Source organism: Primulina tabacum, chromosome 17 (genome assembly GCF_025594145.1).
Source record: "Primulina tabacum isolate GXHZ01 chromosome 17, ASM2559414v2, whole genome shotgun sequence".
Taxonomy (NCBI): domain Eukaryota; kingdom Viridiplantae; phylum Streptophyta; class Magnoliopsida; order Lamiales; family Gesneriaceae; genus Primulina; species Primulina tabacum.
In genome coordinates, this window is record NC_134566.1 from 14,226,580 (window position 1) to 14,298,668 (window position 72,089).

General features: G+C 34.5%; 5 protein-coding genes and 1 pseudogene across 10 annotated transcripts; 3 read left to right on the forward strand and 3 right to left on the reverse strand.

Annotated features, from left to right (window-relative positions):
- Positions 1 to 999: 999 nt before the first annotated feature.
- Positions 1,000 to 3,231, forward strand: LOC142530345 (exocyst complex component EXO70C2-like). Its single transcript, XM_075636145.1, has one exon. The coding sequence runs from the start codon at positions 1,109 to 1,111 to the stop codon at positions 2,915 to 2,917; it is 1,809 nt and encodes a 602-aa protein (XP_075492260.1). The 5' UTR covers positions 1,000 to 1,108; the 3' UTR covers positions 2,918 to 3,231.
- Positions 3,232 to 4,734: 1,503 nt separating this feature from the next.
- Positions 4,735 to 13,750, reverse strand: LOC142530346 (uncharacterized; annotated as a pseudogene).
- A 21,197-nt stretch (positions 13,751 to 34,947) lies between these two features.
- On the forward strand, positions 34,948 to 36,345 carry LOC142530519 (uncharacterized). The gene has a single exon (XM_075636352.1). It carries the CDS (start codon positions 34,948 to 34,950, stop codon positions 36,343 to 36,345), a length of 1,398 nt encoding a protein of 465 aa, XP_075492467.1.
- Positions 36,346 to 36,354: 9 nt separating this feature from the next.
- Positions 36,355 to 37,811, forward strand: LOC142530520 (uncharacterized). The gene is made up of 2 exons (XM_075636353.1): positions 36,355 to 36,500; positions 36,581 to 37,811. The coding sequence occupies exons 1-2, from the start codon at positions 36,355 to 36,357 to the stop codon at positions 37,188 to 37,190; spliced, it is 756 nt and encodes a 251-aa protein (XP_075492468.1). The 3' UTR covers positions 37,191 to 37,811.
- On the reverse strand, positions 37,753 to 39,659 carry LOC142531515 (sm-like protein LSM1B). Its single transcript, XM_075637669.1, has 5 exons — positions 39,325 to 39,659; positions 38,437 to 38,505; positions 38,233 to 38,348; positions 38,076 to 38,138; positions 37,753 to 37,988 (listed from the first exon to the last, which is right to left on the reverse strand). The coding sequence occupies exons 1-5, from the start codon at positions 39,383 to 39,385 to the stop codon at positions 37,911 to 37,913; spliced, it is 387 nt and encodes a 128-aa protein (XP_075493784.1). The 5' UTR covers positions 39,386 to 39,659; the 3' UTR covers positions 37,753 to 37,910.
- Positions 39,660 to 46,736: 7,077 nt separating this feature from the next.
- Positions 46,737 to 55,354, reverse strand: LOC142531785 (putative nucleoside diphosphate kinase 5). 6 transcript variants are annotated; one of them, XM_075638042.1, is made up of 6 exons: positions 55,260 to 55,337; positions 55,107 to 55,187; positions 54,590 to 54,814; positions 54,350 to 54,457; positions 54,132 to 54,244; positions 46,737 to 46,980 (listed from the first exon to the last, which is right to left on the reverse strand). In XM_075638042.1, the coding sequence occupies exons 2-6, from the start codon at positions 55,172 to 55,174 to the stop codon at positions 46,952 to 46,954; spliced, it is 543 nt and encodes a 180-aa protein (XP_075494157.1). In that variant the 5' UTR covers positions 55,175 to 55,187; positions 55,260 to 55,337; the 3' UTR covers positions 46,737 to 46,951. The 6 variants fall into 6 exon arrangements, with proteins under 6 accessions (XP_075494157.1, XP_075494155.1, XP_075494159.1 ...); XM_075638040.1 differs by having other exon boundaries at positions 54,590 to 54,817; positions 55,260 to 55,321; XM_075638044.1 differs by lacking the exon at positions 55,107 to 55,187 and having other exon boundaries at positions 55,260 to 55,354.
- Positions 55,355 to 72,089: the final 16,735 nt, after the last annotated feature.

The window sequence follows — 72,089 nt, forward strand, 5'->3', positions numbered from 1 at the left end:
ATCAAGCAATGTCTTTGAAAATTAAATGTTTTTTTACATGTTGAAATATAAACGATTCCAGACTAGATTGGAGCTAGTTTCGGGATTGCACCGGATTGTATCCCCTTGTCGGACCGTATTGGTTTCGGTTCCGAAACAAATTTTTAAAAACCAATCCATTTCAATTAGAATATTGGATTTGGTTTGACCCTACACCACATTAACCAATTCCGGATTGAAACAAATTTTGCAGGACCAGTTCCTGATCAACTTGATATATTAGCCATGACTAATCATCAATATCATAATTGCTTCTAGTCAACCATGCTAAACCTTAAAATTTTGAAGTTGTGAACTTCTGATGTACCTTGTTGATATAATTTATTCATATCGAATATTTTACAGATCTTTTAAGCACTCATCAACCGTAAAAATTTCATACATATACAATCTTGGAATTTTATTATCATTATGGTGTTGAATCGTTTCATTAATATTTCATTTCGCCTACAACTCTGACAGGAGCCACTCCTTGTCAGTGCTACCTTATAGCATCAGTGATCACTTCCCTCCATCTTCAACTTTTGAAGTCACTTCCCTTGATAAAAATATTGTTGTTTTCGTTTAGATCTGTTTAAAATATAAAAACTCAGAATATATGTAATGTTGGGATGAAATAATTGAATCGATTATGAAAGCAATCGAAATATGACATTTCAACTTATATACTATTCAAATGATTTTAGTTTCACTATTGTTAAATCTAAGTTATGTCATTGTTATTAACTATAATTTTTAATAAAATGACCAAACGAATAATCTAGTTGCACATTTTTTAAACTTACAAAATTTCACATTTTCCCTTCTTTATTATGATTAATGTTTTTTTTTCTCAAATCAATATTTTTTAAATGCATTCAGACATGACAAGCTGGAAAGAATTATCCGGTTCCCTGCGCCTGTTTCACAATAGCAATAGCAAATTAAATTAAAGAGAGAGAAAGAAAAGAATTGTTGAGAAGTATCGAACCCAAAAACGTTCAACCCCCCAATCCACCTACCTTTTCCATTTCCTTCCACCGCCATCATCAATCATCAGCACCACCCCTTTTTCCAATTTTACCCTTCCATGGAACCGCCGGTATCAGCCCCAGCCGAGGATGTGATCCGCCGATGGGACTCCACGGCATCGGAGTACTCGCGTGACCAGATGATTTTCAACAGCGACCGTCAGGAAATCGACCTCTATCTCAACGCCGTCGATGAGCTCCAGAAATCCATGTCCTCCACCTCCTTGTCCCGCTCCTCCTCCGCAGAGTCTTCTGCGCTCCAGATCGCCATGTCTCGGCTTGAGGATGAGTTTCGCAACATCCTCGTCTCACACACTTCACCTATCGAAACCGACTCCTACTCCGAGTCAACTCACTCCGAGTTCACCTCGCAGGAGTTTGAATTGAGTGAAGAGTTCCATGAGAACGATCTAGTCAAACAATTGGAGCATCAGGAGACGAACTGCAGCATCTCCAGCATAAGTTACAAGTCAACTAGCAGCATACGAGAACTGGATCTACTCCCCAGTGATGCAGTCTACGATCTTCGCTGTATCGCGGAGCGGATGATTGCTTCTGGATACCAGCGGGAGTGTATCCAGGTTTATGGGAGTGTTCGTAAATCTGCTGTGGACGCAAGCTTGAAGAGCCTCAAGGTTGAGAAACTGAACATTGGCGAAATACAGCGCCTCGATTGGGAGACGCTGGAGACGAAGATCCGGCGCTGGATACGAGCAGCGAAAATATGCATTCGGTTTCACTTCGCGAGTGAACGGAGGTTGTGCGAGCAGATTTTCGAAGGTTTGGGTGAATCTGTTGATGATGCTTGTTTTATGGAAACTATTAAAGGTCCCACTGTTCAATTGTTTAATTTTGCCGAGGCTATTAGCATTAGCAAGCGGTCACCGGAGAAATTGTTTAAAACATTGGATTTACATGATGCTTTATCCGATTTAATGCCTGACATCGAAATTGTTTTTGATTCACAATCTAGTGAATCGATCAGAGTTCAAGCTGCCGAGATTTTGTCTAGGTTAGCTGAGGCTGTGAGAGGGATATTGTCGGAATTTGAAAACGCGGTGCTTCGTGAACCTTCAAAGGTTCCTGTTCCAGGGGGGGCTCTTCATCCCTTGACTAGATACGTGATGAACTATATTGGTTTGATTTCGGATTATAAAACTGATTTGGTCAAATTGATTGTGTCGAAGCCCTCAACAGGGTCGAGATACTCCAGCGATCCAGATGTTCCGGATATAGATTTCTCAGAGTTTGAGGGGCAGGCTTCTACCCTAGCACTTCATATGATTTGGATTATTGTGGTTTTGCAGTTTAATTTGGATGGCAAGTCTAAGTATTACAAGGATGAATCATTGGCTCACTTGTTTATGATGAATAATGTTCATTATATTGTCGAAAAGATCAAAGGGTCACCAGAATTGAGAGAGATGATTGGGGATTTCTATTTGAAAAAGTTAACAGGGAAATTCCGTTTGGCTGCAACAAATTACCAGAGGGCAACATGGGTGCGGGTGTTGCATTGTTTAAGAGACGAGGGTTTGCACGTAAGTGGAAGCTTTTCATCTGGTGTGTCGAAGAGTGCTCTAAGAGAGAGGTTTAAGGCCTTCAATGCAATGTTTGAGGAAGTGCATAGGACTCAGGCCACATGGTTGATACCTGATACTCAGCTTCGTGAGGAACTTAGGATTTCCATATCCGAAAGGATTATCCCAGCTTATAGGTCGTTTCTCGGACGGTTTAGAAGTCATATCGAGAGTGGGAGGCACCCTGAAAATTACATTAAATATTCAGTTGAAGACCTTGAGAATGCGGTCTTGGATTTCTTTGAGGGTTACCCGGTTTCTCAGCATTTCAGGAAGAAACATCATTAAAAGGACTGTGATTGAGTTTTCCCACGTAAAATTTAGGAAATCATTCTTTTAATTATTTGTGGAGCCTTCTTGGATGAGTTTCTGGTGGTTCTGGGAATGAGCTCACAGCCTTCTTCGGAAAGACTGGAATAAGATCCTCAATGAATATAGTGGTTGTGATCCAATAGCAACCAATGTGTTTTATAACTGTGCAGGTCAGAGCAGTCATTGCCTCTTTAATGCTTCTTTTTGTAAGCAATGTGTTTTATAAATGTGCCAGCATGTAGATTTTGCTTCATTTGTTTATATGGGAATTGCTGTGTTTGTTGTTTTATGCTACTTTTTTGAATCCGCACATGCAATTTATTGTGCGTTATGAAAATAATATAAAGCATGAGTGACCTTAAACTGAGTCTAAAACATTAGAGTTGGATGAGTTAGATTCAAAGCAACTGAATTTTAATGTGTTATTCCGAGATACTTTGCAATTTATGTCTTCAAATTATTGACTTCATTTTCAAAATGGTGTGTGTTAGTTTGTGAGCTCAAGACTATAACCTATTGAATTATTCTGGATCACAGACTTCTCAAATTTACTGCATGGCATTTCTTATATTGCAACAGTAGCTCCTTTTTCTGATTTTGTATTGAATGTCTGGTGAAAGTCGAAGTCTGGAAATGCCAATTTAATCACTGATACCCCTTATCGATCTGCCTCGAGGACATTGACATTAGACACTAAATCCCAAGCTCTCCTTTACTTGGAAAGGACTACGATGACCCTGTATTAATGTTTCTTTTTGAATATTCTTGTTTCAACAATATATCAATTGTTAGATGGTGATACATGTAGACTAGTTGAAATTTAGTTATAGGCGAATTCATTCGGAAGTTAAAAACTTCTAGTTCCGGACTTGTCTATCCAGAATTGTTGCATAAGCGGACAGCTGTGGCTTATTAGAAGACAGTTATTTTGATTCTTCCTCTGTTATCATCTTATTATGGCTGCTGTTGGCTGAAATAACATTCCTTTCTCCCAAAAAGTGGAGTCTTAAAGTCGCACCTATTTCATATTTTTGAGTTTTTGCGATCCCATTCCTCTGAGACAGTGAAATCTCTCTTCTTTCGGAGAATTTTGCCAATCTTTGCGGATCATTTTAGCCGAGATATTTTTAGCAGTAGTCCTTTGAACTTTATCTGATTGGATACCTCTATGCCGTTGATCTTGGCCTTCGATGCGCAACTCCACGCGACATGTATATTATCGTGTGTTTCTTGGGGTCGACACGCAGGCGGTAGCATAAAAATGTAGACTTGTCAATTATTCTATTATATTCTAGCAATTCTTGTCATGTTCCATTGGGTTATCGGATGTGTGGGTGATCTTCCTGTTAGCTGGGCGGCTGACGTAATAACAAATGAGTTGATACGAGCAGTCGGATGACATTTCTTTGGCAAAAGTAAAGACTAGTCAAGGTCAAAGAATATGGATGCCAGTGTGGTATAAATATTTTTGACATTTTCAGGCAGTTGCTGACTCTTGAAAAAGTTTGTCGTTGACCACGACCATTCTCTGACACGATATCATCCTCCTCCGAAGCTTTTATGATAATTTCGGACACGAGTCGCAAATTTCAATTTTGATTCATACATCGCAAATCACAACTTCAAATTAAAAAACGAAACATGGCGTCATTGATTATCACCTTTGACTTTCAAATTTTCCTTCGCATAGGTCAAATTGGGAATTGTATGAACGCTGTGTTTATGGCCACCTGTTTATCGGGCATCATGTCCAAATTATATATAATATATTTTGGGATGACAAAGTTAAAACGTTACGAAAGTAAATAAAATTGAATGATACAAAACCATCACAGCACGGCTTTGTAAACGGCATCGACTTTATGTGTTTCTGTTTGAACCAAAAGCCATACATTTCAAAAATCAACGAAACATAAATGGGGTATAACGAATGGTTTTCCTCCCAAATCCCACGGATGTTTTTATATTCCACAAATCGCCTTCTCTTCCCCGATTAATCAGAGTATTGTAGCAACGGATTGGGGTATTGTAAAAGGATCGAGTTACACTCATTTATGAAGCCTTTTCTTCTTCGAGATCACCACGGGCTACGCCGTGACAACTTTCTGCATACGGGAGTTCAAGATTCCTGGCATCTTTTGAACGCAAAGAGAATTGTTTTATGAGAGCCAAAGTGTTTTCTTTGTCAAACACCTCATCCGCATCCTCAGAAGAGTAAGCGTATCTATCAAAATAATAAACATTGAGTGAAAAATATGATCGGCTAGATCAAAGGTGAAGTCTATTTAGTAATGCATACAAATCAAAGTTGGGTGAGGAATTTTTTTAGTTGACTCCAATATAGTTTAATTTGGATTTTATGAAGTTATCAAATTCAAATCAAACTCAACTAAGTTTTAAAAAAGAATCCAAACCCGAATTGTTCTGCGGAAATTTAGGGAAAAGGGAGTCCGTTGTTACTTATTTTAAAAAAAGATCCACAAGTCCATTTACATAAATGTCCAATTGTTTAAGTGTAGATACACCATTAAATTGGGCTAATTAAAAAAATAAGAGTTAGACACAAAGTATTTAAAAAACAAGAACTCTGACTTTTTTGTAAGAACAAGGATTTGACTCTTGATTATTACATTAATTGGAATTAAACTCTTTAACTGAATTAATTCTTCTCTTCTCTTTCTTTTCGGTTGATACACATCTTCCAAAATTAAAATTTTCGAGCCATCTAACACCTTCTTTCCCGAATAAAACCATTAAAACAGTCATCTACCCCTTCAACTGTTTCGCATTACATTAAATCCAACTTCACCACCTGCTCTCTGTCTACTCCCAACATGTTCTTGATCATTCCTCAGATCTAGATCTAAATCTACTCCAAAATCTTGCCCAATTCCTCTGTACTTTAAGAAAAAAAGTCATGTCTCAGTTCATGCACAATTAAGTTTTCTCCATTTTCCTTGAACCTCATGTTATTATTTTCTTCATTTAGCCAGATCAAAGCTTTAATTGACCTGATTTAAAAAATGTTTGCTTCGAATAAGTTGGGTTCTAGTTTTTCGTGATCTGTCGATCCAGAACCAATTCCTCTTGTGTGGCAACGCTTATTTATGTTTTTTTTAATTAATTTTTGCTGATTCTAATTATCTTATTCTTTTAATTTTTGGTGAATTTTGTAGGATATGCCTACAGTTATCGTTGTTCATTTCGATGGTAAATGAGAAGTGAGTGAAACGATTGTATATAAATGGAATCCATGGTCCAATGCAAAGTTTGTTGTTATTCCAGTAGATGATGATATTTGTTATTTTAAAATTTTAAAAAGTGAACTATATAGAGCTGGGAAAGTAGACGATACTGCCAACTTGAGGTTGAGTTATCTTCTAGATTTGCCGTGCAAAATTCAACCGATTTATATAGAGAACGACCATTATTTGAAAGCATATTTGTATTTTGGTTGACCGAAAAGTAGGTCAGTGCTTCAAAGTTGAAATTTAACATGTTGTTGATGCTTTTTTTGATGTTTCCGATAATGTGCACGAAGTTGGTTTTGATTAATACAATAGTAGTTTTAACGAATAGAGATCTTTTGATGATTATTTTGACTTGAATATTGTTTCTTTGGATCGTAATAATACCAGTGAGTTTTTCGACAAAGCACATAATATGGATGTAATCAATGTGGATTAGTAACACGGCTGAGCTATATGATGAAGCACGTGATGTGAAGGTCATCCATGATGTTCAGGTCGAGGCAAATGTGGTTGCAAGTAATGAGGCAAATGTGGTTACAGATGTAGATATTGATAATGACACATTTTCATTCACATATGGTTCAAACTTGTTTGTTGGTCAAGAATTTCCAAACAGAGAAGCGGTGAAAAAGGAGTTAAGTAGAATCAGTTTCGAAGCTTGCTTTGAATTTGAGACTGTAAAAAGTAGTCAAAAAGTGTACGCCATAAAATATATAGTGTCTGATTGTAAGTGGAGAATCTGGACCTCAAATATTAAGAATGATTCACATGCATTCTCCGTTCGTACATATTGCAATACGCACAATTGTGGTTTGACAGAGAGACGTAAGAGAATCCGCGGAGCGAGTTCAGCTGTTGTTCGCGATATGTTGGTGGATAATTTCCAAGGTCATCTAGTGCCAATTGTACCGAAAGCGGTTATAGCGATGATGTGCAATAGTATGAATGCTAATGTATCATATTACAAGGCTTGGAGAGGGAAAGAACTAGCAGACAATACTTTGAAAGGTGATCCTACGAAGAGTTTTACTCTATTGCCTTGTTATTTGCACATGGTTGATAAGATGAATCGAGGAAGCATAATAGACATGTGTCGACGAGGAAAATCGATTCAAGTATATGTTTCTAGCCTTTGGCGCATGCGTAAAAGGATATCGAAGTATGCGGAAAGTTGTATCAATTGATGGTAATGGGTTGAAGGGCAAGTATAATGGTGTTTTGCTCGTGGCATCAGCACAAGATAGAAATTATGACCAATATCCTTTGGCGTGGGGAATGGTCGAGTGTACTTCTTCGTGGAGTTGGTTTTTAACGAAGTTGTTAGAAGTAGTACCAGACGAGGAAGAACGGGTGATAATTTCATACAAACATCAGGGAATCGTTAATGCGGTTTCTAGTGTCTATAGAAATGCGCATCATAGTCATTGTACGTGGGCATTTATCCCAAAACTTGAAAACTAGGTGCAAAAAAAAGGGTGCAACTGGTTTGCCCTATATCGCCACACATCAATTGCAGCTAACACTAATCTGACCCCACCATTGAGGGGATTCTTCGTAGCAGGTTCACTGATACCCATGGAAGACGTTTTGAGTTTGATGTTAGGAGCCATCGACATTCGGCCATAGTAAACCTTGAATCAAAAAGATACACATGACGAGTTTTTGCTATTGATAGAATATCATGTGCTCATGCCATTGCAGCCAGTTGGTTAGCCAAAATTGAATTATATGATTTGTGTCCAGAGTACTATTCTACGATGACATTGTGCATGGCTTACTCAGAGACTATGTATCCCGTTCTCGAAAAAAGTGAATGGTCACGTAATATTAATTTTCCAGTGGTCCTGCCTCTTTTTTTAGAGAAGACACTTGGCAGAAGAAAACAAAACAGAATTCGTTCAATTGGTGAATTCAGCAGAAGATAGAAGCAGATTCAGCTCCGGGTCGACCCAAAGTTATAGCCTTTGTGTCGACCCGAAAGCAAGCAACAAGGGTCGACCCAAAGTTCAAGCCTTTGGGTCGACACAAAGGCTCTAAATTTGGGTCGACCCGGCTCCAATGGCATGAGCACATGGATATCTATCAAAAACTCGGCATGTGTATCTTTTTTATTCCAGGTCCATTATGACCAAATGTTTATGGCTCCTAACATCAAACTCAAGACTTCCTAATTCAAAAACTTGCATTCCATGGGCATCCGTGAACCAGCTACGAAGAATCCCCTCGATGGTAGGGGTCAGATTAGTGTTAGCTGCAGTTGATGTGTGGCGATATCGGGCAAACCAAGATGAGACCAGTTTTTGCAAAGAATCTAAAAGTGTAATGATTGGAAGCTTCCTCTCTTCAAGTAGTCTATCATTGATCGACTCAACCATGTTTATCGTCATAACATTGTCACGGATCTTTGGACAATATGCTCGAGTCCATCGATCAAGTGAATCTCTCTCATACAAATATTGCACGGCCTCAAGATATCTCTTCCTAAAATCATTATATACAATATCAAACTCGACAAGCTAATAAACTTTTGCAATGTGCAGAAATATTTCGGTTGCACCTTTCTTTTGCACCTAGTTTTCAAGTTATGTGATAAATGCTACGTACAATGACTATGATGCGCGTTTTTATAGACACTAGAAACCGTATTAATGATTCTCTGATGTCTGTCTGAAATTATCACCAGTTCTTCCTCGTCTGGTACTACTTCTAACAACTTCGTTAAACCAACTCCACGAAGAACTACACTCGACATCAACGATTCCCAACGCCAAAGGATATAGATGATAATTTCCATCTTGTGCCGATGCCACGAGTAAAACACCATTATACTTGCCATTCAACCACGTACAATCGATTGATACAACTTTCCACATACTTCGATATCTCCTGATGCATGCGCCAAAGACAAGAAACATATACTTGAATCGATTTTCCTCGTCGATGCTTCCTCGATTCATCTTATCAACAATGTGCAAATAACAAGGCAATAGAGCAAAACTCTTCGTAGGATCACCTTTCAAAATATTTTCTGCTAGTTCTTTTCCTCTTCAAGCTTTGGAATATGATATATCAACATTCATACTATTGCGCATCATCGCCATCACTGCTTTTGGTACAATTGACACCGGATGACCTTGGAAATTATCAACCAACATATCACGAACAACAGCCGAACTCGCTCCGTAGATTCTCTTGCGTCTCCCTGTCAAACCACAAGTGTGCGTATTGCAAAATGTACGAACAAAGAATGCATGTGAATCATTCTTAATCTTTGAGGTCCAGATTCTCCACTTACAATTAGACACTATACATTTTACGGTGTACACTTTTTGGCTAATTTTTACAGTCTCAAATTCAAATCAAGCTTCGAAACTGATTCTACTTAACTCATTTTTCACCGTTTCTTTGTTTGGAAATTCTTGACCAACAAACAAGTTTGAACCATCTGTAAATGAAAATGTGTCATTATCATCCACATCTGCAACCACATTTGCCTCATTACTTGTAACCACATTTGCGTAGACCTCAACGTCATGGATGACATTCACATAAAGTACTTCATCATATAACTCAATCGTGTTACTAATCCACATTGATGACATCCACATTATGTGCTTCGTCGAAAAACTCACTGATATTATTATGATCCAAACAAACAATATTCAAGTCAAAATAATAATCAAAATATCTATATTCGTTAAAATTACTATTGTATTCATTAACACCAACTATGTGCACATTATCGGAAACATAAAAAAAAACATTAACAACATGTTCAATTGTAACTTGAAGCACTGGCCTACTTTTCGGACAACCAAAATACAAATATATTTTTAAATCATGGTCATTCTCTATATAAATCGGTTGAATGTTGCACGGCAACTCCAGAAGATAACTCAACCTCAAGTTGGCAGTATTGTCTACTTTCTCAGCTCTATATAGTTCACTTTTTAAATTTTCGAAATAACAAATATCATCGTCTACTGGAATAGAAACAAACTTTGCATTGGACCCTGGATTCCATTTATATTTTATATACCATTGTTTCACTCACTTCCCATTTACCATCGAAATGAACAGCGATAACTGTAGGCATATTTTACAAAATTCACCAAAAATTAAGAGAACAAAATAATTAGAATCGGCAAAAATTTATTAAAAAAACATAAATAAGCGTGGACACACCAGGTCGACCTATCAATGCCAAGAAGAATTATGGTTGACCAATGCCAAGAAGAATTCTTGTTGGTCGACGAAGTATTATGGGTCGGCCAAGAAGAATCTTCTTGGTCGACCAACTTAATTTTGGTCGACCAATTCTTCTGGGTGGACTCTTGCTTTTTCTCAAGAGTAGATTCTGGGTCGACTAAATTGGTTCTGGGTCGACAGATCACGAAAACTAGAACCCAGCTTATTCGAAGCAAGCATTTTTTAAATCATGTCAATTAAAGCTTTGATATGGCTAAATGAAGAAAATATTGACATGGGATTCATGGAAAATGGAGAAAACTTACTTGGGTATGAACTGAGACAAGACTTTTTTTTCTTCAAGTACAGATGAATTGGGCAAGATGTTGGAGTAGATTTAGATCTAGATCTGAGGAATGAGCAAGAACATGTTGGGAGTAGCAGAGAGGAGGTGGTGAAGTTGGATTTAATGTAATGCGAAATCAGTTGAAGGGGTAGATGACTGTTTTAATGGTTTTATTTGGTGAAGAAGGGGTAGATGGCTTGTAAATTTTAATTGGGGAAGATGTGGGTCGACCGAGAAGAAAGAGAAGAGGAGAATCAATTAAGTTAAAGAGTTTAATTTCAGTTAATATAATAATCAAGAGTCAACTCCTTGTTTCTTTAAAAAAAGCTAGAGTACTTGTTCTTTAAATACTTTGTGTCTTATCCTATTTTTTTAATTGGCCCAATTGTTTTGTTTAATAGCACACGAGCTTTCGTATATTTATAAACATTTAATTTATATGTATGTATACAATTGAAGGGACCAACACTTAAGGTCTTGCTGGAAAATGATACTGAGGAACGGCTAAATTTGACCATAAATTGAGATTTCGACAAATTCCCACAACAATGAAAAATATTTACAGTGCACTTAGCAACGATAGCAAACATTATCGACGAGGAAAAATAATTTACCTCGTTGAGTTCTGAGATGGTGCCCATAGAGCGCATATGACGCACAATAGAGCGAATGATAAGACCTTGCCAGAAGGCAGGAATGATCCATGCGTTCTGCCACTGCTCATTATATACGTCCTTTGACTTGAAATGAAGCTGCAACATCCAAGGCGGTAACTCATCTCAAGATATATAATGTAAAACCCAACAAGTATATGGAAAAATAAATAAATAAATTGCTTTCATACTGTAAAAAATACAGCAACATTACCTCGTAGCAAATCCAGCCAACAGATACGATAACCGCAACTGCCAATGCATTTGTGAACTTCCGGTAAATATCTAATTTGGCGGTCAACCTTCTGGCCTGTAACATCAAAAGACAGAAAAATTAGAGGCAAGATTTGCTGGAGGCTATATAAAAGGTAATGCTATTGCTTCTAGAAATGATGCTATGATATGAAATTGATGTGGGGAACGGAGCTCTGGGATGAGGAAAAGGGCAAAAACCCAAATTTGGAAAGATCTCAATTGCCAATATAAATATAGAAGAAACGCGACCGTGTTACTAAATGTGTCCATCCCTCGATACAATAAGCATATATGCCTTTCTAAAGGATATATTATCTATATTCTCCATTTCTCAAGGCAAAAATACCGCATAAAAATAGCTTTCAATTGTATGTATGTATGTTCACGAAACAAAAACCATACAGAGAGAACCAAGTACCTGAAGATTACTCAAAGTTGAAGAGAGGGAGGTAAATATCCAAAGAATGAAGAAAGCATCCAAAATCGCCATGGGAAGTACAAAGAAAAGTCTAGCATTTCCTGAGAAATCACTCACAGCACCAACGTTTTCAATCAGTTCAAGTACTTCTGATGCAAATAAGAAAGTTCCTCCAAGCAAGAGAACTTTAAAACCAAGACCACCTAAGGTAGGTCTAACAACACCATAACCCATAGAAACAATGAGGACGATCAATCGTGATACAGTACGTTTCACGGCTCCGAATGTGACAGCCCAGACAGTGACCCCGGTGGGCCTAATGCCGGTTTCGTTAAACTCAACATAATCGAAATACCATAATGCCATCTCAAGCATTCCCAATGTTATAACAAGAGTAATACAGTTTTGCAATGGAAGAACTTCTTTCCAAAATATCGCATACTGTGAAAACCAGAAGATACCGAGCACCAAAAATGAAAGAGACATGAACCCATAGAAATTCCTGAGGGGAGCCATTCTTCCAGGTAGGTAGCCAGTGGGATTTTTCCAGACACTTTTCCCATCGACAAAAACCTCTTTAAGTTTGGGATCACAATGTATAAAATACAGGTTATACATTCCAGTTTTCCTAATTTGAATGGATCTGGGCTGCAGCGTAGCTTCTAAAACGTCAACATCAAATGAAGCACCAAACACCTGGGGCCAACCTGGATTATTAACAGAGGGGCGATTAATGATTTCACCCTCAGTGCAGGCTCGAAGTTTGGCAAGATCTGCTGTGCAGCACAGAGCTCTTTGACCTCCATAGGCCGAGCCCCCTATCGTTTCCTTATCATCCACCTCAAATACAATTGCATGAATTGATTTAGAACTGAAATTAGAAATCTCCAAGGGCCTCCGAAATATTATCTTCTCGAAACTGGTTTTGAAGAAAAATGAGGGTTAGACAAATTTTTTTGCCTGAAACCATAACATAAAGAACAAGAACCTTAGGAAAGGGAAACTTAATCTATTTCATTTAAAACCAAAGGTTAGAAGGTCCTGGCTTAGAAGAAGCTAGAATCTGGTAAAGGACAATCAAGTCACACACAAACTTTCGACAAATGCTCCAACACCACGAATAATTTACCAAATCCAAGCTCAAATACAAGAACTCAACATTCAAGGCCAATTTAGCGCTTGAGGGAGGGATGCTTAAATTTTTAACTGAAACTGAATACTCTTCCAGAACTACACCTATTCATGCAACACGGAATAAAAAGAAATAGACACAATTCAGCAAAAAAACAAACAAACAAACAAACAAACAAGCAAGCAAACACACAGCGAAGAGAATCGATATCCACCGAATGGAAGAGAAGGCAGGTGAGGATTCGTTAAGGTCAGGAGCAGAAGAGTAAATCCCTTCACTTCCGCCGTGAACAACGAAAGCCTTCCCCTTGCCGACGAATCTCTCCCCCGCGTAAACATGCACCGACGCCTCCACCCGCAGCAAACAGAGCATCAGCAGCACCGCCCAGGGAAGAATGGTAGTTAAGGAGCTGAATCGCAACATGGCAACTGAGTTGAGGGGATAGATTATAGAACTCTCTCTCTCAGTGCAGAAGCAAGCCGAGACTAGTGACCTCCGACCAGTGTTTTCTCCATTTTTTACGCTGTCCTTTTTTCACTTTGACAGAATTCATTGTCAACTACCTTCAAACCAAATCTTAAATAGAATTTATTTATTTTTAATTATATTTTTTTACAAATAGAAAATCATATTTTTAATTATTTTAATCTTATTATATACGGGTGTAATTATAAAATCCACATAACTGTCAATGATAGGATGATTATATAATTTTATTTTTATCAAATATTTAAATAATTCATTTTAATTAGTCATATGTAAATAATTTGGATAAAAACATATTTGTTTAACTTTTTTTAAAAAAAGATTTGAACTATTCAGTTTTTTCTCATATCGTTTTTTGTTATTTGTCATTTCTCTCAACAAACACATATATTTTTATTATAACTTCAATTATTACATATTTTTTGGCAATCAATTATCTGCATTATTTTTTATTAACAATAGTGTTGGCTAATTTTCATTTGCATGTAAAATGACAATCATTATTACTAGATGTTTATACGTTCCTAATCACCTTTAATTGGCATATAATATATTTTCATTATATAATTTGAGTACATTAAAGATGAATAAGTCCATTTTGTAGTTTTTCATTTCCTCGACTTAGGCTTACACATTAAGATGTGATATATTATAGATATAAGAATTTTCAAATTTAGTTTATTCATAATGATTTTTCAACCAACTCAAAATAATAAAAATTTGGATTCATAATTATTTTAAATATGATATAAAAATAATAGATGGAAAAATTTCTCGATCTTTTAGTTGTAAAAGTACAATGATAAATGCATGCATGTGTTCTATTTCATTATGACGATCATAACTTTCTTTACATGTATCATTTCTCACTCAAAGATCAAACTTTTTTTATTTCTTAATTTGAGGATCGACAAATCCAATATTTCATTTAAATGTTTTAGTTAATAATATTTACATGAGTTATATTAGGTATTTCTTCAATTTGAAAAGAATCAATTATCATTCGATCTATAATACTATCTGAAAACTGAATAATGATTTCAAATTTAAAAATCTAGCTACATGTACAGGATCAATTCAAAACTAAAGTTGATGAAACTTGTTTCTTATCGTTTTACAAATGTAGGAGCAAATGCTTGCAGTTTTATCAAAAGCTGTAATTGATGGTAACGATGCAAGCTAAATCTTTTAAACCATACAGTAGCTCAAGCGTCACGTTTCAATTACTTTACCCAGCAGGGACAATTATTGTGCTCGATAATATCTCTCATAATAATTGCACTCATTGCAATCAATGAAAATCCAACTCGTGACCTTGGTTCTGATACCAATTGTAGGACCGAGCGTTTACTATTTTACCTAAATTTATAGATGATGGTAACGATGCAACTCAAATCTTTTAAACAATAACGCAACTCAAGTGCAACATTTTAATTGTTATACCAAATATGAACAATTATTATACCCAACAAATAATTTTATGAAAATGACCTTTCATATAAATTTATAAGATATTTGAGTAGAGTATATACTTGATATTCCACATCAATAGCATATAAAAATGTCATTTTTATCAATTTGATTATTTATATTTTAGAGATAAAGGAAAAACCAGAAAAAATACACATCATGTTGACAAAATACGAAAATCCAAATTGAAAGTTGAATTAATATCTTCTTTATCAAAAAACAAAGAATTAAAAAATTTCTTTGACCTAACAGTTACTGTGTGAAAACTCTACTATTTAATTTTAATAGATATAACATATTTATGTAATTAAAAATATTGAGAGAGTTGTTTATACAATTCAACGAAAAAGTCGAAGTACACAAGTTTCTGATTCTGAAAAACGATTACATTATTATTATATTACTATGATAAATAAATTATTGTTTTAGTTTATCATCATAGTCTAAACATTTTATCTCAATAAAAAAATTTTCGAGTACAAGATGTTAAATTTAATATTAACATTAAATAATCATAAAGTTAATTCTAACATTCGTTTTTTTATTGTTATCAATACATTACTTTTATATCTTCAAATATATTAATCTATTTATTGTTATATATAAAGTATAATAACTATTTGGATAAACTAATTACATTTAAAATTAGGTGCTTATAAAAAATTCTAAGATATGTTTAAAGACCGATATATGATAAAATTAAATTTTGAAAGCAAGAGAAAAATTAAGAAAATGTAAAACATTACAGTGTACGAAGTTCACTTTGACCAGTGCAAAACATAAGATAAGTTCACTGCTTATACCAAGTGAGATACTTATACATATGAGTTTCATTCAGCTTAGTCTAATATAATATTTTTAGTAACTCATTTTGTCCTTCATTTAGCTTAGATATAAGCTGTTGACGTTGCACCTCTTGATCTAGTTGATTAGGTAGGCAATAAAAAGTGACGTCAGATCTTAACGGGTAATACTGCATCTGTTGGGGACAAGGCTGACAGTAGGAAAATGTTAAAATTGATCTCTAAAGGATGTAAGATAATATCATAAGATAGATATATACCTCCCCAAACTCATGGGCCTAATAGCCCGACCTATTAACATCAAAGTAGGTGCATTATACGCTGTCACAAGTATAAAGAAATAAAGTTGGGCATTGGCTAACTGCTATAACTTTTGGCCTAGTGGTAAGCACCTGATTCTAACATCTGGTATCAGAGCGAACTCATGGGTTCGGGTCTCCCAAAAAGCATATTTATATACTTATTGGGGAGGGTGTAGGTTCATCGTGCATGATTGAGAGTTTTACTGGGATGTGTGACCTCCTGGAAGTTCTCGTACTTCAAGATTCTGACATTGAGCCGCTTGATCCGGTTAGCTAGGTGGGCCGTAAAAGAGCAATACCAGATTTTAACGGGGTAATAATGTTTCTGCTGAAGACAGTGCCGGCGATAGTGAAATGGTAAGACTGATTTCTAAGGGATATGAGACAGCACCAGCAGATAGTCACGCACCTTCCCAGACTCATTGACCTAACAACCCTACCCATTAGCACTAAAGTATGTGCACTCTACATTGTCACAAGTATAAAGAAATAAAGTTGCGCTTTGACTAACAAATATAGCTTTTGACCTAGTGGTAAACGCTTGATCCTATGAATACTAATAAAGAATTGCGATGAGTATCTTAAGAAACAAATGATGTTGATCCGAAAAGATTAAATATAATTATTGTAAAAGAATTTTTCTCAATTAATTAGAAAAATTTCAACATACGTTCTTAATTAATTAAAAGTTTTCAATATAATATGTTGATAATTGTTTTTCCGTATGAGTTAGTGATTGAGATCTTATGAAAAAAAATTTCATGTGTTAATTCTAGTAACAATGTCCTATGATTTAAATACTAAATGAAACAAATTATCAAGATAAAAAAAAACTAATAAGGAAATTCAAGAATACCTGGTTACTCAATTAGTTTGATTGACATGTTATTTAGTTTGTTAATTTAATAGATGTTAAATCTACAATTACTGAGTTTGACAAGAATTCTTGTAGAATAAAAAACAATTACAATGAATTACTTGATTATATTTCATATATGTTTGATTTATTTCATTTATAACATTAAAATTTTATATATTATGATATAATATTTTTTAAGCATCTTAACATCGATAAATTATCTAAAAATTTATTGATTTATATTTTATCTCTCACTGCCACATAATCTTGGTTTCGACCCACACTTCGTGTATTTGTTTGATTGAATTTAGTGTTCCCCATTTTGCAAAAACACATAACACGTGAAACATGAAAGTGAATATTAATTTACAAAAATGATAATACTTATATATTCTAATAAATGTGTTCACTCTTCACGATACTGATAAAAATAACTTAAAAAATAATATGTTGAAAAGCATATTGTCAGGAATCTAAAAACACAATTTAAATGTCAACTTTGACACTCGATTTTAAATAACTACCTGAATATCTCATCAATCCACAATTTGTGGACAAAATAGTAACATCAAAATTTTGAAATCAACACATTATTTTCTTCTTGATATGAGTAATTCATGATTGCAAATCGACAATATTATATATTTAATATAAACTCGTACGAGTTCATTTAGGTCCGCCTTTAAATGATTTGATAGAATTTCAACTCAACCCACTTAAATTGTTTGGCAAAGTGGACCAACTCGACGAATCCAACCCAAATTGATAGCTATAATCATAATGATATTTTACCGTATTTTATTCAAACAATTTATAAATATAAACAAAAAAAATGTTGTTGCAAAAAACTTTTATTTAATCAAATAAGTTTTAGCCAACGGTTAGAAGTAAAGATGTTTAAAAATTAGAATTTTTTTTAAAAATAAGTTATATCACAATAAATCTTTTTACCATATTTTGTTAACGTAATTTATGAATATAAAACATAAAACTTAAAAAAAATAATAATAAAATTAAATATAGAAAACCGAACTATGTGATATAGTTTATACTTGTTTTAATATATAATTTAAGACAAAAACTCATATGTGATGGTCTCACGGGTCAATTTTATGAGAAAAATCTTTTATTTAGGTCACAATATTAAAAAATATTACTTTTTATGCCAAAAATATTATTTTTTATTGTAAATATGGGAAGAGTTGACATGTCTCACGAATAAAGATATGTGAAATAGTATCACAAAAGACTTACTCTTAATTTAAACATATAATTTCTAGCTAATGACCACAAGTAGAATAAAAACATTAGAAAATTAGAAACTTTAAAAAAAGATGTATAACTTTTATTTAAACATATAATTTTTTGCTAGTAACCACAAATAGAATAAAGATATTAGAAATTTATAACTATAAAAAGACATATAACACTTATTTAAAAATATAATTTCTTGCTAATGGGCATAGCTAGAATAAAATGAGTAGGAAAATATAAACTCTAAAGAAAAGCATGTTTGTTGAGGATCGGGTTGAGTTTAGAAGGGGGGGTTGAATAAACTCAATGACCAACTTAATAAATTCTTTTGAATGATGTGCTAAAATCCTGTTAGAGATTTTAACGATTCTTGTTCAAGTATGAAGACCAGCAGATCACAAGATAATGTGTGGAAAACGATCTGTTGGTTAGTGGGTGAAAAATGATAAAGCCGAAAAGCAGTAGATAGCACAAGGTTTGTTTCTGGAAGTTCGAAGATGAATCTTCTACGTCTCCCCTTCTTCTATTTCCAGAAGGTATCACTAAAAAACTTTGGTGAATACAGCACAACAATTGTACACACCCACTTCAACAGGACTTACCCTTCGCCTATTGAAACTCTTAGCTTTACAACTCAACTTCTTGAATGATCTTAAGTTCTGAAAAAGACTCTTTTCCAGTTACAAATTCTTCTATCAATGAAATAGTGAAGTGAATAGCTTGAGAAGATATAACGAAAATAGCTAGCACAATATGATCTCAATGATCAAGAGTATGCAATGAAGCGTGTGCTGCTTTTTCAGTGTTTGAGCTCTTTAGATAACTGAAAGTTCTAACAATGCTCGAATGATGTTTTTCAATTCAGATTTTTGTTCAATGCTGCATTCTACTTCACGAAATCCTTCATCTCCATATATAGGCTCTATTAAACGTTCAAAAACTGAACGGTTCTTTTCTTTTTGATGGTTCAGCTTTATTGCTTAAAATGGACCCTGCAGAATACATCAAAAGTAATCAGTCGCAGTTCATACCAAAAATGGTATACCGTCTTAAATGTTCTTGTATAGCATTTAATGGCATTTAATGAAGCAATAAATGCTGGTATCACGTTAATAGATCAACGGTAATATTTAGAGATTTTGAGATACGCAAGATTCTGTTAGTGTATATTTCGAATTTTGTATCCTTCTAGTTCTGGTTTTAGCTAAGAAATTATTTAAACAGGTTTTAGCGCGATACAAGTACTTCTGGTTTACAACATCTACTGGTTTTGAACTGATCCAACATCTACTGGTTTTGTAATTCATCCAACATCTACTGGTTTTTCCTTAGCATCTCCACTATAAATTTAATTCTAACAATTTCTCCCTTTGTGGTGATGCCGAAACCTAGATGTTCTGTGTTAGTAAAATAGAGATAAGAACAGATTAAAACAAATTATAACCAGAGAAAATCACATAAAGCATAAATATAAAAGAGACACAAAGAAAAATTAGTTTGTTCCAATATCCCTGAAGATGGCTTCATCTGGATTTTGAATCCTTCCAGTTGGTCTGCTGCTACTTGCTCCAGTTCTATCGTCTTCCCCCTTTTTGGCATCATCAAGAAGGACCCTAGCAAGTAATTCATCCATTCTCTCAGATAAATTGTGAATTCCATTTGTCAGCATCTCCAGATAAGGAGTCTGATTAGAAACTCGATCAGTAATAGTAGTGAGCGTTTGAGATTGAGAATCAATCTTGGCATCCATCAGGTCCATGGTGGTGGAGATTGATCGAAACATTTCATCATGCTCGGTGATCCTGGTAAATATATCGGATTGAGCAAGCGCGATCTGACTGGAACTTTTGGATATGGCCTGTCGAAAGACGATGGTCTCAGCATGCATTTTACTCAGAGATTCCGCAGTGTTCTGTATTTCCTTAGACATGCGTTCTCGGAAGAATTGAGCATCATGAAATTCGGCGGCATTTTCATAAGATATCCGCTTGACAAAGTCTGAAAGATTTACAAGATCCCTTTGAAGAGCATCAATTTGGAATTCTAGATCAAATGGTTCCATAGCTGGGGAAGGAGTCCTTGCTTGCAATCTTTGTTTAATTTCCTCCATTCGGGAAATGCGCTCAGGAGACTGCAAAGAAGGAATAGAGAATGGTACAGCTTCTGCTTGAGTCGTAACAGCTGGTTCTGGTTCAGCAGAAGGTTCTTCTGAAGCAGTAGACTGTTCTGTTGGCCCTTCATCTGGTTGCTGCAAAACAGCAGCAGGTACAGATACAGCTTGTGGCTCAACAACAAAGGGTGAAGTATGCAACAAAATTTCCATATCAGCTTGGTGAGCTTATGAAAAATGCTCAAGTGCTGGAAGAGACGATGAAGCAGTAGTCATAACAGTAGCACTGGCAGCAGCAGTTGCAGTAGCAGTAGCAGATTCTGGAGAAGGATCAGTAGTAGTAGGAATAGCTTTAAGCAATTCATCTTGTGCTGTTTGGGTCGGCATAATCGATTCGATTACCTCATCAACCGATGCCAGATCATGAACAGAAATCAGAGAGGATGATTGAGTAGGAACTTCTTGAGGTGCAGGAGTACTAGAGACCTTGACTTCAGGAGAAGCTTTGGTCGGTTCCTCAACTGTCTGATTCTTCAAAATTGCGGAGACAGAAGTGAGACTGAACTTTGGAGGCCGAGAAAAGGCCTTTTCCTTATCAGCAGTTTGTTCAGAAAGAATTGTCAGCTGCTCCGACAAAATTTGAATGACATTCTGGTCATGAAAAGCAGTAGGACTTGCAGAGTCAAAATTTGACTTTAAGGTTTTCAGAACAGTGTCCATCTTCTGCATTTTGAATTTTTCCAGAATGTAATTGCGACGATTTATAGCTTCTATCACATTTCGTGTCCCGGCAGCATCAAAAACCTTTTTTCTCATTTTCTACTGTTTGAGCATAAACACCAGTAGTTTTCAAAAATGTGATTGGGTGGTAGACACGTACCTTAAGCCAATCGTCAAAAAATTTCATATCTTCTCTGGTTGAGATTTCGACTTCTTCCAGATGTAGATTTATTGCTGTTTGAATGGTTGATGTTGCCACCGGTGACTGAGACAACTCAGTAATCTTTTCTTTCACTTTTTCAGAAGTAGCAGGGACTACTGGTTTAAAAGCAGAAGAACTAGTAGCAGATTCTCTAATGACCACACCAGAAGTTGGTCTGAAGCTTTGAGCAGGTGATGGCCCTGATTCAATCGGTTTGGCTTTGGTGGATGAAACAACAGATGGAAAAACTTGGCGGAGAGGAACATTCTCCAGTTCAGACAGAACTGCTGTTTTCTTGATGCGGATTGTTGTGCGAGGCTTCTTCTTAGCTGGGGTGGGAGGCAGTGAAGCTTGCTGGGTGGGTGCTGCTGATTCTCCAGATTCTGTTTTGTCAGAATCAGACAAGACCACAACTCTTTTTCGTTTAATTTTCTTCTGCCCCTCAATTTGAGATTCTCCAATCTCCTTCTTAATGGCCACAAACTCACCAACGGTTAGCTTTGGCCTTAAAGCAAGCACGCTATCAGCATCAGTCATTGTTACCAAAGAGCCATCCTCTTCTGCTGTTCCAGGAAAACCAGCATCTTTCAACATTTTACTGATTTGTACAGCAAATCCAGTACTTTTCCTGAGAATCATATCCTTCATAATGCGAAACAGAAAACGTCCCCAATCCACTTTCTTTTCTGATGTGATGGCCACCATTACTTGAACTTTTTCTTTTGTTAGTTTGTCAAAGGTTCCAGCCTTAACTAACAAGGCTTTTGCTACTATATCAGCGAGTACCTGGTACTCAATTTTTAGTAGCTTTTTTAAGCAAGAGGGTGAAAGTTCTTCTCCAGTGGCTGAAAAATTTGTCAAGGCGATGGACATGTCTTCCTTTGAAATGTCCGAGAGCTCGGAAAGGCCAGAAATCGGTAGGAAGAAAGTGGAACCCAGAAGTGCAGCATCAATAGAAATCGATGCATCTCCCTGTGTATAGGTAATCTTGCCTTCCACAACTTCTGCTTTGGCATAGAAATCCAGAAGAACTGACTTGTAGATAACAGCAGGCGATTCCAAGAATATTCGAAGCCCAGACTTTTCCAATGATTTGAACATCTTGACAAGATTCCCATCCTTAATAGTGAGAACAGAAGCAAAATTCATCTGATAAGCATTCAACGTATATGCTGCGGCCATTTCTAAATTTGAAAGAGAATAGAAGTATGTTAGCAGTAGATGCGAAAAAGCATTAGAGACAAGGAAATAATCTGAGTTCGTAAAGCACAGTGAAAAAAAATGAACGGTTAAAGCAAAATATACAGCCGTCAGTAAATATAGGGACACGTGTCGATATGTTAGAAGAGAGAGGCAAAAGTGTCAGTTACTCTACTCATTTTAAAATATTTTAAAAAATTGGCGGGTTGTCCGAGGCGGTTGCTAAATAAACAGAAGCTGATTTGTCATTTTATGATAATATCTACTGGAAGTGGATAAGATGCTGAAACAAATGCAGCACTTCAACAACTTCTGGTAGGTATACTGTTTTATCGAAAAGACAAATCAGTTTCTAATATAAATGCCATAAAGATGTTCCCCCTCAATTAATGCAGTAGTAATGGATATTAAATACTAAACGACTCTTGACAATCTTTCAATTTAAACCGTTGAATTTGAACAGTCGCAAGGATCCTTATCTCCTTTGAATATCACTATAAATACCATAAAAATCAAATGAAAGAAGGGGTAACAACTGATCCGGAAGCAGAAGCAAGAATGTTCAGAAGACAGCTTGCTGCGATTTCTAAGAAGATGTTGGAAAAAGTCGTTCTGCACATAATGATCCTTGGATCATACTCCTGGAGTTGTAATATTAACAATCAAAAAGATTGTTTGCTTTCATTGAGATTGATATGTAGCATCGATCCCTTCCAGAAGCATGCTAATGCAATAAGAGAGTGCTGGTGGATCGATAATGCTAATATCATCTATAATGCCCTGTAAAATATCTGATTATACATTAGTGCTGACAAGACCCAAGCTTGCTAGATTCTTTTCGAAAAAGACTCTCCTTCTTCTGCTGAAGTACTTTGCAAGAATACTACAAGCTGCTGATATTACTGAAGACATGAGCTTGATTAGTCTAGAATTTCAGAAGACGTTTCGATTGTCTTGAGATTTCTTTAACTTTCGCTTTGTTTAATGTACTGGAAAATTTCTAATAAAATTTCAGTTGAAGTACTTGATGTTCCTTTATTCCTTTATGCAAATAACTCAATGTTAGAAGAATAAAATGAATAAATGATTAAGTTCAGAAGGAAGTAAGTCGTCTTATGATAGCTTCTACTGGAAACTGAAGAAAGCCTTGTTTTGTTAATAAGACAAAATACTTTCTGCATCTGACACAAAATCACAGAAGATCAGAATAAAATTCTACCTAAATTAGTGCAATTATTAAATGAAAATACTTGGTAACTGAACCGATGATAGCTTGATATGGGATGTTTCATATATATATCTACTGTAGTCAAGACTTTCTCGAGCTTTGGTGCCTGATTTTCATCTATAAATATGAACATGGGGTAAACCACATAATCATTCTTTAAGAGAAATGGCAAGAGATAATAGTCCTGATTTGGGTGATGAGTTTATGAGGGAGGTGACCGCTGCAAGAAAGAAAGCAATAGAAGACAAAGTGCTGAAGAAGACACTTGCTACCTGGACTAAAATCCAGGAGCTTAAATCCTCCTTCGAGAGTGGGCGAGCATCTTCCACCAAGGAGTTGTTAATGATGAAGAAATATTATCGACGTCTCCATAGTGCTGATAGTGCAGACGTCGTCTCTGATGATGGCGTCTACCTTCTCATGCTCTTAAAGGAGCAAAAGACTCTGAAAAAGATTGCTTTTTCAGAGGAGTTTCTACGTACCTCCACCGGAGAACTGACCACTTGGTTGGCATTCTGGAGGGAGTACGTTAAAAAAGAAGTGAGAAATGTACGCCCCCGCCTCTATTATTTTTAATGAAATTTTATGTCTACTGATTATCTCTATTGTTCAGCTTTTACCTTCTGCAAAATAAAAAACTGAATAATCACAGAGGAAAAGTTAAGCCATAATATCAGATGATGATAAATAATCAAGTTAAATCTATTAATCCAAGTGTATTTCGAAAGTAAGAAAACTTATTCTCAGGCAGAGTTTTGTAAAAATGTCGGCTGCTTGCTGATCAGTAGGAATGTATTCCAGACGAATGTTCTTCTTTTGCACATGATCTTTGATAAAATGATGTCTGATATCAATGTGCTTAGTTCTGGAATGGAGCACTGGATTATGTGATATAGCAATTGCACTGGTATTGTCACAAAATATTGGTGATTCAGAGGCTTGAACTACATAGTCTTTGAGTTGTTGCTGTATCCAAAGTATTTGAGAACAACAGCTTCCAGCAGCCAGATATTCAGCTTCTGCAGTAGACGTGGCTATGGAAGTCTGCTTTTTGCTAAACCAGGAGATCAACCTATCACCAAGAAATTGACAAAAATCACTTGTGCTTTTTGTATCCAGTTTACATCCTGCATAATCAGCATCTGAGTATCCAATAAGATTAAACGACGAGTCCTTGGGATACCAGAGGCCTACATTTTGAGTACCCTTAAGATATTTTAAAATTCTTTTACCAGCAATGTAATGTGATTGTTTAGGGTTTGATTGAAATCTAGCACAAATGCAAACAGCAAACATAATATCTGGTCTATTGGTAGTAAGGTATAACAATGAACCAATCAAACCACGATACTGAGTTACCTCTACTGAAATTCCCCCTTCATCTTTATCAAGTTTAGTAGATGAGCTCATAGGAGTGGAAGCAGCAGCACATGCTTCCATCCCAAACTTTTTCAGTAGTTCCTTTGTATACTTAGTCTGGTTTATGAAGATTCCAGTATCAAGTTGCTTGATTTGAAATCCTAAGAAAAATGTTAATTCTCCCATCATGCTCATTTTGAACTGGTCCTGCATTAACTTAGCAAACTTTGCACATAATTTGGAGTTAGTTGACCCAAATATGATATCATCAACATAAATCTGAACTAACAATATGTGTTTGTTTTTGACTAAGGTAAACAAAGTCTTATCTACAGTACCAACGGTGAAACCATGATTAATGAGAAATTGTGAAAGTGTGTCGTACCAAGCCGTAGGTGCTTGTTTCAGACCATACAATGCTTTATATAATTTAAAAACATGATTTGGTAACAAATGATTAGAAAAACCTAGAGGTTGTTCAACATAGACTTCCTCTTGTAGTAGACCATTAAGAAACGCACTCTTTACATCCATTTGATATACTTTGAAGTTTTTGAAAGCAGCAAAGGAAAAAAATATTCTGATAGCTTCGAGCCTAGCTACTGGTGCAAAGGTTTCATCATAGTCTATTCTTTCTTCTTGTCTAAATCCTTGTGCAACCAGTCTTGCTTTGTTTCTTACAACTGTTCCTTCCTCATTTAGTTTGTTTCTGAATACCCACCGAGTTCCAATGACAGCTTGGTGAGAAGGTCTAGGTAGTAGAAACCAAACTTTATTCCTCTCAAATTGATTTAGCTCTTCTTGCATAGCTTCTATCCAACTGGGATACAGAAGAGCTTCTTCAATCTTCTTTGGTTCATCTTGAGAAATAAAAGCAGCATGCATGTATTCATTTATCATCTGTCTTCTAGTCCTTAGTGGAGCTACTGGATTTCCAATTACCAAGGATGGAGGATGAGATTTTCTCCAAATAAAAGGATTTAGATTGTCTTCATATAAAGTAGTAGATTGTTTTGGAGTATCGACTGCTGGTTCTGGAATGTCAGCTGCTGGTTCTGGAGTATCAGCTGCTGGTTCTGGAATGTGAATGTCTGGTTCTGGATTTTGAATATCCTTGACACTTGCTTCTGCATCATCTTCACTGTCTAATTCCAGATAAACCCTGTCTAATCTTTTACTTAAATTAGATATGTTAGTAATCTCGGGAACACTGTTGTCTTCATCAAAGACAACATGAATAGATTCTTCAACATTAAGAGTTTTATTATTGAAAATTCTAAAGGCCTTACTAACTGCTGAATATCCAAGAAATAAACCAATGTCAGATTTTGAATCAAAAGCAGCTAAATGATTTTTTCCATTATTGTGCACAAAGCAACTACAACCGAAAACATGAAAGTAAGATACGTTTGGTTTACTTCCTTTCCATATTTCATACGGAGTTTGATTGTTTCTCTTGTTGATCATCGTTCTGTTTTGTGTGTAGCAAGCTGTATTAATAGCTTCTGCCCAGAAGCGCTGAGAGATGTCTGCATCTGCTAGCATTGTTCTTGCAGCTTCTTTAAGTGTTCTATTTCTCCTCTCAGCTATTCCATTTTGTTGAGACGTCCTGGCAGCTGAATATTCATGATGAATGCCCTGTTCATCTTGATATATCTCAAGAATCTTGTTAGTAAATTCAGTACCTCGATCACTTCTGATTCTAATGACAGAAACTGATTTTTCATTTTGAATCTTTTTCAGAAGTTTGATCAGGAGGTTACTGGTTTGATCTTTTCCAGCAAGAAAAATTACCCAAGTAAATCTAGAGAAATCATCAACAACAACAAGAGTGTATCTCATTCCCCCTAAGATTATGATAGGGATTGGACCAAATAAGTCCATATGTAATAATTCTAAACATCTTGAGGATGATTTGCTGCCTTTATTTTTGAAGCTAGATCTTACTTGCTTACCAAGTTGACATGCAGAACATACATGATTCTTAATAAATTTTATGTCTGGCAATCCATCGACTAAGTTCTGCTTTTTGAGATTGTTGATAGACTTAAAATTTAGATGATTCAATCTTTTGTGCCACAACCAGTGTTTATTACTTAGAGATGCAACTAAACATGTAGGAGCAATGATATGATCTATGTTCCATGAGATTTTATAGGTGTTGCCTTTTCTTACTCCGGTTATAACAGTAGAATCATCAGCATTTTTAACTGTGCAAGTGTGCTTCTGGAATGCTATTGAAAATCCATTATCACATAATTGACTAATACTGATCAAGTTATAACAAAGATTTTCAACTAAGAGCACATCCTTAATAGTGATGTTACCATGGATAATCTTACCCTTACCCACGGTTTTACCTTTTGAGTTATCCCCAAAGGTTATCTCTGGTCCAGCACAACTTACTACTTCTGATAGTAGACTTTTCTGTCCAGTCATATGTCTTGAACATCCACTGTCCAAATACCATGTTGAGCTACTGATCTTGGTTTTCTTCACCTGTTCCTGCAAGCACAAATTTTAGTATCTGGTACCCAATCTATTTGGGTCCAAGCCTTATTAGTCCCTTTGGAACCCACATTTGTATAATTTTTATACTTCGGGTATCCATGGAGGTGTGTGCAACAGAGGGTCTGTTGTTTCTAACATTGTGCATCTTAGTATGTTGTTCTTCCCTTCTGTTTCTGTTGTCTAGCCTGTATCTCTTCTGAACAGGTCTAGAATTGTAGTACTGGTAGTTTTTAACCTTCATAGGAGGTTGTCTTCCTGAGTTGAATCCTCTTCTGATTCTAGAACTCTGGTCAACTTTTTCCTTAGGTTCAACATAACCCAGACCATAATGCATCCTTTTGTTCATCTGATTTACATTCCTTTCTACTGAAACAGTAGGTACTTCTGGTTTCTGTACCACACTGGATTTCACAAAGTGAATATACTTCCCTTTGCACATATCCAGTTTTGGCTTAGTATTCGTTTCAGAAGTGCCTTCATTATTACAAAATCCGAGGCCACTCCTGTCTCCAGATTGTTTTTGTAATTCTTGCATCTTTTCCAGTGAAATAGAGGACTCGTTCCAAACATTTACCAGTAGTGATAACTTCTGGTTTTCAGAAAGCATCTTCTGGTATTCTGCTTTTGCTCTTTCATTCTCCGTTTTTAATTTACTCATCTCAACTTGTAAATCATTACAGCTGTCTACTTGCAAGCAAGTTAACTTACTGTTCTGATCTTTTAAGTCCTGATTTTCGATCTTAACTTCCTCGAACGATTAAGAAAGTCTAAAATACTCTTCTACCATGTCATGTAATGCTTTGACTAAATCATTGCGTGTAAATTCATCAGAGTCAAAGTCAAATACCTCTCCGGATGTCGAGGTTGACTCAGTATTTGCCATCAGACATTTGATCTCATCTTCATCACTTTCACTCGAATGGCTTTCAGAACCAGAAGATTCAGAACTTGAGTCTGCCCATTTGGACTTACTTTCTTCTGCAACCATTGCCTTCCTGTCTCTTCTGGTCTTTTTATCATTGCGTTTGACATCCTTCTTCCTCTGGTAATCCTTCTTTGGTTTTGGACAATCAGCAATGAAGTGTCCAACTTTTCCACAGTTAAAGCATGCCATATCACTAGGTGATGATTCCTTTTTGAAATTGCGGTTGGGACTTTGAAATGTTCTATGATTCTTTCTCATGAATCTGGAAATCTTCTTAACAAATAATGACATTGCGTCATTGCTTATCTGTTCAGCACTTCTCTCAGAAGTGTTCTCTAAAGCAGTAGCAGAAGATGAACTTGGAGCAACTGTAGTAGTAGAGTTAACAGTAGCTGCGAGAGCTTTGGTTGGTGGATTTGCTAAGGGCTCTTCTCCACTTCGAACTTCAAGTTCAAACTCATATGCCTTTAAATCCGAGAACAAGTCGTGTAGTTCTAACTTGTTGAGATCCTTGGAAGCTCTCATTGCCATTGTTTTGACATCCCATTCTCTGGGTAGACCTCTCATTACCTTTAATGCAATTTCTTTATTGCCAAAGTCTTTCCCAAGAGCTGAGAGTTCATTGACGAGGCTGCTGAATCGTTCATCAAATTCATTCATAGTTTCTCCAGCCCTTATCTTCATATTCTCAAACTTCTGCATGGCTACAGACAGTTTGTTTTCCTTTGTTTCTTCGTTTCCTTCACAGATCTGAATTAATTTTTCCCAGATTTCCTTGGCAGTATGGCACATCTTGATTTTGCTGAAGGTATTTTTGTCGAGTGTCTTGTATAAAATGTCCTTCGCAACGTTTTCAAGATTGGCTTTCTTCTTGTCCTCACTTGTCCATTCATATCTTGGTTTTTCAAGCATCTGAGGTGCACCTTCGGTGATAGCAATAGCTGGATTTGGCTTTAAGATCTTTAATGGACCATCAGTGATGACATACCACATGTCATCATCTTGAGCCGTAAGATGAGCGTGCATTCTGATTTTCCAATCATTGAAATCTTCTTTTGAGAACATTAGAACTTTGCTGAAATGAGCCATGTCTATTAAATATTTTTCAGAACAAGAATAACTCTGCTCTGATACCACTTGTTGAGGATCGGGTTGAGTTTAGAAGGGGGGTTGAATAAACTCAATGGCCAACTTATTAAATTCTTTCGAACGATGTGCTAAAATCCTGTTAGAGATTTTAACGATTCTTGTTCAAGTATGAAGACCAGCAGATCACAAGATAATGTGCGAAAAACGATCTGTTGGTTAGTGGGTGAAAAATGATAAAGCCGAAAAGCAGTAGATAGCACAAGGTTTGTTTCTGGAAGTTCGAAGATGAATCTTCTACGTCTCCACTTCTTCTGTTTCCAGAAGGTATCACTAAAAGACTTTGGTGAATACAGCACAACAATTGTACACACCCACTTCAACAGGACTTATCCTTCGCCTATTGAAACTCTTAGCTTTACAACTCAACTTCTTGAATGATCTTAAGTTCTGGAAAAGACTCTTTTCTAGTTACAAATTCTTCTATCAATGAAATAGTGAAGTGAATAGCTTGAGAAGATATAACGAAAATAGCTAGCACAATATGATCTCAATGATCAAGAGTGCAATGAAGCGTGTGCTGCTTTTTCAGTGTTTGAGCTCTTTAGATAACTGAAAGTTCTAACAATGCTCGAATGATGTTTTTCAATTCAGATTTTTGTTCAATGCTGCATTCTACTTCACGAAATCCTTCATCTCCATATATATAGGCTCTATTCAACGTTCAAAAACTGAACGGTGCTTTTCTTTTTGGTGGTTCAGCTTTATTGCTTAAAATGGACCCTGCAGAATACATCAAAAGTAATCAGTCGCAGTTCATACCAAAAATGGTATACCGTCTTAAATGTTCTTGTATAGCATTTAATGGCATTTAATGAAGTAATAAATGCTGGTATCACGTTAATAGATCAACGGTAATATTTAGAGATTTTGACATACGCAAGATTCTGTTAGTGTATATTTCGAATTTTGTATCCTTCTAGTTCTGGTTTTAGCTAAGAAATTATTTAAGCAGGTTTTAGCGCGATACAAGTACTTCTGGTTTACAACATCTACTGGTTCTACTGGTTTTGAACTGATCCAACATCTACTAGTTTTGTACTTAATCCAACATCTACTGGTTTTTCCTTAGCATCTCCACAATAAATTTAATTCTAACAATGTCATATCACAATGATTTTTTTATCTATTTTATTAATAAGTAATTTATAAATGTAAACAAAAAAATTTGGTTGCAAAAAACTTTTTTTTTTAAACGCATAAGTTCTAACAAACATCACAGACAAAAGAATTATTGATTACAAATTTATAACTTTAAAAAGTCATATAACTTATATTTAATCATATAATTTCTTGATAATAGTCACAAGTAAAATAAAAAGATTAGAAATGTGGGTTTCAAATGCTGAATGCATAATATTAATATAATGACGGATGTGTAAGTACAATTTATTTAAATTCATGGCATGACGTCAAACGATGTTTTTTCTACACAATCATACTTCATTTTATTTTACAATACAGTATAGTATAATATAACAAATTAACCTATTTTTTTCTTCCTCCCGTTGTGGTTTTGGTTCTAATGTATCTGAAATTTATAGTAAATAGAAGAAACATAGGTTAAGTTTTTGAGGACTTAGTGAGATAATAATCTAGGATGTATATGCAGGCTAAAGAGGCGGCTCTCACCATTATTTGGTGTAACACTTTCTCCACGTACTCATGTATAATATGTACAATAGATAAGTACGAGCCAACGTAAACTTACGATTTCGGACCCAAGTCACGTTGTTCAGATGAACCATATACCTGGATTTAAACTCGTTATTCATTAGACTCACTTTCTTGGTCTAAGTCACGTTGTCCGGTGGACTAGAAATCCGATACAATGACCATTGTCCCGGCTCCATTCAGTCATTCGTGTACAATCAAATCTCATTTATTTAACCAAGAATAAAGTACACCAGACATTCAAAGTGATCATATATAGTCCGATATATTCAATATAATGCAGTTTATGGAAAATTTAGTAGTCGAGAGAATTACATAAGCTTCTGGACAAATGTCAAACATGTCATTTTAAATAAAACTAATAATAAACCTCACATTTCTATCTTCCTCGGTGATTTACTTTGACAATCCAATTGCTTCGATATTATTATATTTATCAATTTTGTGATAATTCATATGTTAGTAAGATTCATTCATAATTGACTTGATTAAGTTCATATCTTAGTTAAATTTGGGCTTGAACATAATTTTAAAAATTACGAGAAAAATCATAATAATTATAATTAATTCCAAAAATTCTGAAATTTTAACAATATGTGTATTTTGCAATGTGCTATAACTTTTATATAAAAAGTTTTTTCAAATTCTAAACTCATTTCATCCTGATAGTATATTTTCATGGTGGTCTACTAAGGGTTTTTCCGGCCCGAGAAAGGAGACTTTCGATACTGTTTTTGGCCATTGACTGAACCTTGAGTATACTTGACAATATGCTCAACATTTTACTTTCTATAATTAAGTTCAAAAACAATATGCATGATTGAAATCTAGAAGCAACAAAATTGAAGTTAACCATCCCAAAACTTTGTGGAAATTGATTTTGTTTTTCATCCAAAAATTCATAGAAATTTCTAGACAAGTCTGAAAGCTTCGAAATTTGAAATTATTGTCTAGAAAAAATGCAGAAATCTTCGGACAAAAAATCCCGGTCATCGGGGTGGCGTGTGTATTACAGGCGCCACCATTGCGACGCATGTCAGTGATTCCGACGCCACATGTGGCCGGTATTTTCAAGGTAGACTCAATTCACCAAGATCTACAACTTTTGTATACAAAACTTTCTGAAAAAGCAACATAATTTGCCCAAAATTTGAATTTTAAACTGGATGGCTAGCAACTTCGTAACCGGAAAATAAGCGCTTCCGGTGACTTTCCGACCGATTTACTGACATGAATGGATTCTACACAATACAAGGACAACATCTCTGTTATAACCGAAACCTAAATAAAGCGTTAGGCAAAAGTTTTAAGTGGATGAACATACAATCTAAAAAAGTTATTTTTGGAGGTATACATTTATAGGTTCCCACGGTTATTGATTTTTTTAAGTAATCCGTGAAAATGTTTGCTACACCTCCTGCATCAAATTGTTTCTAGCTGTGATAAAAAGTTTGGGTAATTTTTCCATAAATTTTTGACAAGTTTTACTAATTTTCAAAGATTTTCCTCAATTCTTGACATTTTCTCACCCATTTTTTTTTTTTTTTCATGAATGTTATCATCTTTTTTGATGAAATGATGATATTTATTGGTAAAAGTAAGTGATGATATGATGTCAAGTGCCTAAGATAATTGATACCTCTTACTTATAACATCTAGGAGAAGCAATATATATATATATATAATTGTTTATTATGGTTTTTTATTATTAAATTATTATTAATAATAATTACACTATTATTATAATTGGGTTGTTACAAGAAAATTATAAGCTCTAAAAAAAATACACAAACGCATAAATTCTAGTCAAAGTCACAAAAAAATGGATTATATATTAGAAAATTGAAAACTCTAAAAAAATACATATAACAATGATCTTTTACTATATTTTATTCAAGTAATTTATAAACATAAACTACAAAAAAATGTTGGTTGCAAATAACTTTTATTTAAACACATAAGTTTTGACCTTATAATAATAAATGAAAACGAAAATAAAATGTGATGATAAACCAAATAAACAATGCACAAACTAATTATTGAGGACATGAAAAAGAAAATTAATAAGACATAAGAAAATTCACAATTCAACATCGGGGTAAACACCCAAGTTCTAGTCTTATTTTTAAAATAATCAATTGAAATGAAGATAAAAAGTTGTGACAAACCAAATATAGTGACAAATCAAATAAACAATGCACACTAATTAATAAGAAGGACATGAAAAAAATTAATAAGACATAAGAAAATTCACAATTCTAACAACTGACTATTTCTAAATTTTAGTTAATTTAATTTACATAATGAAAATCTAAATAAAAAGAAATTAAAAAAATGAATAAGAAGATAAATGGACATATTTAAAAAATGCAATTAATAAAGAGACAAATCATAATTCATCCTATATAAACATAACCAACAAAGCAGGCCACTGTTCCATTTAGAGCAAAATAACAGAACTCAAACATGAAGATCTTCAATTTCTGCAGGCCTTACTTATACCATATACACAAAACCAGCAATGCACTACGCATTGCTCCAACCTTGAAATCGAAAACAAACCCGTATCATTTTTACGGTTTCCAGTTCCCGATGATTATCCAGGTAATTTTACACACGATTAATCATATTCCATTTTCTTAAAGGAAAAATAGCTTAATTTATCAACAATATTCACCAAACGTGTATTCATTAATATTAGAAACGAGTGACAGACTTCGTTGCTATGTAGCACGGATACCTTGAAAATTTTTTTTTTTGAAGTATCGGATACGGATATGACACGGATACGGATACGATACGCGGATACGCGTGTCGGATACCCAAAAATCCGTGTCATTGACTTTTTTTAGGGTTGACCAGTCGGATACGTTTTGGACACGGCGAGGACACGCCATGGATACGGCGTGGATACGTTTTTCGGATACGTTTGGGCAAAATTGTAAATTTTTAAAAGTTTTAGGGGTTAATTAAAAAAATTAAAATTTCTAAGGACTAAAAGGAAAATACTTTAACATATATTGGGCTGGGCTTTTAAATTCCAATATACATTTGTCGTCTCTTTCTTTCTCTTTCTGCTGAAGCCTCTCAACGTGATATCGCGTCGCCCTTCTTCTCTATTTCTGCCACTGCTACTGCTGCCGCCCCCACCGTCGCCGCCGCCGCTTCCGTCGCCGCCGCCGCCTGCAACCAAGAGGATAGTAATTTTTTCTGCATCTCTCTTATCATAAATAAATTAACTTTAATTTTTTTTTTTTGAAAATCTCTTGGTTATACAGTGAGTTTTCTATCTCTTGTTTTACTATAGGACAATAATTTTCAAGCATCACAAAAGAGTTTAATGTTATAACATTATTTGGAAAAAAGAGGCTTACAGTGAACTATTGGCTATACAATATACAGTGAACTATTTCTTGTAAATTAGAATTTGGTCAATTTGGATGACAGTGTATTCTATGTGCCATGGCTGACTTTATGTTTCTTGCTTTGCATAACTTCTAACAGCCTATTTGCAATGGAAATTTTTCAAAAGGAGAGTATACAAGAGGATGTAGATGATTTTTCTCCATTGTGGAAATTTGTAACGAGGATTGAAAAGGGAGTTGGTGGAGGAAATGTTACTTGGTCGTGTAACATATGTACTAAAGTGTGCAAGGGATCGTACTCGAGGGTGAAAGCACACCTATTAAAACTCAAAGGACTTGGAATTGCTGGTTGTGTGGCTGTTTCAATAGATCAAATAAAACATATGCAACAACTTTTGGATGACACAGAATCGAGAAGGAAAAATGCTAAACCGAAAGAAGTACAATTGCCTTCATCATCTGCATCAAACATGGCTTCAAAATCCTCATGCAGTAGTCCTTTCTCTTTGCAAAGTGATGATCCAACAAAGAAGAGGAAAGGAACATTTGGCCCTCTTGAAAAAGCTTTTAATTTGAATGCAAGAGATGAGATGCATTCTGAAATTGCGAGGTTGTTTTACACAGGGGGATTATCTTTCAATATTGCTAGAAATCCTCATTATATTCGTGCTTTCAGTATGGCTACTCAACGAACGATTCCAGGTTATCTTCCACCCGGATACAATTTATTGAGAACTACACTTCTTCAAAGAGAAAAAGCTCATATTGAAAAGTTGTTGGAGCCAACAAAAGCTGCTTGGAAACAAAAAGGTGTTAGTATTTGTAGTGATGGGTGGTCTGATGTACAAAGAAGACCACTTATTAATATCATGGCAGTGTGTGAAAGTGGCCCTATGTTTCTAAAAGCAATAAATTGTGAAGGTGAGTACAAGGATAAAAGTTTCATCTCGAAGTTGCTCATCGATGCCATAAACGAAGTGGGACATCAGAATGTTGTCCAAGTGGTCACAGATAATGCTCCCGTATGCAAGGCCGCTGGGTTACTTGTTGAGGCAAAGTATCCACATATATTTTGGACACCTTGTGTTGTGCACACTTTGAATCTTGCTTTGAAGAATATTTGTGCACCGATTGACTCCGTACAAAACAAAGAAGTCTTTGAAGAGTGCAAGTGGATAGCAGAAGTATCAGATAATGCTTTGATGATCAAGAATTTTATAATGAATCACAATATGAGATTATCGATGTTCAACGATAACTCGAACTTGAAGATGCTCTCACTTGCAGAGACTCGATTTGCTTCCACAATCATTATGCTTAAAAGGTTTAGGCAAATCAAGAAATGTCTTGAAAGCATGGTGATTAGTGAAAGATGGGATCTGTACAAGGAGGATGACGTACTGAAGGCTAGAGCAGTGAAGTACAAGATATTAGATGATCAATTCTGGGAAAACATTGATTATATACATTCTTTCACAAGTCCGATTTATGAGATGCTAAGGAAAGCAGACACTGATCATCCTTGTCTTCATTTAGTATCTGAGTGATGGGATGAAATGATAGAGAAGATTAGGGTTGCTATCTCGAAAGGGCCTCACAGTGGAGATTCAAAGTTTTATGAGATTGTTCATGATATTCTGCTGCAGCGATGGAATAAAAGCAATACACCTTTACATTGTTTGGCGCATTCTTTGAATCCGAGGTAAAACTCTAAAAATTTTAACTAAGTTTTAGCAAATTATACATATCAGTTCATATCTAATTATCAATCTTTTTATATAGATATTACAGCGATGAGTGGCTCCAAGAATCTCCCAATCGTCTTCCTCCTCATAGGGATATCGAAGTTTCAAGGGAAAGAAAAAAGTGCATTGAAAGATATTATTCTTGTTCATCAGAACGAAGAAGTGTCAACGAGGAATTTGCCTCTTTTTCAGTCGCCATTGACGACTTTTCTGATAATGATGCAATGCGTGATCGAGGTTTGATGTCTCCAACTAAGTGGTGGGTTATACATGGTGCTTCCACACCAACTCTTCAAAGTTTAGCTTTAAAGCTACTTGGGCAGCCTTCTTCTTCTTGTTGTTGTGAGAGAAATTGGAGCACCTACAATTTCATACACTCATTGAAGAGAAACAAAATAACACCACAAAGAGCAGAAGATTTGGTGTATGTTCACTACAATCTTCGTCTTTTATCAAGGAGGAGTCCACATTATAATGAAGGAGAAAGTAAGATGTGGGATGTTGGAGCAGATGCATTCGATTCCATGGACATGGAGGGTGCTGCTATCCTTGAAATTGCCAATTTGTCTCTTGACGAACCTGAATTGGAATCAATCTTATTTACTGATGAAAGCAGTGTTGGTGATGAAACCGATATGGATGTTTGATTTTTTTTTACTTGTTTAAGATGGATTTTGCGTTTAATATTTTGTAGTTTGTACCTAAGATATCATGATTAATGAATATTACATCTATCTCTATGATTTTTACTTTTCAATACTAAATTTATATAAAATATAAATATATATAATATTTATATATATTTTAATGATTGTCGTATCCTAGCCGTATCGTGTCTTATATTTTCAAAAATTGACGTATCGCCGTATCTGTATCGTATTCGATACGATACTCGTACCCGTATCCATGCAACATAGCTTCGTTGTTTCTTACCAAAAGAGTTAGCTGCCATAGATAGCTGCTTGTCTATACAACCAGTAAAGACAAACAAAGCCCCGTGTTCTTCCAAAACAAAATACAGAGGAAGAACACAAATAATTTGATCTTTCACAAGCATTAACTGCAAGAACTAGTATCAACTCGTCTTCTCATAACTGCCACTTCCACGCACCGGTAAGACGAAAATAGAAACAAATATACTTGGAAACGTCTAAAGAGACACAAATTACCCTTTATACCACGATTGTAGGATTAAATTTTCAGAATTCTACGGAGAAAGATGAAATTACTGAAAGAATGACATGGGAGGAAAAAGACTTTCCATTCCAGTAGTATCCAGCATGCTGCATCCACGATAATATTTGATGATGTCATTATTTGGTGTTGAAGCGAACAAATAAGAACTTCATTGTCATAAACATGCAACATCAATCCATATCGAGAAAATCCATCCTCCTTTTCATGGTTCCTTTGAGATCTGAAGCCTCCCTTTCGGCTTTCTGTGCCTGAGACAACGAAAAGGTATGCTACTAGACACACTAGAAAATACTAGGAAGACTGAATAAAATCAACTAATAAAACAGAAAGCTTACACTTTTTATTTCTACTGATGAAACACGAGTCATGTGAGGGGGAAGTTCCTCTATGTCCATGTCCTGTCCAGGCATATTGCATCAACACAAGTACAAAATGGAAGAAGGATAGTACGAAAGTAAGTTCAGGTGAATTAAAATTACAACGGCCGCATACCATTTCTCCAATTAAGACAACATTTTCCCCACGGATAACATAAAGACCTAATGGAATGTCGCAATAAAGATCACCAACAATAACACGCTCACACGAGCCTTCTAAAACAGCATTAGCTACAATAAGATTGTAAATATCATCAGCAGATATTCAATACTTATAGACAGCAGCAGATGAAATATAAGAACAAGTCTAAATCAATACCAAATTGATCAAAGGATCGAAGGGTCCCTAATAGTTTCCGGCCATCTCGAAGTAGCACAAGAATTTTCTCTGGGAAAAGACAAACATTTCATATCAAGAGGTAAGAAACAGTCCGTGAAATATGAAAAAGACCTGATTTTTAAGTGACAGAAGACACAGAAACTAAAACTACAAAAATATACCTAGCTGTATCATGATTTAAAACATGCCACTCTTCAAATTATATTAAGGCTTTTAAAACTTATCAGGATTAAGTGCTTCACTCAATTTTTCACAAAGTCATTTAGAAACCAGTATCTCGTTTAAATCCGTCTGATATTACTATTAGGTACATCAACTCAAATTACGCCAGGACTAAAAATAAGACATCATAATACAGTAGACAATACTGGAAATTGGAACCATTCATCTTACTCCCTCTCACAGATGTAGCATATAACAGGTCAAAACCGTCATAAAATTTAGCTACAAATCCTTTATTCAATGCACCAAAAAATCCTCCACAATCTACACAAAAACTGGCTAGTTAAGAAAGATTGATGAATAAATACAACATCGAAAGGTAGATTGGTATACACAGATCCACTGAGCGAATTACAGATCCACAACTCTGTTAACAAGTTCATTGTTAATCAACGACACCAACCACTCAGAACAGGCAAAAAAATCTCGATTTGTAACTCAAAAAATATAGATTTCCCGTAAGAATCCAAAGGAATCAAACCAACGAAGAGCCAATGGAACAGAAGGGAACAAAATTAAGAGAATATATCATCCTTTCTACATCCAGAAAACAAATAAGAACCCAAAAGACTCATATGTAACTAGCTCAGGAAAAAAAACTCATACGTAACAATTTAAAAACGAAAAATAGAAGACGAAGTTTACTATCAAGATAGCTGGCAAGAGAAGTAGAGAGGTAGATATCTTCCGGGCCTGCCCAAGACATTGATGGGTTTAGATCAAGATTTCAACTTTCTCGGTATTCCCCAAAAATCAACCGAAAAAATGAACGATTTCAATGGCACAAATTGCATTGGCAGCTCAGACGCAACCCTTTGCCCTAAACGAGAAAAATACTAGGAAAGAATAAAAACTTTTTAATTAATCCACAAAATTGAGCAAATTGCCCTAATTCAAGAACATTGATAGAAAAAGGAGTAGGTTTGAGGGGATTTGGTGTTGACTTGAGATATCTTGCGAACCCTAAAATCTGTATTCAGATTTAACATTAATAATGTTAATATATATATTTTATTTTTATTATGGTATATTGGTGTGTGAATTTTACTAAACTAGAGTTCGAATATTTTTTTTATAAGTAGGTCTCTCGTGAAACGGTCTCACGAATTTTTATCTGTGAGACGTGTCAATCCTACCGATATTCACAATAAAAAGTAATACTCTTAGCATAAAAAGTAATACTATTTCATGGATGACTCAAATAAGATATATGTATAACAAAATACAACATGAAAAACCGTCGCACACAAGTTTTTATTTTCATTTATTTCTAATAATAATAAAAAAAATATGTTTCATGCATAACTTTACTTAATTGAGTAAGAAGCTTTAAATCGCACTCAATAATTTTTTTTCCTTAATTATAAATCATTGCTTTTTTATTTATCAATTGCAAATTCTGTTTTTTCGTATTATATATTTTTTTTAAAAAAAAGAAAATTATCAAACTTTGTGTATATACTTGCAGAGTGTTTTTAATATGTTACATGTATCACTAGATTACCAAAAGACAACACATGCGTTGTAATATTCATATGGAAAAAAAAATAAAGATAACTAATCCATGGATATATAAGATAACACACCATATATTGAATTAGTAGGTCTCTTACGAGACGGTCTCAAAGATATTTATCTGTGATACGAGTCAACCATACCTATATTTATAATAATAAGTAATTTTTTTGGTATAAAAAGTAATTTTTTTAATGGGTAAATCAAATAAGATATTTATCTCACAAAATTGACTCGTGAGACCGTCTCACAAAAGTTGCTGTGATATTGAATTCTTACGCCTACAGTTACCTAACTATATGATCTTCAATTTATTAACAAATTCACTTTGGAAGAATGGGAGGCTTGGGTGTGGTGTGCCTGCAATCCTCTATGCATTTATTAATTGATGAAGCTCCGGAAGAATTTTGAGGATATATCTTCTTAGTGAGAATTGTTTTTATAATCTGTCGATAGTAATTATGCAAGTATGAAATAAGAAACACCGATTTTACAAAGATGAAATCGTTTTTTTACAACTAAATTTTTGGGTCTGTCTCTGCATGACGTTAGGACAAAAAATGTGTCCGGATGAGCAGATCAATGGAGAAATCTAACCTTCTCCATTCTTGAAGGGTGTCCTGTAGACTTGGAGCATGCACATAAAGATTTAATTTACTTGAGAAGGAAAGAGTGATTTCAGCTTAATTCCCAGCTGCATTCTTCTTCTCACAAAGAATACTATTGCATCTTCCTAGTATTATCACGATGGTTCAATAAATTTCATCCTCCTCTTTATCAGCTCATTTAGTGCCAAATCTATTAGAAACCGAGCATGAATGACATGTAAGAACGTACCGTTGAAAATAATTAGTGATAACTATATGAAACAAGTTCCACGTTGGAAAGAAAAAAGTGTAAATGTATCGAACAAGTTGTATTTAGGTATTGATTAATGTAAAGAGAAATCTACATTGTTATATTTAATTAATAAAATAATATAATTAGTAATTAACTAATAATGAAAGATAAGCATTTGGACACTAAGACAATAAATTAGATGTAATTAACATTAATTCGGATTTATTATTTTCATTACTAGTTTTTTACCAATTAAATAATAAATTGTGCCATAATAAATTAAAACGAACCAGTGTAATCTTTCGAATTAAATCAATATCTATTCAAAAATGATTTGAATGAAGAATTGCTTATTCACAAAAGTGTAAATCTATTCAAACAGTCACATATTTTACAAAAGATGTTTCTATCTGTATAAATATAATTTTAGATTACATTTCTCTGATATGTTTTGCGAAAATTTATAGATATTGTTGTCTATAAATTTTATATTTTGTTTTTCAATGTTTTTTTTAAGGAAATAGATATCGCAATCGAAACAAAACCACGTTCTGAAAACATATTTTCTAACATGTACCTAGTGCTTCCTCAGGTTACATCAACATAATGCCATTACAAAAACTTGTTAAAGATTACTCTTAAAATGGAGAAAATGAAGATTTGCAATCCTTTGCTTCTCTGGCCCTATTTTTTTTTTCCCAAGATTTTGAATATTATAGATCTTTTATTAATTTGATCGATAAGTTTATGTTTAAAAAAATATAGAGAGGGCCTCTAGCTCTGGCATAATAAAGAGTATAACTACTCATTTTCGGGAAGGAAAAAAAAACTTTATTACAAAATAAATTTACATTTTCTCTTTAAAAAAAAGATATATTTTTCATTCTTTCCCAATCTCCTTCCTTTTCGAAAAAATGTGTACTTTGTTCTGAAATCAGTATTATTCAAAATATTTCCCAAAGCAAAGAAAATCAATTAATAACCAAGCCCTAGCTTGTAGCTAGAGCTTTAATCAAATTTCATAAAGATTAAATGAAACGATACAATTTCTTGTAATCTCTATTTTTTTAAGGCAATACTTCGTAATTTTATTGATTAAAAATATCAATTACAAGCCTAAGCAACCGAGATAGAAATTCTTCATTCACCCAAAAAATGATGAGGGGAAGAAAAAATCATACGAGCAATATTATGAGCAACTTTGTTCGCCGAGCTATGAACATAGGTCTAGGTTTCATCATACGCTCTCTAATATTTGCTGCACAAAGTCCAATATATCTGAGATCTTCCTATTTGGTAGGGACTGCATGCACTGTCAATAGGGAATCGGTTGCTACTTTAACATCATTAAATCTTTTATCGTAAAGAACAAAAATTCTTTCCCGAATTGCCAGATGTTCACCATGTACTACTAAGATAGGTTGATCGATCTGTTTACCAAAAGCCAGTAACAATTAGTTTTCGTTGTCTCAAACTGCACCACCAATGCTAAATTGATGTCTTTCCTCATTCATTGTCGCGTCCACATTAAGTTTTAGTTACACGAGCTTGGCGGCTTCCATACCTTCTCCAGGTTTTCCCTCGATGAAGCTTATCAATTTTCTCCTTTCCCTGGGATTTTTGGAAATTTGACAGTATCGATGGAATCCAGAAAACATTCTTTGCCATCGGTTTCTTCTTATCACTATGAAGAAAATACTATTTTTCTCTCCAAACTGCCCACGTTTATATTGCAAGATCCTCAAATTCCGTCTTAGATAATTGTTCTTTCAACCACGAACAAAGCTCCAAGGTGCAAGATTGTGAGGCACCCCGTAAAACTAGAGCAAAAGATGTGTTCTTCCATAAATGTTTAATTGCAGTACAAAAGAACAGAGCATGGCAAGTTGAGTCCACATGGAAGTTGCACAGACTGCAAGATGCATTGATCAGAACATGATTACGAATAGATTCTAGTTAGTCGGAAGACAATCGTTGGAAATACTATACCAGGATAGAGCGTATATTTAGTGGAACAGAAAAGCTCCAGATAAAAGACAACCATTCTTTATTAGGATGTGCAGACTGATGTTCCGGAGTTGAGAATAGCCCACACTATAAACAATATCCATCTCTCTCCACATACTGGGCTTTGGCATCATACCTCCAGAATGAGGAATCACACACCCCAGCTGCAAGAAGTGGGATCTTGAGTATTTCACCAGCTACACATGGATTAAAGCTGGCAGATATTAAATTAGCATCTCAGCCTCCTTCCCTGATTAAAGCACTTGTCATATCCTCAGTTCCCCAAAGGACTAGAGGATCACCCAGTTTCGATTGCATGCATGGTATCCATTTTTCCTCAAAGATTTTTATTGATTTACCATTTCCAATTCTCCATAATAACCATTCATCCATAAGATCGATCTCAAGATGCACGAATGATTACTACCCAAGCTCGTGTGCAACACCGACCCATGTATGAAATATCTGTCATTCCTTCAGTACTCGACCAGCTAAAGAATCAGGATTGCGGATGATGCGCCATGACTGTTTAGGGAGCATAGCTTTATTAAATTCAGCCAAATTTTTTAATCTAAGGTCGTTCCTAACTTTAGGCTGGCATAGAGAATCCCAGGTTTGCCAATGTTTTTTAATCCCCACAAAAATTTCACACATTCTCGTACAATATCTTCATAGGCCAATGTAGGTAATTTAAAGCAAGACATAGCAAATGATAGAACCGCTTGAAGGATCAATTTGATCAAAACATCCTTTCTCCCTGTGGAGAACCACTTGTTACTTCACCCTTGAATTCGTTGCACAATTCTATCCACCAGGTATTTAAATTGAAGTCTATCACTTCGCAATGATACAGTAGGTAAACCCAAAATAGTTCATATTGTTGCACTACAGGAATAGTCAAGATATTCTTTATCGTATCCATAAGCAACATATGAGTATTGGGACTAAAGGATAGAGATGATATATCATAGTTGAATATTTGCCATGAGGACTTCTCATATAAAGACAAACATTCTTTCACTCGTGCTCTTTCTTCCATTGTTGCTATAAAGAACACCATGCTATCATATGCAAAGAACAATTGTGACACTGATGGGCTAGTAGGTTCAATTTTTACCCCTCTGAAAAAGCCTCTGTGTTGAAACGCGTTAAATATAGAAGAGAGACCACGGAACACAATACAAAGAGATAAGTTGAAAGTGGGTAACCCTGGTGCAATCTGCAGCTCGGCTTAATAGGCCACCCACTTCTTGGTTTACTCTAAAATAATACGAGACAAATTTAACATAATTCATCACCTTCGCAATACAGCTGTGCTGGAAACCCAATCTTATCATCATCTGCTGCAAAAAAATCCCATTCTGCTCAATCATAAGCTTTACTCATATCCAATTTAAGGGCAGCATAACCACTTCGACCAGTTTTTCTGCTCCTCGACTAATGCAGTACCTCGAAACCCACAATAATATTATCGGTAATTAAGTGTCCTGGAATAAAAGAACTCTGGGAAGCCTCAATAAGTTTCGAGAAAACTGGACTGAATCAATTGGTAAGAGACCAAGAGACAATTTTGTAGCATACATTACATAAACTGATCGGTCTGAAATCTTACAAAAGCATCTGGTCTTTTATTGTAGGTATGAGAGTGACAAGGGTATCATTCCATTTTTCGAGGGAGGGGCCCTCATTAAGCACCTTGAGTACCGCCTCTGTAACATCAATGCCAACTACATCCAAAACTTCTTATAGAAAAGAGTAGACAGCCCATCGGGGTAAGGGGCTTTATCAGGATGCATATCAAAGAGGGCACACGTCTGATCTCTATTGCTGTGAAAGGAGCACAAAGTGTCTGGTTCATCTGATAACAAAATTTCAGTTCAACTGTTTCTAAAACATGTCCAATCTCGGCTTTAGATGGGTTAGACGAAGTGAATAATGTGTCAAAATAATCCAATACAATTGCTGACATACCTCCATTCTCTGAACACCAGTCACCATGACTTGAGACCAAGTTAGTTATGGAATTTTTGTTGTTACAATGAGAAGCTTTTCAATGAAAGTATCCAGTATTACGATCCCCAACTCCGAGCCAAGAAATTTTGCTTATTTGTCTCCAATACATCTCCTCCTAGTTAGCGTCCATTAGCTATTGGCTTGCTCCTAGCTATTGGTTTGCTTCAAAACAGCAAGCACCTCGACCAAGAAAGTGTACGAGGGTTGGTTTATGGAAGGTTGTGCCTAAGGGAGCTCTACACGTGGTCCTCTACCTCACACGTATGGTCCTCCACCTCACATGTTGTCCTCATATTTTTTCTATAAATATCACTTTTGGGAACTTCATTATCGATTCAATATATTCGCATTTTGACATCTTCTTTAGCTGTCTTCTCATATATATTTCATATATGACTTGAGGATCGGAGATGCTACGATGGAACAACCTATTGCCCCCTTCTAGCACTATGGTGGTGGTTTCAGGCTCGCCTCGGAATTTAGATTGCGGTTTGGGTCAATTTCACCTATCGGAGAAGGATATTTTTTCATTGACCGAAAATAAATATGGATTATTGGAACGTTATGATAATACCCGAGAAAAATAATGAAGGAAAATGCCATGAGATGGTGTAGGGTTGTGATCAATCTTTGGTTTAAACTGAGAAAACCGAAAATCAACCTGAAAAAAATAGGAAAGCGAAAAAATTAACTAACATATAATATATTATGTTATAAAATATATTTTAATTATTAATTTAAGTAATTGTTCAATCAAATAAACCGGACCTTTTTATAAGGAAATCCAATTGACCAAAAATTAAAATTGTTCGGATATTAGATTATAGATTTGTAAAATCGAAAAACAAAAATAAAATTATATAAAATTAAATAGAACCGATGTTACACATTTACAAGTGGAGTTGTCAAACGGACCGGCCTAGCCCAACTCACAAACAAAACGGGTTGGAAAAACCTCAACCCAACTCATCACGGGTTAGGCCAGCTTACCCTCAAAAAATAAAAAATATATATATAATGTTTTTTCGACACCTTTTATAATTATTATAAATAATATAAATCTTTTAAAATTAATCAATCAATAACCATACATACATAATTAAAATTTCAGAATTCATCAGTTATATATAAATCATGATAAATAATATAAATATATCAAATTTATTAAAACATAATAAACTATTTTAAATAATATAAATTATTTCAAAATTAGTTAATCATATCTATATGATTGAGATAATATAATAAAAAGTGTTTTAAAAAAACTAACGGTCCGACTAGACCCGCTCCGACCCACATAAACCTGGGCCCAAATGGACTGGTCTGTTTATGCCCGCTTTCAAACTGGACACTAAAACAACCACCCAATCAACTTATTTTTCATGACAGAGCAGGTTATCCGATAAATCTAACCGGTTTTGAAGACTCCATTTACAAGAAGCCTACACTCTAATTAAGCAACTTTGCAAAAAATTTCCTTAAATAAAAGCGCCAATATCCAAATCGAGATTTATCAAATGAGTAGGTCTCTTGTGAGACGGTCTCTCGAATCTTTATCTGTAAGACAGGTCAACCCTACCGATATTCACAATAAAAAGTAATACTCTTAGCATAAAAAGTAATATTTTTTCAAAGATGGCCTAAATAAGATATCCGTCTCACAAAATACGACTCATAATACGTCTCACACAAGTTTCTGCCATATATTTGAGACAACCGAAAAAATGCAAACTATATATTTAGGAGGGACACAATAATTTTAAAATGATTACATTAGTCACTAAGCAATAATATGATTTTACTTTCATTTGTTACATGAAATGTATGCGACACACCGGAATACCTTCGGCAACAATATTTGTTGAATAACAAGTAGTGTCGTTTATCTTCATCAGATTCACAGCTCATCGTGCTTTGTAGCACACACTGCAACCAAAAGAGACGTAGAGTTGAATAAAATAGACTTTGTAATTTCGACAAACAAATTGGCTGAGTCGTTTTGCCTTCACAAATATTTCCAAAAGGAAACCTCGGGATTTATACAAATATAATGTGAAGTCATTTTACACAAAAATGGTGAATGAACACTTCGATTTCACAATTCAGGATTGACAATAAACGTTGAGCATCCATGGAGTTATTACACGAAATACATGCATTACAATCTTTTCCCTCTATCGACATCAACGACACACTGCAATCAGCGACAAAAACATGAAGCTGCAACTAATGGTCGTTACCTTCAATGATACGATATCTTTAACAGATCAAATGAACTGTCCTTTACTTAAAGGATCAAATCCTTGATAATCCCTTAACGAGAGATCTGCTAGAAGTGTATGTTGGGGAAAACCCATAAACCGCAGAATCCATCATGATAAATCATCAAGAATTTGACTGAAATCTTAAGCGGAAGCGTACCTGAAGCCATAATCCTGAATTCTTTAAAACGTGTCTTGATCTTCCAGATCTACGCGCTCTTTTCGTGAGAGAATCCTTTAGTTTCTCTTCAGAACTATTTTCTTAATGGGGGAGAGAATAGTGAAAGTGATAACGCGAGATCTGGGAACCATGACCCATATTTATAGATAATGTTTATCAATATCTTCTGATATTTCTGTTTTAGCCCATCATAAAAACAGAAATTACACTTATGTCTCTACACATTAAAGGCCCACAACCCATTAGATACATTAAAGCCCAATAACCCGAACCATTAATTGATCACTTTATTTTGGGCTTAACTTAATAGACAACCCACAACACATAATTATTCACATATAAGCCCATATAAATAATTGATACAACAATCTCCCACTTGGGCTATATGTGCAACTTTATAATTATGTTTGTGAAAATAACCTTATGAGCTCAAAATTGTTGTCATTCCGAAATGTATCTATAACCAATCCGGTTCATCAATCACATCAACATAGGATCAAAGCAGTCTTCGCTACACTCAAGGTAACTAGACCCATCAATGGTCACATATGCCAACACAACTGAATGACATGGATCATGAAGTGGATGTGTAGCATGGAAATTCCATGCAATGTGACCGTAACATGCCTATTTCCAACTGGTCCTCCCTTTAACCTTATTGAGATCAAACTTTAAATAATAATCAGAGTGTGACTTAACTTGAAATTTATTTCTGCAGAAAATAAATTTCAAGTTAAGTCACACTCTGATTATTATTTAAAGTTTGATCTCAATAAGGTTAAAGGGAGGACCAGTTGAAAATAGGCATGTTACGGTCACATTGCATGGAATTTCCATGCTGAAAATAAATTTACATAACTGTAACTGAAAATGTCTACAACTGAAAAGCATTTAAAACAACAAACTCCCACTAAAACTGGATTTCCTCAATTGACATAACACTTATATTAGCAGTATGCTCATGAAACTGTTTGGGTGGTAGTCCCTTAGTAAGCGGATCCGCAACCATGGAGTTTGTACCGATATGCTTAATAGACAACTTTCCACTCTGAATTCTTTGTTTAACAACCAGAAACTTGATGTCAATGTGTTTTGACTTCGTCGAGCTCCTGTTGTTATTGGAATACATAACTGCTGATTTATTGTCACAATGTAATCTTAGTGGCCTTTCAATGCCATCAACAATACGCAGTCCTGTGACAAAATTTTGCAGCCATATTCCATGATTGGATGCCTCATAACACGCTACAAACTCAGCTGCCATGGTGGAAGAGGCTATAAGTGACTGTTTAGCACTCTTCCAGGAAATGGCACCTCCAGCAAGGAGATAGGTGTAGCCCGACGTAGATTTCATACTATCTTGGCATCCAGCAAAATCGGAGTCAGTATACCCAATGATCTCAAACTGATCCAACCTCCGATATATGAGTATGTAATCTTTTGTTCGCTGTAGGTACCGTAAAACTCTTTTGACTGCTTTCCAATGTTCCACTCCTGGATTACTTAAATATCGTCCCAACATTCCTGTCACGTATGCAATATCTGGACGTGTACAAACCTGAGCATACATCAGACTCCCCACTGCAGATGCATAGGGAACCTTCTGCATTTCTTTTTCCTCAAAATCATTCTTTGGGCATTGTTTGAGACTAAATTTGTCTCCCTTAGCCACAGGGGTATCTGTTGGTTTACAATCTTGCATCCCGTATCGCTTGAGAATTTTCTCGATATAGCCTTTCTGAGATAATCCAAGAATACCCCGAGAACGATCCCGATGTATCTGAATACCCAATATAAAAGATGCATTACCAAGATCCTTCATCTCAAAATTCTTAGCTAGAAATCTCTTGGTTTCATGCAACAACTCTATATCGTTGCTAGCGAGCAGAATGTCATCAACATATAAAACCAGAAAAATATGCTTACTCCCACTGAACTTATGGTACACACAATCATCGACCAAATTCATCTCAAAACCAAACGAGATGATCACTTGATGAAATTTGAAATACCATTGTCGAGATGCTTGCTTGAGCCCATAGATGGATTTCTTTAATTTGCAAACCATATTATTTGTGTCTTTGGACACAAAATTTTCTGGCTGCACCATATAAATCGTTTCATCAATGTCACCATTTAGAAACGCAGTCTTTACATCCATCTGATGAAGCTCGAGATCGAAATGCGCCACCAAAGCCATTATAATCCTTAAAGAGTCTTTCGAAGAAACCGGAGAGAAAGTCTCTTTATAATCAATGCCTTCTTTCTGTGTAAAGCCTTTAGCGACAAGACGAGCCTTATATCTTTCCACATTGCCTTTCGAATCCCTCTTGGTTTTAAATATCCATTTGCAACCAATGGGCTTCGTACCTTTAGGCAATGGAACAAGATCCCATACGTCATTGTCCTTCATGGACTTTATCTCCTCATTCATGGCATCATTCAACTTTTGAGAGTTAGAACTTTCCATGGCTTGACGGAAGTTAATAGGATCATCCTCCATCAATCCAATGTCTGCCTCATGTTCTTGAAGAAATACAATGTAATCATCTGGCACTGCATTTCTCCGCTCTCTAGTGGATCTCCTTAATGGCATAGGTTCTGGAGGTGCTTGAGTTTGTTCATCTTGAATGAGAGGATCTCTAATATTGTCTTACTGTATTGTGTCTTGGTCAAAGTGAGGAATATGATCCTGACCAATGTCCAAGACACCTGTGGGAATATTTACATATTCCTCTTCAAAGACAATATCCCTTACTTTATCTCCCCCCGCAAACTCAACATCCTCAAAGAACCTGGAATTTCCTGACTCAAAAATCGACTTACTCGTGGGATCATAAAACTTGTACCCCCTGGATACTCCAACATATCTGGTTGATAAGGCCCCATATTTAGATATGAACGTCTTATCTCATCTCGTACATTAACATGATATTCACATATCTGTTTTCTTTTTCCTGGATCTCGTTCAATAAAAGTAGACGAAGACTGATGATCGTCTCTAGGAGAGGAACATGAAGGAATTTGGATATTGGGAAATAGAAGACTTTCACTGGATTGATGTTGCATTGTAAGGACCGTAGGAATTGAAGTATCTTCACTAGCTTGACGATCTCTCTTCTTAAAGAAAGAGGATATCAATGTTTTTCCTTTTTTTTGCAGCAGATTGATATTCCATTTTGAAACAGTTCAATTTATAATCCTAACCAATAATAAAATAATTATTAACCGTCGCTAAATTATTAAAAAAGTGGGCTGGGCCACAGCCCAGTACAGCCTTAGAATACATCCGTCTCTGCCTGAACACCTGTTGGCTTCAAATCTCCTTTTGTTGGTTTGTTTTCCCTTTATACAATTAACACAATTATTAAAATCTGTGTAATCTAAAGGTTCGAGAATTTCGTCTGACACGAGTCTCCTTATTCTCTTTTCAGATATATGACCCAATCTTTTGTGCCATAACGCAGCTGAATTCTCACTGGTTAATTTTCTTTTAGTGCCTCTACTTGTTTGCAGGGATTCATTAAATGAAGCAATAACATCCAAAGAATAGAGATTATCGTATCCTGATAAAGAACCAGAACCAACCAATTTTGAATCGAGAAACAAACTGAATATTCCATTTCCAAAAGAACAAGAATAACCCAATTTGTCCAATGCAGAAATGGAAATCAAATTCCGTCTAAAAGACGGCACAACAAATGTTTCATAAAGATCCAAATATATTCCAGTCTTTAACAATAATCTAAATTTTCCTATTGCCTCAACTTCAACTTTGTTGCCGTCACCAACATAGATGAATCTTTCAGCATCACTTGGTTTTCGGCAATCCAGGCAACCCTGCATAGACACACTGATGTGAGTTGTTGCACCAGAATCTATCCACCACGTGTGTCTAGGCACTGAAGTTAAATTAACCTCAGAACAAACCATATTCAGAAGCATACATTTCTTAGCACGCCAAGCGTGATAATTACTGCACTGCTTCTTCATATGCCCATCACTGCCACAGAAAAAACAACCAGAACTTTGAGAATCACTAGGATTCTTCTGTTGTTTCTTCGGAGGCTGTGTATCCGCAGCTTCCTTATTCTTTCGTTTCTTTCCGTTATCCTTCGAGGTAGAGGCATAATGAGCACTTTCTGTCTTGTCTTGCTTCAACCTTTCCTCTTCCTGGACACAGTGCGAGATGAGCTCATTCAGAGACCAAGTCTCTTTCTGACAGTTATAGCTCACCTTGAACTGGTTAAACTGAGGAGGAAGAGATATCAGAACCAGATGCACCAGCAAGTCCTCAGAGAGGTCAAGCTTCAATGCTTTCAACCTTGAAGCAAGATGAGACATTTCCATAATGTACTCCCTGATATTGCCCTTACCTCTGTACCTCATTGAAACGAGGCTTGCCAAAAGTGTACCAATTTCAGACTTTTCACTTTTAGCAAACCTCTTTTCGAGGTCTTGAAGGAAAGCCTTAGCCGTAGCAATGTCGTTAGACATTGTGCCCCTGAATGTTTCTGGAATGGCCCTCTTCATGATCATCATACACATGCGATTCGATCTCTCCCACCTTTCAAACTCCCTCTTTTCATCAGAGGTACTCTTATTCGTAATGGCGGGATGAGAGTCAATCCTTATCGCAAGGTCTAAATCCATGACTCCGAGAATTATCAACAAATTATCTTGCCACGATTTAAAATTCGAGCCATTTAACATATGAATAGAATTTATGTTGGAGTGAATATTTGCAGGAGTCAAATCTGAATAGAGAACAAAAAACCAAATATACATGCTCAACCAAATATCCAAATAAAATAATCAATAAATTCAAATAATGTAAACCTCATAAACAGAATATCGAGCACTACATTAATGTTTCATCTTTGGACAAAAGATTAACTTGTAAGTGATATCCTGGCGCAGCAGTCAAACGCTGATAGTAACTATCATGTCAAATAACAATCTTCCTTTGGGCCGATTTATTATTCACATGAAACCGAACAACTATCACATGTTTACCACCACATGTGCATATGTAATTATATTAAATATTAATCTTCCTTTGGGCCGATCAATATTCATATAAATCACATATACCCAAAATCCTTTTGTATTTCAAAATAAAATTAATTTCCATAAAAGAGGTCACTTTGGCGACATTTTATTTCAATTAATCAATTTTAAAAATACATATAACCTTGTCATTATTTGAATTAATGAATATTTAACCTCAACCGAATAAACCTGAACCGAAAAAAAAAATTTTAAAAAAAAAAATTCGGAAATTCCGTACGGGTCGGGTCGACCCTGTTCCGTACGACCCGACCCGGATCCGTACGGTTCGGGTCGACCCGGGTCCGTACGATCCGACCTGAACCCGTACCTTTTTTTTAAAAAAAATTTAATCCGAATTTTCGTTTTCCTCTAAAATATTTTGTTGAACAAAAACCGGAAGGAAAATCGAAATCTTATACCAAATCTTTAAAATTTTACAACCAAATCTTTTTACTAAAACTGAAACTTTAAAAGATTTGGTTTTCAACCAAAATATTTTCCAGATCTGAAACCTTATCAAAAAAAAATTTTTCAGATCTAAACCAAAATAATTTTCAGATCTGAAACCGTATCAAAATATTTTCAGATCTGAAAACATATCAATATATTTTTCAGATCTGAAGCCATATCAAAAAAATTTTAAACAAAATTTTATTTTTTATTTTTTATTTTTTCAGATCTGGATCCAAATAGTATCCAAAAACTTTAAACAAATCTCAATGATTCAAACACGAATGACTCTGATACCACTTGTTGGGGAAAACCCATAAACCGCAGAATCCATCATGATAAATCATCAAGAATTTGACTGAAATCTTAAGCGGAAGCGTACCTGAAGCCATAATCCTGAATTCTTTAAAACGTGTCTTGATCTTCCAGATCTACGCGCTCTTTTCTTGAGAGAATCCTTTAGTTTCTCTTCAGAACTATTTTCTTAATGGGGGAGAGAATAGTGAAAGTGATAACGCGAGATCTGGGGACCATGACCCATATTTATAGATAATGTTTATCAATATCTTCTGATATTTCTGTTTTAGCCCATCATAAAAACAGAAATTACACTTATGTCTCTACACATTAAAGGCCCACAACCCATTAGATACATTAAAGCCCAATAACCCGAACCATTAATTGATCACTTTATTTTGGGCTTAACTTAATAGACAACCCACAACACATAATTATTCACATATAAGCCCATATAAATAATTGATCCAACAGTGTAATGTCACCTAACTCGATAGAAGAGAAACAACCAAGAGTAGCCAAACCAACTTCCATGGACGAACCATATATCTAAGTGGATATAAGGGATTGCCCAAACAACCATGGACCAGAATAGAATATATTTCCTCACCCATGAGTAAATAATTCACAGTAGCATCATTACTATTAATGTCTCCGTGGATGAATATAGATTCCTCAAAAGTTTGAGATCCATCCAGGAAAGTCGGTGCAAGCATTAAAATACTTAATCATCATGACAACATATATACAAGTGTGTATAAAGTGCCACTTGCAACAAAATAAAGGCCAACATTTTGTGCAGATTCATTTTATCTCGATAGAGATTGAAATTTGACCTGAAGATGAGATTCTCTCGAATAAAAAAGATATCTCCCTGGAAGCAGATTTAGGTGAATCCGAACCATGAACACAATTTCTCTGTGAATCAAGCCCGCAAAAGGCCCTAACACTGGGAATGAAGAGGCAAGACACTGAGTAAAACAGAATATTTAAGGCTAAAAGCAGGAGCAATGTCAAGTAATCAAGATCTACCATCATGACAAATAAAACAGACCTTGTTGGATGAGTCACCTTAGCTTTGCTCGCATCTGTAGGTCCAATCATAGAACGCCAATCAACTACAGCATTTGTCTTTTCTAAAACCATAATCAACACCGGACCACTAGTTCATTTAATCAATGCTAAAGATTAGTAAGTAACTCACACATACATAGATGATGCCCAGAGGAAGAGGAGTAAAATCCCAACACATTGAGCTGCCATTGCACATTAATGAGAGACAGAGAAATGATACCTTGTCATGTATTGTACAAGGCTTGAGAAAAAGCTCTTAGCAGCATGCTCCTCGTAAAAACCTTTTACCATATCCTCATTCAGCTGAAGCAGCATCTCCTGGGTGATGCTGAAGCCAGAATCTAAAATGGTTTTCTTGATAGCATCAGTATAGTTACCAGAAACTCCATCTGGTTTTATCATTGCCAGTGTCTTCTCTTCTGAAGTGCCCATGGTAGCTGATAATCTACTTTTGAAAATTAACAAGAAATCGCCGAAAGTAAGATCATATCAACAAACAGATATTGCTTAACCAATCATATCAACAAACAGATATTGCTTAACCAACCGTTCCCAGAATTCAAGAGAAATGGAGCACTGCAAATCTCCCCCAATACTAAAACCTAAACCATCATCAAATCAGCAACTAGATGCTTTCCGTAAATGAATCCAACTCCAAGTCAAACAAAATTCATTCATAAAGACACAATCAAGAACTACAAATCATCACGAAAGCGTGACTTAACAAGTTTGCTCACCTGTAAGGACATACCAAAAGGCATACAAGCACAAATTCGACAAAGAAAGTAGAGCTCAAATCGGCCATTTGAAGAACCAAGCTGGAAATAGAAACACCCAATAACAAATATTCAGCACAAAATCAGTGGGATTTCATGGCAGTGGGGCAATACCTTCTCTCTCAAGAACCCTGGCCTGGTTCCCGTGTACAGTGCCGAGAGCCCCGTTAAATTCGGACCCAGAACCTTTGTTCAGGAACCGGCCCCGAACCGAACCGAATCGAATCCGAACCGAAGTATGGTAATTTTTTTAAGAAAAAGCTGTGGAACCCTAACTTTTCTCAATATCATTATCGAATATGAAACTCTCTCAACTTACTTTTATTTTGATTCATCATATTTCATTTCGATATTTTTATATTACTTTATGTTTTATATAATTCATTATTTTTTTTTCGACCCTAGACGACACTGAGTGCTTAAAATTAGGAGAAGATGCAAATTTTTTATTAAATTGATTTTGATGATGTAGTACTATGTTGCAACATGTAATTTATGCAATGGTTATAAATTATATTTGAAATGACAAAACTGTATTAAATGTATTTTTGAAAGAGTTTTTTTAAATAAAATACAAAGATACTTTTGTAATTTGAAATGCACTTTTGTAATCCAATTCATATAGCATTTTCCTTGTGCAAAACTTAGTATTCTTGTCAAACGAATGGTTCTTCGGGTGGCACGGGAAAATTTAAAAAAAATTGATTAAAAAACATAATTTTAATGAACAAATTTTGCAACCAAAAAATAATGGACCAGCTCAGCAACAAATAAATCTTAGAACTTGTGCAAGTTTTGTAAAACATGATATTTCATGTAGATGTTTTGTTTGATACGTTATTAACCGTCTTTTTTGCATTGTGATCAGATGATTTTATCGAATTTACCAGTAATATCCAGCCTGATTTTCGCAAAATTTCTAAGCACACACTTGAAAAATTTGTTTTGACGTGTTTAATGAATATAGACGACATTAATTAATCATCTTTCGAATATCAAATGTAGAATTTTTTTTGGCAACCAATGTAGGATTAGTTACACTCTTTGTTCCATGTTATTGCATGATGAAATGTGGTGTATGTAAAAAAGAATTATAGATTTGGATAGTTTACATACCGTTAGAGTAGATGTTTTGTAAGCCAACGGTTGACTAAGGAATTTATTGACTCAGTTGTAATTAACCACCTTTATCTTAATATAATTTTCGTTTCATAGTTTAATTTTACTTTATCTGTATACCTATGCAATCGGCATATATAAAGTCCTTGATTATAGTTTAATACAAATGAATCGTAATTCGATCATGAAACTCATTTGTATACACTGTATATTGTACATTCGTTCATATTCGATTTAGCCGTCTAAAAACAAAGATAAAGGTTGCTTGAACTTGATACTAGCATCTGTGATGTTGTGTACCGTGCTTCATGATGAGGACATGGAAATTTTCATTCACACAGATGGGTAATTATACGATGATTGTACCGAACAACCCTCTCTCGTACTTTTCAAGTGGTTATCATTCATCGAGAGGAAAAATCAGTGGTTGTGATTGTACATCATTAGTCCTTACGATCCTGGACAACATTGATGCTCTACATACTAGAATTGTGCTTTGACTCGTTTACCGACTCCGCGAGGGTCACAAGATGGCGAGGTTGGGTGCAATTGCGACATGTGTAGGAGCTAGTGCATTGTAGTCGGAGATCACAGCTCACATATGGGTGTGAATATCCTATGTGATCTAATGAAATAATAGTGCATGAAATCTCTAGCCAGAGTGTGAGATGTGATCTCCGACTACAATGCACTAGTGATCTAATGAAATAATAGTGCATGAAATCTCTAGCCAGAGTGTGAGATGTACATTAGAGAAAGAGTTCTCTAGTTGTGCATGCGATGACATTTTGAATATTTCATGATTGTATCACATAGCTATCGAATTTAATATGCAACTCTCGATGAATCAATGATTGCAGATTCGATCGGGATATATGAGATGAAGGGTCTGTACTGTACATTAATCATAACATATTGGTTCTTGCATGTACTATCAGTTACACCTAGGGAATCATGGGGCGATGCTACTAGACGCTCGTACCATGATTTGATGGGTTTAATTAGAAAATGATTTCTGACATTCTCATGATCAAATGTTGGTACATGAAATGGGGCAAATTAGGATAAACTCGAATAAAGAAAAATGTCCTGAATCACAAAGTGTTGTGAACCCACGACTAGTTGTATCTCAGAACCATTGAGGGTCACACAAACACTGGATCATTTGTTTCCGTTGATAGAATAAATTCAAGGAGTTGAATTTATATAAAATTATGAGACAGTAAATTAAAGGAGATGAATTTATGATAATTAAAATTTGAAAGAATAAATTTAAGGAGTTGAATTTATATAAAATTACGAGACAGTAAATTCAATGAGTTGAATTTATGATAATTAAAATTTGGAGAGAATAAATTCAATGAGTTAAATTTATAAATTTTGAGAATTTAAATTATTAAACTCAAAGGTTTAGTTTATTAAGATTAATTAATTGTAGTGGGATAATGCATAATGGGCTTGTAGGAGTATAAGTCTAACATACAAATTAATTAATGTTTTTAACAGACTTTAATATATTTTAAAATAGTTAGATTAGTCCAATTAATTGATTAAGCTTATTATTGTTAATTAAGAAACCTAAATCTACAATTAAAGAAACTAGGTTAAGGGTTCACGTTTTAAGTAGGTGAAGAAAAACCCTAGCCTCCACTCTTGTTTTTCGAAAATCCTCTCCTTCAAGCTCTCCAATTTTTCGGCCTCCATCAAAGAAAAGGGGGTTTGAGCCGCATCTCTTTTTTGATCTATACGCAAAATATCTTCTACACTTTCTAGTGCAAGTTAGAAGAGGAACAATTAATCCGATCGTGGATCTGATTCGGAGATTGAAGAAAAGATTTTCAAAGAAGAATGTTTGTAAAGAATTCAACAAGAGTTATCCCCGCTAATCCCGGAATAATTGGATCCAAGTTATTAATTCAATAAAAGTAAAATTATAAACTTTCTATGATTATTTTGTTTAAACCATACGAGTGTCCAAGATAATATTTGAATGTCAAATTAAAAATTTTAAAACTTACGCTGCTTTTTGGACACGAGAAAATCGATCACCCAACACATACCACACATAATGACTGTCCACTAACAATATAGTTAGATTTACTTTAAATATTGTCAATTATATGGTATAGAAAATAAAATTATTTTGATCACATTAGATAATACATCAAACAATAATGAGGCAATGAGACGATTCAAACCTTTTCTTGAACCGTTTTTAGATGATACAGTCGTTTATGTCAGATATGCATGTCATATTATTAATTTATGTTTAACAAAAGGCTTCCATGATTCTCTTTCTGAATCAATAGAAAATTTAAATATCGTGTCAAATTATTATGTCTAAAAAGATATGATAATGATTGGAGACGTCTATGCATCAATAGTGGAGTTAGACATAGATAATTTCTTATTCCTACTCATTGGTTACTCGCAATCCAATGTTCAAGTGTGGACTCATTGGAGTCAGCCTTCTCCAACATGCAGACGAATTATTGGAGAGCAAAGAAGTATTTTGTCTCTATACAATATCTTTCCCTACTTTAAATACTAAAAGATTGGTTTAATGCTAAAACAAAGAATAGGAAGGAAGGAGCTGTTGACCAATTCACATGACACAATTAAGAAGAAGAAGAATATGCTAATTCGATTATAATTAATAAGAATGAAATGTAATGTTCCTGGAATTTGAAAGTTCCAACTTCAACAAATATAAATTTATTTTTATCCATATTATTTGTATTTTTACCTTTAATATAAAATTATTTCAAATTTGAAATTATTGTAAAAAATATATATGCACTTGATTATCAACAATTTATTATTTTGCACATTAATTTTTTTAAAAAAAAATTGGTGTACTTGGAATCTTTGGCCGATGGGCCAAGGGCTATCGCATGAAGGTCTCCGTCCTCTTCTTCAAGGGACACCGAACTTGGACATCTACTTTCCGAGCTTGTCATGCTTTCATCGTCGGCAAAAAATTAATATATATTAATGAATAAGTTAGTTTTAGAAAAATAATTAATATATACAATCTTGTTATATATTATATATACCGGAATTTTGATTTCATATAAAGTTTATTGTTAAAACATAAGGTAAAGAGATGAATCAAGAAATGGTAAACACAAGGTTCGAGTTTAATCAAGAAATAATAAATTCATGTTGTAACCCTTCAGCCCGCTTAGCCGAGAGATGACGTTTAAGGCGTTTATGAGTGATTTTTTTATTAATTTATGTTTCTGAGATGGACCTCGGTAAGATCCTCTGTTGTTTAATTTCTTTGGTATATCTCTGATTAAATCCTTTTGTGTTTTGTAAAAGTTCCATAGATGAACCTTATATTAATCATTATTCTAATATTTAGATACCTCCTTTTCATATCTCAATTTTAATCCAAGTCCCAGATGTCATATATTTATATCAGACAGAGATAAAGATAAATTGGGATAAACATCAAAATGTACTGAATAATTGTTTAGAATTTCTTCTGAATTATATGATTCTTAGGTATTATCAGAGATATTACTATAATCAGAATCCTTATTAGAATCCATTATAATTTTAAATAATGTTTCTTTGAGATTCTCATCTATATCTAATTTATTAATTTTTGTTTTAGCCCAACATTGATTGGCATAATGTCCAGACTTTTTACATTTTCTACAAATAATAGAGGAATATTTCATATATTTCTTATTTTTTGATTTCGTTTGTTCATGGCTTTCTTTTCTTTTCTCTGTCTTTTTGTCTACATACAAATATATTTTCTTTCTATAAAGTTTATCATCTTTATCTTTTATTTTGTTTTTATCTTTATTAGATAAATACATACCAAATTGATCACAAAATTTATCAAGTTGTTTTCTTTCTAGTAAATTTTGTCTTTTAATTTGATTATATAATTTTAACTCACTATAAAGAGCTAAACCCTCTTGTATGCAAATACTTATTAATTTGTCATAAGTATAATTATCATAAGGAATATAAATATCATCTTTTCTTAATAATTTTCTAATTCTTTCAGCAAAAAGAAAAGATAAATCATCTATAAATTTGGTTTTCTAAAGACTATTATTTCAGTCTGGTATCTCATAAATTTTAGATAAAATTGTATCATTATACCATCTAAAATCAATAAGAGTTTTACATATCAAGTTACTTAATAAAGTACGAATTTGTTCACCATTATCTGTCAATCTACTAGTAAAATGTTCAATCATTGTCATTATAAGAGAATAAACTTCATTTTTTATATGAATATTATTCTCAGTTTTGATTGAGTTAAGAATATCATCTTTATGGGATTGGTCTAAATAATTATTCCACTAACCTTTAAGTTAACCAGTAAAACCGGATGGAATCATTATAGCAATATTCTTATCATTATTGCCTGAAGTTTTATATACAATACTATACATAAGCATGCGATGAGCAGTATTATAAATTTGATTATCACTAAAACCATCGGTATTCTATTTATAAATACTTTTCCCATTATAACTATTATAGAAAATGTATTCATGTTCTTCAAAAAGAACATCCATGGGAGTAGGTCTATCATAATAATATTTGGTTTGAGTAGGTTTATCTGCCTATTTTATTTTAATAATTTCTTCATCAGAAGAATTTTTTAATATTTTCAAACTCTTTATTGAGAGTATTTAGATTTAGATTTTTAAAATTTTCTTCTAATAATTTTTCTAAATAAGAAACAGAAAACTTAAATTTAAAATCTTTTATTTATGGAGGAGGGTGTTGAATAGAAGAAGATGCAATAGAAACAATATTAGTTTCTTCCTTAGTTTGTACATGAACATCATGTTTAATCTGATTGATTGTCATAGTAATTTTATCTATGCGATCTTTTAGAGAAATAATTTCTTCTCCTATTATATAGTAAGTTAAAGATTTGTATAATTTTGTTTTTCAAGTGTCTGATTTATATATTTAACAGCTATTTGTAACGTATCATTATCAAATAATTTTGAAAAAAAATAAAATTTAAAATTTTATGATTTTTCTATAATAAAAGATTGCTGAAGTGGATAAACGGATTTTTGAATATGTTCAGTAGAAAATTTATAACTTCTTTCAGGAACAGAAATATAATTTATAATAAATGTTTTAAAAAAGCAAGGAAGAAAATGTATTAATTTATTTTTATTTTCACAGTACTTGTAAAATTCTATAATAATATAATCAAATTCTTTTTTCAGAGAAATTTTTAAAATATCAATTTGGGATTATAAAATTCATGATTGATCATCATTCTAGCACGCACTACAACAAAAACGCTAAAAGACAACGGATAAATATTTAAAACTGTTGTAACTGACAATGTTGTTGAAAGTGCATTCAAACAATTGTCGTAGCTATCATATTGCGACAGTTTTTTAAAAATTAGCGACGGTTTATTAGCGAAAGGTTTTGACTAAGCCGTCGAGATAATCCGTCGCTAAAATTAGAGACGGTTTTTGACTAATCCGTCGCTAATTAGCGACGGTTTAGACATAATCTGTCGTTATTTTTTTCAATAAAATAAAAAAATTACTTTATAATTTAATAAATCTATCAAAAAAACTTACAATCTGACTAAGCTAATAATATTCATGATCTTAACTAATACTTAGAAATTTACCAAGAATTGAAGCAAAAAAACTTACCTTAAATCGAAACTAAAATCGTCTAAGAAAGAAAAATTTATTGTAGATGTGAAGTCGTCGCTAATAGCGTTGCTAATAATATAAACTGTTGCTAATTTTTGATGATGTAGTTGCTATTAATTTATCGTCTAAAATTACGAGGGTTTTAATAAAACTGTTGTTGAATATTCTCTAAAACCGTCGTTAATTAACAATGGTTCGCTAAAACCGTTGTCGTTTCTCCAAAAAACACGCTAATCAACAACGGATAGCTAAAACCGTTGTTGTTTGTCCAAAAAACACGCTAATCCACAATGGTTTTAACAAAAACCGTTGTCGTTTGTCCAAAAAACACGCTAATTCACAACGGTTAACAAAAACCGTTGTTAAAAGTAAAAACACAACGGTTTTCCAATAAAATCATTGTCTTTTGAGTGTTGTTGAAGACATATTTTCTTGTAGTGACGAGATCCTTTTGTAAAATCAATTTTTGATTTTTATCCATTAAATAGTAAAATTCATTTCTGAAACTGCATCAGTTTCCCTAACTTTTTGATTAACTATATTATTTTGATAATGATTAAATCTTCTAATGTATCTTTTATAGAAGATTCTATTTTTTCTCTTATTTGAGAAGTAGAAACTCTAGAAGTTTATGGGATATCTACTATATAATCTAAAGGCGAAATTAAAGAATGACTAGATCTTGATCTAGCTATACAGAAGATGGTAACAATCTTCTTTCTTCATTATTGAACTGTATTTGAACAAATCTTTAGTTACTTTGTTTAACTTGTTGTAAATCTCTATTTATTATAAGATTTCTAGTAACATCTTGTTTAATTATTCAGTTTTTTGGAAATTCAATTTCTTCCCATTCAATAGATTTATGTTACCATATGGGGCTTGGTTTAAAATTGAGATAAGAAAAGGAGGTATTTAAATCTTAGAATAATGATTAATATAATGTTCATCTATGGAATTTTTACAAAACATAAAAGGATTTAATCAGAGATGTACCAAATAAATTAAACAACAGAAGATTTTACCGAGGTCCATCTCAGAAATATAAATTAATAAAAAATCACCCATAAACGTCTTAAATGTCATTTCTCGGCTAAGCAGGCTGAAGGGCTACAACATTAATTTATTATTTCTTGGTTAAATTAGAAGCTTGTATTTACTATTTCCTGGTTCATCTCTTTAGCTTATGTTTTAACCATAAACTTTATATGAAATCAAAATTCCAAAACTCAAATAAATATTTTATTATCTCATTAAAATTTCAAGTTACAAATAAATATAAATAATGTCATAGTAAGGTAATGATTTAGTATGAATGATTTAGCTTGTCATTCAGGCTAATTTATGAAATGTATAAATTATAAACAATAAATAAAACAAAAATAAAAACAATAATATATACTTACAAGTTTGTATCAAGAGCTTGGAGCTTTTATTATTTCTTAACAAGGGTTGTTTACATAGAAGAAATAGAGGAGAACAAATTCGACCGTGAGCTAGATTATATTGAATTATTCTCATAAGGGATTGTTTCTAATTTAAATTTCTATCATATCTTAAAGCTGCTATAAAGCTTTCTGGTAAACTTTCTAAAGTTAAATGTCAAGGCTATTTGAATTAATTCAATATGAATAATTTTATAATTTTTCCTATAAGGTAAGATATCTTTGTTATTTTTTAATCTAATAACCATCTCTTCATTTTGAAGAGGTACCGATGATTCTGTAGTTTTAACTACCTGTTTGAAACCAATTCTTTCAAGATTTATAATTTACAAACCATTTTAGGTTCTATTTTAGGAATATTCCATTAATTATAAATCTAAATTCTATGGTAAATCATATTCTTCATTTAAACTGTTCAATCATATTCTTCATTTAAACTGTTTTGAACAATTTCTTTCGTACAAAAAATATTTATTGGATAAAAGTGTTAAATCATAAACCAAAATTATTCCATGACTCTGATACCATCTGGGGCTTGGATTAATATTGAGATAAGAAAATGAGGTAATTAAATCTTAGAATAATGATTAATATAAGGTTCATCTATGGAACTTTTACAAAACATAAAAGGATTTAATCAGAGATATACCAAAGAAATTAAACAACAGATGATTTTACCAAAGTCCACCTCAGAAACATAAATTCATACAAAATCACCTATAAACGCCATCTCTCGGCTAAGCAATCTGAATGGCTATAACATAAATTTATTATTTCCTGGTTAAACTCGAACATTGTGTTTACCATTTCCTGGTTCATTTCTTTGCCTTATGTTTTAACCATAAATTTTATATGGAATCAAAATTCCAAAACTCAAATAAATCTTTTATTATCTCATTAAAAATTCAAGTTACAAATAAATATAGATCATGTCATAGTAAGGTAATGATTTAGCACGAATGATTTAGCTTGTCATTCAGGCTAATTTATGAAATGTATAAATTATAAACAATAAATAAAACAAAAATAAAAACAATAATATATACTTACAAGTTTGTATCAGTAGTTTGAAGCTTTTATTATTTCTTAAGAAATGTTGTTTACAGAGAAGGAATAGAGGGGAGAAAACTCGACCATGCCCAACTAATGGCAAGATCTATCATATATATAGAAGGAAGAGCCGTACATGAAACCCCGAATTCCAACTAAAAATATAAAATGATTTATAAAATAAAATAGTTAAATAGTACAATACTTTATGAAGGTAAATAGTGATAAAATTACTAAAGTCAAAAATAATAATATTTCACTAATATGGATACTGGGGTTTTTTTTAAAAGTAATTTAAATTTAATTTTTTTTCAAAAATAATTAAAAAAAAGATTGCACTTCTACGGCAATCCGCGCTTACCAAGCGCGGACGGTGCTCACGTGGAGTACTGTCCGCGCTTGGTAAGCGCGGACGCTGCTCCACGTGGGAGCGTCCGCACTTCGTAAGCGCGGACGCTAATTTTTTTATTTTTTTTAAAATTTTTTCGATTTTTATTGCTCGCTCATTTTGTTTACGTACACATTTGCTGCCTCAAAATTATTTTCATGTGAAAGCTGAGACTCTGAAAAGCTGAGACTCTGAAAAATCACGTGAAGACCAATAATTCAAATATGAATCTTCACATTTCTTCTCCTATATAATTGATGAAAAATTGAACCAATGAGTTATCAACTTTCTCTTAAATTTTCTCTCAATTTTCATTGGCAAAATGTCTAACATCGACGTACTCTTATATTTTGGTGGTCATGTAGTTATCGATAATGAATCGATTGAAGATGTCAACAAAGTATTCATTCATGGAGAGAGTATCTTGGCATGAAATTCAAGTCAATCTCGTTGAAGACGATGCTTTACAGTTTATAATACAATGTGACAATATGCATGTTTTGCATCTGTACGTTGAAGCAAATTCAATTGAGCATAATGTTGGATTTGATGAGCCTGAATCCTACGTTCCACATGCATCTGATTCAGGTTTTTATAACCAACCCGGTACGTCTACATATGGTGGTTTCCAAGAGCAAGAATCTTATGTTCCACAGGTTACTGAAGGACTCGGTAATATGAGTTTCGATGATGTAAGTGGGCCTTGGGACCAATATATAAATGTCTCGTCGGAACAAAATAATGCTCCATGTTGGCCGAATCCAATATTAGATACGAGTGCTCGTTGTCCGGATCAGGCCAATAATGATGATATTTGGAGGACTGATACCGAACCCGATATGTCATACAGCGAGTCTGAAGAAGAAGAAGTGAATGTTGATGATGAAGTGAATACTTTTACAAATCCTGATGAGGGGACATCATCTCGACAACCACCACGTGACACATTACAGAGGCAAACCTTACCATTTCTGTCAAACATTTCTGAAATGCCATCATTTTTCAATAATTTTTTTGGGGAAGAGCCTCCTGATTCTGTCGATGTTCCTTGTGGAGTGCAATCAAGCTATTACAATCCGGATAGAGGTGAATTATGCGTTAATATGTTATTTAAAGATAAGAATGATCTTATTGCATTTGTCAAGGATTATTCAGTCAGAGTTGTCAGGCGTGAGTACCGTGTCGTTGAAAGCACACGCAGTTTGTGGAAGTTAGGTTGAAAAAAAATTCTTCTACGGCCATTTGTCGATGGGGACTTCGCGCTTCTTTGAAGGCCAAGACTGATTATTGGAAAATAACAAAATATGGCGGGCCTCACACATGTATATCTACCTCTGTTGATATAGACCATAAGAATTTGAATAGTGATATGGTGGCACATACGCTATTGGGAGTTGTTCGTTGTGATCCTTCGTACGAGATTAAGTATATCATCGAAAATGTGAAAGATAAATATGGATATCAAATCTCGTACACGAAGGCATGGCGAAGTTTGAAACGTGCTATGGAAATTGGTTATAGTACATGGGAGAGCTCCGTTCAATTACTTCCAAAATATGTGTGCTCTTTCCAAATATAATCCGAGAACAGTTGTGGAGTGGAAGCATCTCAGAGACAACAATGAAATGAGTAAGACACTGAACTATATTTTCTGGGCATTCAGGCCGTGTGTTGATGGGTTTCGGCATTGTCATGCACCATATGGAGAAACTGGAATGAAACCATCCGGATCAACGGGAGGTACAACTAATGTTAACCCATCTCGATCGGGGTTAACACATTTAATTCTGCTTCATGCTCATAACTGCTTATAATAATAAAAAACAATTAACATTTACCAAAATATTGTGTTAAATAATCACATCACATTAATGATACCTGCATGATATATAAAGGTCCAGCCATTGTAGTCTTCTCTATACGTGACGCGTTACACAACTCACGGTATAGAAATGCTAAAACTGCACTACCCCAACTATAAGACTTCACGTTATCAACATCTCGTAGCAGTTGCAAAAATATTAGTCTACATGACCCTCCTTGATAGTCAGGGAACATTATTCCTCCAATAATCATTAACGCAACACAACGACTAAATTTCACAACATCTACTTCTAAAGTTTCGTCATTAACAAGGTTAGATATACAATGATCGTGTAGTGCAGTCATAGACAGACGACCACCTTTCAAATATTTTGATGCTGGCAAAAATCCCACATATCCAAACATATGTGTTGCCATTCCTCAACTTTATGTGATACATCTATTCCAATTACTGCTTCACCATCAATTGTTAGACCCCATATGATTGAAACATCTTGTAATGTCACTGTTGCTTCACCACATGCAAAATGAAACGTGTGTGTCTCGCGTCGCCAACGTTCAACAAGCGCAGTAATCAAATGATTATCAAGAACTTGTGATCCACATTCTAAAACTCCATAAAAACCCATATGATTTAAATATGCTAGTACACACCTGTGTAAGTAATTATCAGTATATAACTTCCAAATCAAATTGTCTGACATCTTCACTTTGACAATATCATCAACGGTTAACGAAGACACTCTTGATGACATATGTGTCGCTTGTAAATAGAGGACACTGAGATCTTCTGGATTTCGATTATCTGCCATTCTGAATTATGCTGTAGATCTTCTCAACTTCGTGTAAAAAAAATTTTCTGCGAGGAATTCAAAAACTGAGAAATGGGAGAATGAGAGGGCAAAGATAAAAAGAGGAAAGAAGAACAGGAGGAAAATAAGAAAGAATCGGACATAGATAAGGATTGGACGAATGGAATAGTGACACGTGGGAGGTGGAGCAGCGTCCGCGCTTACCAAGCGCGGACGATCCTCCACGTGAGCAATGTCCGCGCTTGGTAAGCGCGGATTGCCGTAGAAGTGCAATTTTTTTTTAAATTATTTTTGAAAAAAAAATTTAAATTTAAATTAATTTTAAAAAAAACCCATGGATACTGATAATCCTTTATATAAGGAATTCAATAATTTTTGAAAAATAACAGAAAAATATTTCTGATCCTTCTTCAGCATCATATGGTAATATTATTAAAGAAGAAGAAAATCATTCAGCTCTATGTACAGAGACTAAATATCGTGTTCTCATACTTATTATAGAAGAAAAAGATTCTCAATGAGAAAAAATTTCATGGACTATCATGAAAAGATATTTAACCAATAAATCATATGTATATAATTCTCATAAATAAAGAGAATTTTATGAAAATCTTCTATTATCCAAAAGTGTTGAAATAACTCACTTTTACAGTAATACTCAACATAAAGGAAGTAAGTTATAATTTCTCAAAATTTATAATAAAGAAAATTATTTCTATCGAAAAATGATGTATATCTCCATTAGTAGAATATAATTTTATTTCCAAAATCATCAAATGAATTTTAAATTCAATTTTTGCGATTATATTGAGAGTTTTAATAAAACTCTATACTATGAAAATGAAAAAAGAAAACATACTTGGTTTTTGAAAATATGTGAAATTGTAGCCCTATGTTTAGTAAACATGAAAGTTGTAAACATGAAAGTTGTAGCCCTATGTTTAGGCTTGAATCTCCAATTGGTTTCATGCATTTGGAGGTCTGAGTAAAAAGTTATGCTTATTCTCCCAACATGTGTCAGTGAAGGAATGACGATACACACGACACACTTCGGGGCACTTTTGGCTTGCCTTCCACAATGATTTGGAGAAAACCCAAAACATGATAGTTGTAGCATTATATCTTAGCTTTTTAATGGTTATGGCCTCACACCATTTGGATCAATATTCAAATGATTATGCTAAAAATTGTAAGAACTACCAAATTTTCATCTCATTTCCTACCAACTTCATTACACTACTTCTACCTACACATCTTACTATCACTATTTAAACACATATTCATTCTCAATACACCATGGACAATATAAAAATCATATTCAATCTCAATATTGATACCTCAATCATTGTGAAATCTAATGAGCTAAATAACTACATAATACACGACATAAACATATTATTATCATTTGTACGAGTAACCGGGCATTACAATTCTCCCCTCCTTCAAAGAATTTCGTCCTCGAAATTTGACGTACCATATAGTTCATGATATCTCTGTTGAATCTCGTCTTCTCGCTCCCAAGTTGCTTCTTCAATTGCATGGTTGCGCCATAATAGTTTCACCAAGGGTATTTCCTTGCCTCGTAAAACTTTTGGTTTCCGGTCGAGGATTTGTACCGGTCGTTCTTCATATGAGAGATTCGATGCAAGCTCCAATGGTTCATAATGAAGAACGTGAGAAGGATTGGCCATATACTTTCATAGCAAGGAAATATGAAAACGTTATGAACGTTTGACAAGTTTGGTGGTAAAGCAACTCGGTAGGCTCTATCTCCTATTCTTTCCAAGATTTCAAATGGACCGATATATCTTGGACTCAATTTTCCTTTCTTACCAAAACGTAAAATGCCATTCAATGGTGATATCTTTACAAATACATGGTCCCCAACCTGAAATTCCAGTCGACGACGTCGCACATCAGCATAGCTTTTCTGTCGGCTATGGGCAGTATGCATTCTTTCTCTGATCTTGGTTACTAATTCGGCTGTCTGTTGTACCAATTCAGGGCCAAATAATTTCCTTTCTCCTATTTCATCCCAATGTACCGGAGAGCGACATTTCCTATCATATAATGCAGTATATGGTGCCATTCCAATGCTTGACTGATATCTATTGTTATATGTAAACTCAGCCAACGGTAGTTTAGTATCCCAACTTCTTGGAAAATCAATAGTACAGGCCCTCAAAATATCTTCTAAGATCTGATTTACTCGTTCTGATTGTCCATCAGTTTGAGGGTGGAATGCCGTACTAAATGACAATCGAGTTCCCATAGCATGATGTAAACTCTTCCAAAATGCAGACGTAAATTTGGGATCTCTATCAGATACAATGGACACTGGGATGCCATGAAGTCTCACTATCTCTTTGATGTATTCTTCAGCATATTGATTCATCTTGTATGTGGTTTTCACCGGAAGAAAGTGAGCTGATTTTGTAAGACGATCAACAATAACCCATATAGCATTGAATCCTCTTTGTGTTCTTGGCAAACTAAGAATGAAATCCATCGTGATATGCTCCCATTTTCATTCAGGAACAGGCAAGGTTTCAGGAGTCCTGCTGGTCTTTGATGTTCAGTCTTGACCTGTTGACAAGTTAGACATTGTGCAACAAATTGAGCAATGTCTTTTTTCATACCTGGCCACCAAAATAATGATTTCAAATCTTTGTACATTTTCGTGCCTCCTGAATGGATCGAGTAGGGTGTAGCATGAGCATCGGTAAGAATGTCAGTTGTGATCATTCCTTGTTTTGGCACGCACAATCTACCTCAATATGTCCATATTCCTTCCCCATTCAATTCAAAGTTCGAATGTCCTTTATCCTCATCTCGTTGCCTCAGTTGTTGTAATTCAGTATCTGTATTTTGTTCGGCCTTGATTCTGTCTGCAAGCGTTGGTCGAACCATGAGGGATGATAATTGGATTGTAGTTCCCTTTGGCATAACATCAATCTTCAAATTCTGTAAATCCCATAGGATTTGTTCTTGTACTTGCATTGCAGCAATAGAACTGGACTTTCGACTTAACGCATCTGCAACAACATTGGCTTTACCTGGATGATAGTTAATAATACAATAATAATCTTTCACTAATTCCAACCAACGTCGTTGACGCATATTCAATTATTTTTGTGTGAATAAATATTTCAAACTCTTGTGGTTCGTATATATTTCACACCGTTCACCATACAGATAATGACGCCATATTTTCAACGCAAATACCACTGATGTCAGTTCTAAATCATGTGTGGGATAATTCTTTTCATATTCCTTCAATTGTCTTGAGGCATAAGCGATCACCTTCCCGTGCTGCATTAAAACCGCTCCTAAATCTTGTTTCGAAGCATCACTGTATACCACAAAATCTCCTGGTCCTTCTGGTATAGCAAGGACTGGTGCTGATGTCAATTTTGCCTTTAACTCTTGGAAACTGTGATCACATGCTTCGTTCCATGCAAATTTGACATTCTTTCGTGTTAACGCAGTCAAAGGCAATGCTATCTTGGAAAATCCCGCTATAAAACGACGGTAATAACCAGCTAACCCGAGAAAACTGCGTACCTCAGTAACAGTAGTTGGTCGTAGCCAGTTATTAACAGCTTCAATCTTATTTGGATCCACTGATATGCCTTCTTTTGAGATAATATGGCCTAAGAATTCTACTTGTTCAAGCCAAAATTCACATTTCTTCCATTTGGCATATAAATGTTTATCCTTCAAAGTCTGCAAAACTAATTGCAAACGTTCTCGATGCTCCTCTACAGTTCGTGAGTAGATGAGAATATCATCTATAAACACAATCACGAACTTGTCTAGAAATGGCTTGAAAATTCTGTTAATTAAATCCATAAAAGCTGCTGGTGCATTTGTTAGTCCAAATGGCATTACAAGAAATTCATAATGCCCGTACCTAGTTCGGAAGGCAGTCTTTGAGATATCATCTGATTTCACTTTTAGTTGATGATAGTCTGATCGTAAATCAATCTTCGAAAAGATGGCATCTCCTTGTAATTGATCAAACAAATCATCAATTCTGGGGAGTGGATATTTATTTTTGATTGTCACCTTGTTCAACTCCCTATAATCAAAACACAGACTAAGGGTACTGTTTTTCTTCTTCACAAATAAAACAGGTGCACCCCACGGTGAAAAACTCGGTCTAATAAACCATTTATCAAGTAACTCTTGTAATTGTTCTTTCAATTCTTTCATTTTTGTAGGAGCTAATCGATAAGGAGCTTTTGAGATCGGATGAGTTCCTGTCACAATATCAATCACAAATTCAATCTCCCTATCTGGGGGTAAGCCTGTAACATCATTGGGAAATACCTCTGGAAATTCACAAACAACATCTGTATCTTTTAATTCATGAATCGGTGAGTCAATAGTTAACACAGATGCTAAATATCCTTGACACCCCTTCTGTAGTAATTTATAAGCCTTCATACAAGAGATTATCCGAAGAGGTAAGGATACACCTCTGGTGTACCGTACTTTTACTAGTTAAAATTTGCGGAAAAATTTAAGATTTTCTTAAAAGAGTAATCAAACTTCAATTTCGCTAACGTAAATCGTACGTCCCAAAAGTAGTTGCAACAAAAGATCTAAAAATAAAGTTTAACAAAAGTATTTGT

What these genes read in the sequence shown, in the direction of transcription:
- LOC142530345 (XM_075636145.1), top strand. Translation starts at nt 1,109, where the DNA reads ATGGAACCGCCGGTATCAGCCCCAGCCGAGGATGTGATCCGCCGATGG.
- LOC142530519 (XM_075636352.1), top strand. Translation starts at nt 34,948, where the DNA reads ATGGAAATTTTTCAAAAGGAGAGTATACAAGAGGATGTAGATGATTTT.
- LOC142530520 (XM_075636353.1), top strand. Translation starts at nt 36,355, where the DNA reads ATGATAGAGAAGATTAGGGTTGCTATCTCGAAAGGGCCTCACAGTGGA. An exon ending in GCGCATTCTTTGAATCCGAG is followed by an intron (nt 36,501 to 36,580) that starts GTAAAACTCTAA and finishes CTTTTTATATAG; the next exon opens with ATATTACAGCGATGAGTGGC.
- LOC142531515 (XM_075637669.1), bottom strand. Translation starts at nt 39,385, where the DNA reads ATGTCTTGGGCAGGCCCGGAAGATATCTACCTCTCTACTTCTCTTGCC. An exon ending in TCGATCCTTTGATCAATTTG is followed by an intron (nt 38,349 to 38,436) that starts GTATTGATTTAG and finishes ATCTTATTGTAG; the next exon opens with CTAATGCTGTTTTAGAAGGC. An exon ending in TTGTCTTAATTGGAGAAATG is followed by an intron (nt 38,139 to 38,232) that starts GTATGCGGCCGT and finishes ATGCCTGGACAG; the next exon opens with GACATGGACATAGAGGAACT.
- LOC142531785 (XM_075638039.1), bottom strand. Translation starts at nt 55,174, where the DNA reads ATGGCCGATTTGAGCTCTACTTTCTTTGTCGAATTTGTGCTTGTATGC. An exon ending in CTTGTACAATACATGACAAG is followed by an intron (nt 54,458 to 54,589) that starts GTATCATTTCTC and finishes TAAATGAACTAG; the next exon opens with TGGTCCGGTGTTGATTATGG. An exon ending in AAGGTGACTCATCCAACAAG is followed by an intron (nt 54,245 to 54,349) that starts GTCTGTTTTATT and finishes CTTCATTCCCAG; the next exon opens with TGTTAGGGCCTTTTGCGGGC.